Here is a 72,089-nt window from a genome sequence, read left to right as displayed (position 1 = left end):
CTTCAGGGCAGGAGCATTATTAGAGTTCTATAATAAACTCATCGCTCATATTTTTATCACCACATAAGAAATATTAATGATAGCAATAACATTTTCTAAATATAGATATTTACAACCTGATAAACCTCTCACTCAGGAAAACATTTAGAGAGATGTACATGAGTTGAGAGAGCCAGTTCCTTCTTTTATACATTCTTACCACCACTGATTCAAACGAGCAGCTGGGGATACCCCAAACCAGGAAAAAAAAAAAAAGCCAACCTGGCATAAACCCAAATTAGCCTAGAGTTTAACATGTTTAAGAGTCCAGGCCACAATGTTTTTTTGTATTTGAACATTTGTCTCTACTGTGCAAGAAGAACTAAGTACCCTTAATAGAAAATAATTTTATTGTTTAGATGTCCTAAACATCACCACAGTTTCCTTACTAAATCTAAATAAACTTCTTTTCTCTTTTCTCAGCATCATTCTCTAAACCTTCTTTGTATGAAAAAGTGACTTGTATTTTCTCAATAGCGAAAGGCAAAAATGTGAAGTGACAAAGAAGCAACAAATATTAGTTTGCTTCTGATAATTTCAGCAAAACTCACTGAAACAACTTTCATAGCACAATACCACTTTGTGTGATTAAGAGTAATGGAAACTGGACTTTAGCACAAATATTTCTTGCTATCTGATTAGTTTTCCCGGTTTAACTCAAAAATTAAATTTAAATAGTACTATTATAGGATCATATGGAACCAGCAAGTTAGACCTAGAATAGTATTCTGGTTCTAGAAAGAATATTCAGACCACCAGACCCATTCAGTCCTTTCAGTCATGAAAAGCTCCTTTGTCTGCTGGTTACAGGCTAGCAGCCTGCCATCTAGGAACCCAGTGCAAATGCTTCCACAGATACAACACTTCAGAAGTGTACTATTGTTTATAGTTATGTAGGACACACTGCACATGGTGAAGACCATCTCTTTATGTACAGTCAAAAGTATTCGGAAGGTGTTGGATGCCCAATACATCAATATGCACCCGACAAGAATCCAAAGCATTCCTCTGAACTCTCCAGCAGTGCTCAAGTTAAGCACTTGTTCTGGCAATTTACTATAGCACATTTCCCAGTATCCTTTTGAGCACTTGCGAAAATACTAAAATCTTGGTAATCACTACTATTTTTAATTTTGATAGTGAAATTGCTAGCACAGACATTCATTGCTAGTGGGCAAAGCCAGCAGTGACATTTTGCAATGAAAACAGATGTAAAGAATTTTAAAAATTAATAATTTGGATATTTTAATATTATTTTTATACTAAATTTTCAAGAGTACTTTGCAAAGGTATTAGTTAGAAGCTGACAATGCACAGATTATACAGGCAATCAAAACACCTTTAATCTCAGTTGCAGTTCAAACATTGGCCAAAGACCAGATGCTATAGATGAGAAAAGAATCTTTTACAGAATACTGAACTCCCTCCCCAGTGATGCTTAGGAGCCATTAAATACCAGCAAGGATTTTATAATCTGCTCTTTTGAGCAAAGGGAGCTTTATCAATTGCTGTAGAATTCGCTTCACTGAGAAGCTGATATATTCTACTTGCATTTTATGTTACAGGCCAAAAAATTTAGCACAGCTTCATTATAAACAGTTTAGCAAACTTTTCTGCAGTTCCTGTTAATGTTCAGTACTCTTCCTCATAAAACTACAAGAAAACAAAATAAAACTACAAACTAAAACCTTTTAATTACTTAGTATCATAAAACAGATACATTAAAATAATTTCAATCATAGCTTAATAATTTTCTTATTATGAATTATTACAGAAGAATATGGCATCATATTTACCGTGTCATTTTTAATTATGTATTTATTTTAAGAGTGAAATAATGCATATTGGTTCTAGTAAAAAGAATCATTCATATTTGTCCATGAAGGTGGTGATACACAGGTTTTTATGAACATTTTAATCTTTTATTTAATGTGTTTAATTGGTGAACTTCCAAAGACTGGACGTTCCCAAGCAAAAGGTGAGTAGATGGAGTTAATATGACCTTCAATCACCAAATGAAGATCTGCAAATGTAAACCCCAATCATCCCCTCATTCTTCTACTAAATAGGAGTCTTCACTGGTAATTTGTAGAGCAAGCAAAGATGGTTCATGTCATAGAAGGGTCACCACACTGAAAAGTCACACATGATTTACATTAAAATTTCAGGTTGGCAGCGTTGAAAATTATCAACACAAGATCAATTGACTAGAAGTTTGGGCTTCTTGTCCTGCACATTCCTAAACTTGAAGAGAAAATTACAGTAATTTAAAAGCTTTAGATACAAAGATCTAAATTAAACTATAGGCTAACCTAAACCTTCTACATTTGCTTCCAAGTAGTATCACTTTACATAGCATTAATGAAGAACTACTTCAAAACAGATATTAAGTAGGATCTGCTAATAAATGAAGACTTGACTGAATTCAGCGTGAGCACAAAAGCTTTTTTCACTTGTGAGAGCTCAAAAATCCCTCATAAATCTTGTAGTTCTTTCACTGCCATTGTAATCAAACCATTCTTAGGGTTGGGAGAGAAAGAGACGTGGATTCTGAAAGACAGAATGGGTAATCTGCATTAAATAAAGACCTGTAATCTACACTACTAGCTAGCTCTGAATACGTGTAGATTTTGGTGCTTCTCTGACTTTTGCATGGCATAGGTTACTCCTATTTGGAAGTTGTACATGGCTACAACATTCAAAACTCTCTGCAGCAGCTGATGCTGCCTGGAGACCAATTGCAGAATCTCCAATGAGAATATAAAATGAAGTCTGAGCTATCAGTGTGGTCAAGCCACTAGACAATAATGTATTATAGGAGAGCATATCAACACACAAAGCACTTTCTTCACTGTGAATATGATTTTCAAACCTAAGTGAAAATGCATTCAGACTATTATAGAAAAAGATACAAATTCTGTCAACTTTTGCTGTATACAAGTGCCCTCTATTTCTTTCAAATTTTTCATCCTTTCCCTTTTCTTACTGTGAGAAAGAAGACATGCACAGCTTTTTTATTCAAATAACTGCATTCAATGAAATTTTAAACACAGGATCTTAAAATATCATTCATACAACTACAGACAGATCTCATGGGTCTATTTTGGTAAACTTCCAATACATTAATAAATACACCTAGTTTTCATCTCTTGTCTTTAATTTATCTTACAGTTTGGTTTTCCTATAAAAATGCAGTCTCTCTGACAGGGTGAGATTGTTTTAGTTGCTTTAAAATCAGTGACCACAAGTGTTATGTTAGAAAGGTGGGTCATATTTCTAAGAATGACATAACCTTTGCTTTTGTGGCATGTTCAGGGATATCTTTTACATGTGGTGAACCTATGGAAATGTATATTAAACCTCCTTTCTCCTTCTCCACTTTTTCTTTACATACATGGATGTAGTCTATGTTTACCTGAAAGGAATTCTCTGACAAATTTAAATGTATGTTACTCAGGAATCAGTGGGTGCACATATGGTTTTTTCTCCTCCAGACTCTATATCCATAGATTGGAACTTTGGTTAAAATGTTACGCTCTTATTTGGGAGACTGATGCAAAATAAAGCCATATTTTTGTCTTATTTTTTTCGTCCTGATATGACTTTCTCCCTTGAAACCATTAACACTATGCTGTTTATTTATCTAGACTCCTCAGGTTATTTATTGGTAGCAAGCATTAAATATTTCTCAGAAGATCTTTATTTGGTATAAATCTACAGCTGTATTAGTTTCATTGGTGTTCTGTCAGTGTACCCCAGCAGAAGTTATAACACACAATATTTAATTATAAGAGCATGCTCAAGAAGTAATAAGCACCTCATCAAAAGCCCTCAAGGTCTTTCAGGAACATTAACTGAACAAGATTTATTTCACCAATGTGTGGTAGACAACAATTGTCAGATTCCCTGGTGTTCTCTTTATCAAAAATTTGAAGTTGTTGTGTTTATAAACTGTTTCAAAGGAAGGGAACTATATTTTAGAGAAAGTGGATAATAAAATGTGTCTAAATAGCATTTTTAAAGTAATTACTGAAGTTAACAGGAAAGTTCACTCTACTTTAACTTGTCCCAACCAGCACAAACTTCTACCTGACCATCTATCAAACTGCAAAGGCAACATAAAAATATTTTGATGAAGAAAGTTCAGCTAAATATAAAAGAAATTACAACCAATTCCTTTTTAGATCCTTGATCAGATTCATTGCATTGACCCAGAGATATATGGGGGCTGTAAAGATATAAACCACTGATTGAATGAGTAGTTATGTGATATTTGTGTGTGCCTGTGAAAGGCTTGCATGGTTTTTATACACATATTTTTAAAGAATGATGTTGAAGATCTCTACTTGAATTTAAGTTGGATAACTAAGAGAAGTCTCTGATCTTTATGGCCCTTTCATAAACCAGGAGAGATGAAAAAGTCTTGTATCATGTCTAAAAATATGCCACCTACTTAGAAGTACTTCCACTGTTACAACAAGTCATCTTGATAGTATGTTAAGACTGCAAGGTTGCAAGGCCAGTTTTTTATCGCCAAATGCGTTTCTTTATCTACCTTTTCAGGTTGCCTTGAAGATCAATTTTGTATCTATCTCACTATCTGTGTTTTCATATCAAGCTATAAGTTCCCTATATTCAGTATTTCTTCCTAAATAATTCCATTATGTTATCTCTACGTGTACGCACACATGTATATATATATTTAATTTTCCCACTCTAGTACTTTATTGTGCCTAATTCACAAACCACACATAAAGTAATCCAGTTCTCTCTAAGAAAATATTGTTAATTTACTAACCAACCTCCTCTTTGGCCAGTTGTCCCATTTAATACAGTATTTTCAAATGTGCAGTCTTATTTCATATCTGTCTTGTTTTCAAATAAAGAATAAAGATGGCACTTTTAATTTCTCTGTCTTGCCTATCTTGCTTTTATGGCATACTGATTGTTTGTATCATACACTCTAGTTTCCTCTATCACTATTTTTCTCAAATATATCTCTGTTCCTGTTCACTCCTGCTCTTCTCCTGGGGAAAAAAAAAAAAAAAAAAGCAAAAAAACAAAACCTCAAAAAAAGATACTGTTTTACAATGTGGAACAGAAAAGGCTGTAAAACAACCTGTCTGGTTTTCTCCCTTAGTGGCATAATATGACTCTGCCCACTGAGATGCTTATCCCTTCTCCCTCATCAGACCATGGCTTTCTAATAGCTTAACTTTGCAGATTCCACTCAGGACATATGACTATCATTCTTGGTATAGAAAATCCAAAATTCGGGGCAACACAGTATTACATTTGGTCAGTGAAACAGAGTGAATATATTTTTAGGCATGGCTTGTTTATAACCTAATTTTCTCTCATTACTTTACAAAGGTGACCTTGTTTTAAAGGTTTTACCACCTGACATTATAAAAGTGAAATTCTCTTCAAATCTCCTCTGTTAGTGTGTTCCTGCTCTGAAACAAATGCAAGATAACATTAATATTCTTCCCACAAAATACCTGCTAATTTGCTTGCAGCGAAGATAGAAAGCATTTCATTGCATATCACAAACTTCACTTATGTGGAATGAGTCACCAGGCTTTCTGAAAAGCCAAATGAGTACCTAATCTCTAATGCTGCCTTCAGCTATAACATCAACCCTCCCTGGTTCCACTCATCTTTTATCAGCTATTCAGTTTCTAAAATTTTCCATTCTGTTACAAAATTGTGTTGTTCACTTGTCAAAACAGCTTTATGGATTTTCAATATTAAAGCACCAGAAAAAAAAAGACCACAGAAGTATACTATTTTATTATTAGAGAAAATTGAATCAGTGTAACATAAAATGATTAACTCTTGTTTTACACAATTTTTGATATAATTAACTTTGTAAGAGTCATACTGCTGATAATAAACTCTGGGATACTAATCATATGTATTATTTTCTGAATTGTTCTGCAGAAAACATACTGTAAGATATATATGATGCATACAAATAAATATATAGTAAATGATATACACAATATAAGTGATCTATAAGCTCTGATTTTTCTTATAAATTAATAGGAGCTCCCATCTATAAGTTGTCTAATTGAAAACAGGTGTGTGAGACCATGCAAATGGAAAGCCTAAAATATATGAGAAATTAGTTTGGAACCAGTCAAATCGATCATTAACAATATTTTGGCAAATATGTTACTAAATGACTAAAGCAATTTATGACTTAAAATTAATTGTATATTTTGATTCAAGCTCCCTGAATAACTTCAGCTGAAAAATAGCCACTTGAAAGAGAGGAGAACAAATTCCACCCAGACATCAAGAATCATTCCATCATTCATGCAACAAGCTCAAGGCCGGGGTGGCTCATCTAAGGTGGGCAAAACTCAGATTCTGTTTTTCTGCTTCCTAAAAGGACTTTAACTCCTATTGCCAAATTTTCAAGTGTGTGACCTATTGGCTAATAGTCTGTAAAAGAAATGAAAGAAAAAGGAAAGGAATTGGAACTCACATGTACAGAACTACAATTCTCCTGTACAGAAGGATATAAAATCACAGAATCAAAAAAATGGTTGAGATTGGAAGGGACCGCTGAAAATTATCTGGTCATGCTTTTTGGATTACTAACTAGGTTAAGTTTTTGCATGGATTGGCTGAATATCTTACAATGTATTAGAAAATGCACACAGGAGACCAAATTTGGTCTCCCCCAGGCAGAAAGGGGTCTTCCAAACCTCATTCCCAGTCCACTGACCTACCCAGAGAAAGAACCGTCATCTTCCACCTGATCCAAAAGGGCTTTGTCTTCTAATTTTAGCTAGGTTAAAAAAAATACAAGTACCTTCCATGAAAATTAAATATTGCTATTTGATAATACATAACATATTTATTTCAGTAAAGATAAACAACATAAACATATCAATAAAATGCTTGTTTCTGTTAGATGTAAACTAGTACAGCAATTTTTCAGCAGGATTTCATATTAAAAAAAATATAGAAGAGCCCTAGGGTATGCTGGTCTAGATGAGTTAAAAAAAAAGAATCAGCTTGTTACTGCAGAATCGAGAGAAAATATATTGAGAAATTGAGAGAAATAATGATCGTGTATAACCACAAATAAACCATTGAGGGGAAAAAACACAGAGAAATAACAGCTTGCAAATTTGGAAATCCTTTCTTTACGTTTTCTCCCATAATGTCATACATACATACAATATGTATCATAGTTAATTTTATCATTGGCAATGAGCACCCAACGAGTTATTAGGATGTAGAGTCATATGACGCTCCTGTAGCTTCTTATAAGGAGGGACAGACACATACCTGCTAAAAAACAAGGTGTTAGAATGGGCAAGTTGCCTTCTATTAATTAAGTCTTCTCTAGCAAAGGGTACTGCTAGTGTAAACTTAGATTTTAGACCACCCATTTAGGTAGCCTAGCTGCCTTCATAACATGCACAAGGTAAGGAGATAAGTGTAAGGAAGGGGCAGGCTGAGGAGCTGTCTCCCCTCTGTGCTCAGTTTATGAGTAGACCATGGGACACCACCGACCTCTTAGTTACAGCTCAAGTACAGACAGCCTTGGGGTGTTCATTTATGCCAGACCCAGGGCACAGGTCTATCAAGATAATGAGAGTATATCTGGCATTCCTGCCAATCACGTTGTCCAAGACAAAGATACCTGCCTAGAGCAACAAACAAGCAGCAGTAAGACATCCATGCTGCTTATTTTGCCAAAGTTTGAGTTCGTTGACAGCAGAGTTGGGACTTTGCAGAGGCCACCAGCCACAGTCTATTCTCTGCTCCAGAGCACCTCTTCTGCTGTATTCCAGCTACACTTTTGTTCTCTCCCTCTTGGGACAGGACTCCAGACATTTACTGTTTTTAAGGGTCCTTGTCCTATTCAGTTGCCTAGTGTGCATAGAAACAAGCATTTTTCTCCAAGTACATTTCTGCTGACATTTCAGAGAGGGCCATCATCCTTACATAGTATTTTCCCCAGCTATATGTAATGAAATACAAAGAATTACTGCTTGATTACTGACTTATGGCTTTACTAGAGAGTGGGGAAATACCATGGAACCAGAGTGGCAAATCATGTCTTTCCTACTCAACTATTTTTAGGTGAGGTTCTCATCCTCTTGAGGAGAATATGACTGTATTACCAAAGTCTACAGAGTAATTTTACAATATTTTTTGAACGTTCTAACATCATGTTTTGCTTACTGACTGGGAGTGTTTGCTGATGAACTTGCAGCAATTCCATGAAGTCAAGACAAACTCGCCAATTTGTATCTGTAGTAGCAGAAGGATGAGGAATGCATGCTATGTGTGCTTCACAGACTACTGACATGTTAAATGAGCACTTGTTAAAAGTGACAGAAGAGTGAAAGGGTGTATTGGCAAAGTTTAACTTTCTTAGCTTTTAAAGGAAATGCAGACACTTCCTCTTATTTCTGGTTGGTAATAGCCTGTAAGAGCACCTTGAGTGAGAAAATGCTTTTCTAAGAGCATTAGCATTTAAAGAGTCTTTATTGATGATTTGAAGAAGTGCAAGTGGTATATTACCCTCTAAAAGTCTTGCTACTTGTTGCTATTTTTAAACTAATGTATTGATAATCAAGAAGAAAAAGTGTGTTTTGATTTAAAGACTATAGTCTTTCTTTTGTGTCAGTCAACTGCATTAAGATCATTTTGTTTTCAATTATAGTCTTTCATTGAGCACCATTATCACTCATCAGCCCCTGAACAAATATCAAACTGTCCATCTTTCCAGGCAAGTACTATAATTACTCACTCAATAACTGCAATACTGATTCTGGAAAACCTGAGTCTTACTGGCTGGCATACCAAGTTGCTTACTTACTCAGAATTACAACTGGGCAGAGATTTTGCTAGTGTAGTTCTAAGCAAGAGGTCACTCTAATTAATTTTAAAGCTTTCTCTCTTTATTTGATGCCTAGAATTGTGTTCTTTACTCAGATTTAAAATCACATGTGAACTGAAAGCCTACAGCTTTGTAAAGCTTTGCTGGAGGCCTGCAAAGCTTGACAGAAGCAAAAGCATATCAGATGTTACACAGTCTTTTCAGAACACATCTGCAATATATTACCAAGACATCATATTGTGAAACATCAAATCCATGAAGAGGCAGCCCAGAGCAGAGCATCACACAGTCATGCCCAGTACATAAGCAATGCTCTCAGCTTCTCATTTACAAACCTGTTTTCTCACTCTTGCTTCACGGAACTTTATCCTCTTTGCAATGCTTCCAATGGCAAGCTAACAGTACAAACCACATCTCTAAAATGGAAAACAATTTATTCAGCAATTGAATGTGGTAGGACATGGAATCCATTTTTGAAAAGTCTCATTGAGACACTCATATGCTTTTGCTAAATATTCTCAAATAAATTAAAATATTACACCAAAGGATGTCTGTGAATCTGACTTTGTTGATTTACTGCAACTGGGGGACTGTAATGCATGCCAGACAGACTTGGAGGCTGCAATGTCTTCAGCAAATTCATGACAAAGGGTGTTTAATACCCATCCCATGCTTTTTAGAAGCTGCCTTTTCTGGATGAATTCCTTTCTGATTTTTGTTTCTCTGAATGGGCCTTTGAGCTGTTGGTTGCTAACAGTAACACAATAAAATATTTGTATGCAGAAACAATGTGTGGGACAAGAGGCATGCAGTGGGACCTACCTGAAATGGTTTCTCTTTAAAACCTGTGGGCTGCTATCATGTAATTTCTGTATATGAGGAGATAGAATATTTCCATTCTGTTTTGTAGAAAAGCTTCAGCAGTCATTGAACTGGTTATCACTGATTTAAATGGCAGGCTGATTCTGTTTCAGAGTCTTCACTGTTCCTCTTTTTCCTTGTGCCTAGCTCCCTACACACTGCTCCCCCTCACAAAGTGGCATTTGCAATCAATATGCATTAAGAACAGCTGACTCCCAGAACCTTTTGTCTATCCTTGCTGCCATTATTTTTTAAGGTAATGACAATATATTTAGTATGACTACAGAAGCTCTGAGAATGCACGGTGTAAATGGACTGGCAAATGCATATAGGAGTTAACAAATCAGTAATCTCAGTTCATTACTCTTATATAGCAAATTCTATAACACTGTGCCAGTACAAAACTGATTCACCACTGACAAAGTCAATCTTAAGGCCCTCACTTCCTGTGGAGGATTTTGCATTTGGGAACCATCACAAAAGCCCATAACTATGAAACCTACTACAAGTTGTAGTGTCTCTGGGACATGTTGAGAGATAAACACCATTTTGGCCACAGCTTTATATATATGTAACCATGCCTGAGACCTCTTCTGAGTGGTTATAGCTTATTTAAATGTAGTAGTGATAGTCTTATTTTACTTTTTTTTTTCTCCTCAATGTGCATTACATAATAGTTACCACCAAGGAACTAGAATTCTAGTTGTACTCTCCCCCTGATTTACTTTGTTTGGTTCCTACTGATGACTTTCAAAGGTTTCTAGGGACCTGTATAACAGTGTGCTCTGCAGATTTTTCTGCTTCTCTAAGTTATAAACAAGCGCATACAGTCACGTCCCCAGCGCTTTCAATTGCATCTTGGAAATTACCCAATATTTTCTAATGTTGCTGTTATCATGTCACACTCATGTTAGAAATTTAGAAGTTAGAAAGAAGCTAATATCTGTGGTTATTAAAAAGTTGCATCCATAAAAATCGGATTCAAATTCAGCTGTTTAGAGCACTGAAATACTAGAACATTTTAAGTAATAGTATCAATACAAAAAATAATTTATAATAGCTGAATACAGAGGACAAAAACCAAATTTTCTGTTAATTTCAGAAGGTTCCTATATGGGAAGGTTGTCTTCATAGGACAGCTACGACTAAGGAATCTTATATCACTGAAGGAAACTTATGCAAGCAGACTGACACTAGAAATTTACTTTGCATTTAGATAATCAGGCATAGGACAAACAGAACAGGAGCAGACCAAGTTGTGCATCAGCTCTTTATATACTTTGGGGCCAGCAAGTTCCACACTGGAGGAGAGAAGGGGTAACAGAATTACCCCATGACTGGACTACAGATTTGGACCACCTTGGGTCCAGGCTTTTTCACTAGCTTATTTGCTGTACCATGGCAATATGAAACTTCTACATTTCAGAAGACTCCAGCTCACCATCTTGACAAGCTCTCTTCTAGGACAGTGAGACCTTACTCTGCTATCAGTAGGAACTCAATAGTCACTCACAGCCAAGAACCAGGATAAAAGGTGATTCCCTGCTTCCTCTTATCATTAATCACTACCTCCCAGCTGAGCCTGAGCTGCTCTGATCTTCCTTTACTATCCTGGAAAGTAGCAGCTATTAGCTCCATCTCCCACCTGAGCCAGATATCTCTCCATGTGGCCACCTGGAGAAAGGAGAGGAAGACTAATATCAGGTTTTGTCTTTACTGTTAGCTGAGAAGATGCAATTAAGGGTACTTATCCCAAAGGAGAGTGGTGGTTCACCACTCTTCAGTGCTTAGCTTGCAGTACCTAACAGCCTAGAGCTTTTCTCCTCCATAAAACCAAAGTGAAGAGCCAAGTTTGGTGGGGTTTTGGGATCTGGGTTTTCTTTTTGATTTTAAACCAGGGATAGGTGCTGTTAATTTCTGCTTTCTAGTGAGAGAAACAGCATGATTTCTGTTCTCTGCTGTGCTTCACCAGTGGCGTAACAGTAGTAAGCTGCTCAGAAGTAAAGTGGCCTCTTATGTATTAGTGACCATGTATGTATTAATTCCTTCCACATTCTGACAAAAACAATAGCCAAAAAGAAACTATCTCAGTTCAGGACTTAATCTGAGTCTTAATTATCCCTAGTCCTGCAAAAGGCAAAGCTAATTCTTGCTTTTGTACTGATGACATGCATACCTAAGAATACTCTATTTTGGATGAAGTAGCAGTACACTTGCTTGGCCCAATCCCGAGGCTCTATTGTATAATATGGATGTAGGCAGAGAAATAAACTCAGCATTATTCATTATCAATTCCATTAAAATATTTTCTATTTCTTCACTTAATTATTTTCACATCTGGATTGCTTTTCTGTACATTCAGTGCATAGTAAGGCAGTGTGTGATGGATGGTGTGCAACTGCTTAAAAGGTTAACATACCAACACTTCTGCAGCAAATTACTGAACATGCATATTAGCAGCAAATCAGTAAGATGTATTCTCCCACTGAATTTCTTCTGGACCTCTGAAGGCAGTCTAGTTTCTAGCAGCAGCTAAGCTTTTCTTCACAGCAGAAGGAACATAAGATTGTCATTGATGAAAAGTAATGGTCATAACTTTTGCAGGAGCCAGTGTGGTCTGACTGTGAAGAGCTGGAACTCAATAAATCCTGAAACATATTGGCATCCACCAGTTAGGTGCAAATCTGCAAGCTCTAGCTCACAGGTTCCACTGCATGCAAAATTCATCAAGATGAAGATGTCCTAATTTCTCACAAGTGAAATATCTCTAGAGTTCAGGAGAAGCTTCAAAACTAGCAAGAGCTGGAATACCTTTCCTACCACAGATGATGGCTCCTAATTCCCACTGTATTCTAGTTCAGCAGGAGCTGGGAGGAAAGCAAAATACTTCCAATCATCCTGAGAATGAATGACTCTCATCTTCTGCTGAGCTCTTGCTGAGTTGAGAACCTTAATAAACATGATTTTTCCCCCTACAATTCAGGTAGTATTAGAATTCTGTACTGTGCTTATAGGTGACCCAAACTCCTGCTGAAATCAAGAGAAATCTTCTAAGCTGCTTTAAAAGTCAGTGTGTCAGGTCATACATCTGTGCTAAACCAGACTGTGCTTTAAAACCCCTCTAGTAGATAATGATTTTAATTTTTTTTCTTTCTCTTTTATCTCAGGGTATTACTCTATAGGAGAAAGTGACAACATTGGAACTTAGGAACCTCAAAAGCACCTTCTACTTCTGGGTAAAAAATTCATACAAAAAAGGAATTGTCTTTCTAATGTTCCAACTTATGTTCACAAACAAACTCAGAGTTGAAGGATTGTTTTCCACTCATAATTTACATGAAGAGTAAGGGCATCAGTTAGGCTAGTGAGAGATGAGAAAATGACAATAAACCATTCAAATGATAATAGGACAGACAACTAACCCAGTGCCATACAAAATTCTTTTGTTTCTGTTTTTTCGATCAATCTATATTGTAACTCTACCTTGTACTCTTTATGATGCAATTTAATTGCTTTTCTGGGTTTCCAGGGTATTTTTTGTTTATTTGTTTGCTTTAATTTCTGCATTCATTAACTGTGAATGTTGTTTTTGGCTTACTGCCTCCTTCCTGCCTTAGGGAGTATTTCTTAGTGGCTAACAGTAGGTGCTGAGTCCTGAAGTGTCGATTCAGAGCAACGGAGACAGGTGGGCCGTCAGCAGGAGTAGTAAAGTGATATGCCACCATAAATAAGAAACTGTGACAGCCTGCAGAAACAATCTATTTTTCCTTTCAAACGTCAGACGTAACAGCTTCTAAACTCTAAAAGCCAGATTCATGTAGGAAAAAAACCACCACAGTTTAGAAATCAATTTCTTATTTTAAGAAATTTTCCTCTGTTGTTATATGTAGGTACATATGTAGGAACGGTTTAAAAGCAAGAGAACGTGGTACATTGCAACACATGGATATTCAAACGGCTGCATTTGGCAAACATCTTTTCCCCCCAGCCTTCCCCCACTTGGAGACAATTGCAAATGAGATAATGTATCTCCTTGGGTAAACAGACAGTGATTTAACATACATTAGATGATACCCTAGATAGGAAGAACAAACTAACACAATATTATTTTCAGTATTACTAATATTATGCTATTATTTGGGTTTCGGCAGTTTTGAAGTCTGCAATTGCTCTACATGAACTCTTCTTCTTCCTCCCCCTTTCTCCTAATTCTCACATAAACTTGCATACATTACTTAACTGTCACCAGTGCTGAAGGAGAAAAAAGGAAACACCTCCACCCTGGTGGAAAAAAATAGTTTTGTTTCTTTTTCTTTTTTTGATGGAATGTTTAAAGACATATGTAATATTTCCAGCATCTTTAAGAATACTGACTGTGCATTTTAAATCTTAAAACATATTCATAATTAGGACTGTATGATTTTAACAAATGAATGGAATTTCTTGGCTTTCGAAATGCTAATAAACCTTTGAATGCTTAGTAAACATTGGAATGCTGGTGAGATGAAGATGGAGGGGTCCCTACAGGCTTTGTTACTAAAAGCAGAAAAAGATTGTTGTGTCACTCTCAAAGATTCACTCCCTTACTAGTTCACTTGTTAAAGCAATAGAATGACAGCTTTTGCTGCTCACTGAGACCCCCTCTTCTATGTTCAAAGTGCACAATGGCAAATAAAATAACATTTTCATAGCACTTCCAAAGTTCTCCTCTTGGCTGGGGCATCTTAGCACTTACAAGCTACCCATAAATAAAGCAGCAGCAAACAGGTAGCACTGCAGCACTGCCTAAACAGGCAGTGCCATTCACAGATGAAAAAGAATCAGGTCACACATGAAAGACCACGAGGGAGATACTTGCATTTTACCAGTTTTGCTACCTTGAACCTGTATGGTCATTTCCATTTCTTAGAAACACTGGAAAGAACTTTTTTTTCTTACAGAAAGAATTGTGAAACGCCCTCTGAAAAAGGCTATTCTGTCAAGTGAAATTAAGAGCAAGGGATGTGTCAGCAATTTTCTTTCACAAACACAAAATAAAAAAAACTTCATCAGAAAGAGTAGTAAAATGTGACACTAAAAATCCATCACCTTTGAATATTTATGGAAACTTGTATATGAAGATCTCTGACAGTTTTTATGCTGTTCCGAAATAGTAATTAAGGAAGTTCTTCCATATCTTATCTACTTGAACCCATTTATCACATGAAGTCAGAATTCACTGTTGAAATGCAACAATAATTCTAAAAATGGACCATTATGTATAAAGAGCAGGACCCAAAGCAAGATCAAGATAATTTATAAAAGTCATGCCTCCCTTGTAAATTTAAAATAATACATATAAAAATAAGTAGATATTCAGCTACAGCACATTAGAATCTTTTCAATTCAGTGCAAATAGAACACTCAAGACAGACTGGACTTTAATAATTGAAACCTGTCGTCTGCAGATTCCTAATTTTTTTACTCTTACTTTTTGTTGTTCTTAATTAATACTCATTCCCCAATTTAGTTATAATAAGAAAGGTTAAAACCAAACCATTATGCCTGGTGCTTGAAGTGTTAGAACCTTGGGATACTTACATGCAAGAGCTTAACTATTTCCTGCTCTGGTTGATGCTGAACTCAGCATAATTGCAAAAGAGCTCTTAATTCCAAAACATAATATTTCATCTGTTCCTTGAAAATAACTGCAAATGCAGAAAGAGCTGTCACAAAAGGTTGCTGTGTTCTGTTAAATCACTACTCCAAGCCATTCCAGACCTGGCATTTCACTGATGTGTTTAGTGATTTTGAAATCGTGATTGAATAGATAGAGTTCTGAAAGTGTTTCTCAAACATCTTTAGAGTACTTTTTGAAGCATTACACATAAATATAACTCATCTACTGCTATTAGTTTCAGAGAAAATGCTGTTATGTATAACTTCTGCAGTAGAATATACAGACTTTAAGTTTTTAAGTTTCTTAATTTTGCTGCATGATAGTGAAAATTTGCAATAGTTATCAATGAATATCTAAAGTGTAGCAAAATATCTCACATATTGACTCCTGATCAGAAAGCATAATATAACAAATCTTTCATTGAAGTTAGTCAGACATCCTAGTACAAACAGTAAACCCAATCTGATTGTGGCAATATCACACCATAAAGATGTCAAGGAGAATTTAGTAATGAAGATTTATGCAAGTGTTAAATTGACCCATGTACTACAAATTTCAGTCTGCCTCTCATTTGTACATTCTTTTATTTGAGTGTATTGATTATTGCAGCAAGTTTTCAAATCATAAGCTATGATTAAGCTGATTACAATAGATTATTTGCATTTAAAGTTTTTCTTTCAATAAAAAATATGTGATCTGATAAATAAATGCAAAATAGATATAACCATTTGGCTTCTAAAAAATAATAGCTGCCTTTTAAAATTTTACATTATTGAAAAACATTTTTAAGCTCACATCAGAGCTACTTTAAATAAACCTTATTGGGCCACATGCAAAGCTTATGCAAATTTGTCCATGCTGCCTTCCTCTGAAATAAATATGTTATAAACAGTAATAAACACATTTTTCCTTTGCATATATTCAAACTACTTCCAAGGTAATTTCTTCCCTGCATTGTAAAGCTGCTTAAAAATTTCATGGGAAGGAGGATGCTACAAAAGGATTCAGTTTATATGATGGGTAAAAGAATTAAGACCAGTGGTTAGTGATGCTGGTTAGCAGTACCAACTTTTGCAATGTTTTGAAAGGCAAGGATGTAGATATATTCTGTAATAATTTAAAGACCACAAGATATTGGGCATGCAGACATAGAGAGAGCACTTCTGTTAAAACTCAGCCTTGTTTTAGGTTCTAGAAAGAGCTGGATGAATTTATTAGCTCTCTGTAAACAATTTAAAAACATCAAAACTAGAAATAAGAAAAAACCATTTGTTTTATATTGTTACTATTGCAAATAAAACTTTCTTGCAACAGACCATTTTATATTAATAGAAATATAACAATTAGGTCACTAAAATCAGCAACTATATTTTGATGTATAAAAATTAAATAACATCACATTGAATAGCACTCTCCATTGCATACAAAACCACAAGTTTTTAATTGATTACTGTTCCTATCTCTGATTTTCCTGTTACTGATATATCTTTTCAGGGAGGCTTCAGCACATGACAATGTTTCTGACATTTATTTTACTATGCATAAAAAATTATAATATGGCCTCTTTACACTTGGAAATCTAACAGAGGCTCAAGACCACCAGATAGCAAATGAATAGTGAGAAGGGCTTAAGTAGCACAAACACACTTAAGTTATTTGAAAATTAAATACATGTATTAATGTATCTGTTCCCCTTAAAGTACAATACTGACACCCTTAATTAATTGTGAGTAATTGTTAAAACATAAAACTGGAGTGTGGGGTGGATATACATGAGAAGACAGACTTGAAATCTAATAGAGAATTAAAATGTGAGTGATTGAAGGCATATTCCATACTAAGCATACTGTAAACTCAATTTATCAATGTCAGAAGCATATTTGTAGATCTGAGATAAGCCCTCGTTACAAGAGTTATATACCTATATAACAAATATATGCATTTAAATGTGTTTATACAAATACATGTATTTGTATGTATTTGCTTTACATAAATGTATTCCAACAAATACATACCTATAGTACAGACTTGAAAGCAGAGTTGCAAAATATACACTCATATACAGAAGTTCAGGCTTTCCCTATTTCTCCAACAGCAAACAGAACATGTGGAGAAGAATATGTAGGATTTTTCCCCCCTAAAAAATAGTATTCTGAAAAACTCTATCTAATGAATACTTACCCTGATGATTTTGGCCTGTCAGTAGCCTGCCAGGAAGGCTCTTTGTGGCTGCAGCCATAAGAGTTGCACACACCAATGACCTCTGACATCCTGATAAGGTGGGTTGGAAGCTGCTGCCTACATAGTAATAATGAAAAGAATCAAGAAAGCTGCTGTTGTTCCCTTCTACAAGAAAAATATATTTGTTTACTTTGATTTAAAACATTTCTGCATTAAAATTTGGTTGTGTAAGATAGGCCATTTACTGTCCGAAAGATAGAAAATATCTGTCCACTTTGGTTGCATAAATCTTTGGTAAGTAGTTATATTTTCGACTGTTTCAGATAATTAATCAGTATTAATGGAAAGGTAGCAAAATTAGGCCTAAAATTCATATAAAATATTCAGGGAATGCTTTCAGGAATTTTGGTCCTCAAATTACCAAATGCTGGTAATTCTATACCCAACTACTTCAGTGGTCAAAGGGACGTATGTAAGAGGAAAACTCTATTTTTTTTCTTAAAATATTATTGTTATGAATCCATGCAAAAAGTAGCCTGGGAATGTGATTCTTTATCTTACATGGAAAAGAATGTGCAACATTTTACATGTTTTCTAGTGGGAAATTTTTCCTTCTAAAAGGCAATTTCTACACTGTAAATACTCTCTTGACTTAGAGTAATTTTTTTCTAGGTGTCTTTTATTCTTTGTATTTATTTTTTGTGTTCTTTTTGCTTGTTTGTTTGTTTGGGTTTTTGGGGTTTTTTTAGCGATAGAACTGAGCAGTCACAAATAAAATATCTAGTGCTATGTTAGCAGTCTAATGTCTCATCTGAAATGATCTCAGTAACTTGTGTGACCACACCATTCTGTGGCTGCAGGTGGCTGGCTAGAAAACAAACTGTGCATCGTGTGTACTGTGTGTAGCTTCAAAATACATCTTGGGAGGTCTTTGTATCTTGCCATGAAATCCAGCCTGTAAAAAAGACTAAAGCATGTGATTCTAACCTAGGGCTCCCTGGAGGTCACATAATTGCATTTCCTAATGTTCATAGTTTGGCTGAAAATTAATAGTTTTCATCAAAAACCATTTTGGGCTTTCATTTCCTGCCAGAAACTTAAGTATTATGCAGGACAGCAGGAAAAAAAAATGGACAAGATTTATTTCAGAATTTTTTTTAAAATTAGGTGTTTTAATTTTATGTTGCTCAAGTAGTACCATCCCATGAGGAAATCCTTTCTACCTGCTTAATAAATCTTTCTGTTCACTTTATATCAAAAATATGGCAAAGCATTATATTTCAAACTTTAAAAAAAAACAGAACTGAGCTTACAGGGCTTAATAATGAAACAGAGGAAGGATGTAAAAGTTGTTTTACAGAGGTAAAACAGAGCAATTTCTACCACTGCATTGCTGGAACTGTAAGATCAAAGTTTGGAAGACAGTTTTTGTGGTAGAGGTAGAGACTCAACAAATAGTGTATCCCTTTCCAAAGAGCTTACAATCAAACTAGAAAACAATTTGCCAAGGTTAAAATGAGTAGTATGTGCTCCCATACAGAGCAGTCATTTCAGAAATTTTGACAAGATGTTGGTCCCTGAAAGGAAAAGAAATGGAAAAGAAATAGGCTCCTTTTAAAAACAAGGACTATTAACTCGTACAACATTAAACATAGACACAAGCTCTGTGCCAAAGGCAAATCCCTGTTTCAGGTAATAAAGATACATTAACTGCTGGAGAGGGTGTTATGCAACTAACATCCATAAAAAAATGTGGTGAGCTGTAAATTTAATAAAAACTTTTAGATCATTTTTACTGAATGCAGTGTCCTTAAATAGGTGTTGTAACACAATTCTTAACTTGTCAGAGAGATATCTGAAACAAATTGTGACTTGTCCTTATTTAACAGGAAAAATCATTGCCATCTTTGTTCAGGATGCCCTGAATTCTGACATTTTGTTATTTTGCACTTTATTGTTATTTTGCACTCTGAATTCTTAATTCACTAAGGAAAACATTTGGATTAAAAATATTACATGGTATTTCCAAGTTTTCTCAGTATTTTTTATTTTTATCATATCTTATTATTTACTAAAAAGGAAAAGTATTCCCATTATTTTACTGTCCTTTTTAAGCCTTGATTTGCCTTTCTTCTTAGATTCATTCAATCTTTCTTTCTTTCTATTTGATAACTGTGGCTGGAGATAAGCTTTCATCAAGACCAACTTTCTCATCTGGGTACAAAAATTTCCCCTCCCTAAAAAGTTAGTTGAATAACTGCTGTAGAAGCAAGTCCTACAAGATCCTGGGTACTGCATGTCTCATTGGGAGAATCTATATTGTATTTTTAACATGGACCTATATTAAAACTTGATTTCTATAGACATTCTTAGGAAAAAGTCTAGGCCTAGACTTTTCTCAGAATCACAGAGTAGTTGAGTTTGAAAGGGACTTCTGAAGACCATCTGCTTCAACTCCACTGTTCAAGAATGGCCACCTAGACCCAGTTGCCCAGGCCTGTGTCCTGACAGCTTTTGTGTAACTCCTTCCCGGGTTCAGGACTTTTCACTTCTTTTTGAACTCCATGAGATTCCTGTCCACACTTTCTACAGGCAGCACCTGAATGCTGCTGTTGGAGTGAGAGCTCCTCTGGGCTCAGGCCCAGAGGGAAGCCAAAGCACAGGGGTTGAATTAAAACCTTTGGACAAGCTGAGATACATGAAGTCACACCAAAGTGAAATAGAAATTTAGAATTTTTAACTTTTAGTAGAAATATATGCTAACTGCCTTAAACATTAAAAAGCTGTAGCAGAGACTTTAGTTCTTACTGCAGCAGTGTTACCTTTTCACAGAATTCTTTAATTTAGACAAAATATAGATAGAACTATACTGTTCACATTTTTTAGATAGAGTGTTCACATAAACAATAAGAGCTGATAGAAACTATATACCCAAATCTGTGTAATACCTATGTAACACTTGTGTAAGACTTATGACTGTTAGAATTAGACCAGGATAGGTTAAGAAAAGGAAAACTAGAATTGTGTGTTATTCTTATTGGCAAATCAACAAATATAATCCACACTTCTGTTAGAAAAAATATAGAGCATATAGAAGAAGAAGAAGAAGCTATTTTTTGCCTGCTGTTGCTGCTGCTGCTTGGCTTTATCATGTAATCCCCTTCAAACTCTGCCTTCAAAAAGCTATGAGACTATGAAACAAATAACTTAGCAGAACAGCAGCCTCCTCTGCTCTCTTGCCCTGGTCCGAGAAGGAAGGGTACCCAGTTAAAAGCTCAACAGCTGCTTTTTGCTCAAGAAAGTTTTAGTCATAGCAGCTCCACAGACTGCTGACTTCTGACTTCTGACTATTCACAGAACATGTAAAGAACATGGACAAATTTACCCTATCCTGAAACACAACCACAAGGCTCCAGAAGCTGTTGAACAGAAGGCAGAGAACTCTATGGACTACCTACTGTGGATCTATTGTGATTTTGAGTACAAAGGAATGAAAAGCCCATCAAATCAATTATTCTTCAGGTCTGTCAAGTTTTATCTCCCTGTATAATCAATGTAGAGAAAAAACTTTAATACTACAATAGATATAATTCCTTCACAACTATGACTATCTCACATACAGGAGATAGCATAGGTATTTGGTTTGAAAACGTTTTAGTGTTTCCACTGAAAGCCAATATATAGAATCTGACTATTTTTAATTATTGATCTTTACCCAATCTTGTGCTGTTTTCTGAACAACAAATTCCTGCTGAATTATAATCCAATGAGAAGTATATTGTATGGAGTACTTTTTCATGTTGTTCTTGAGAGTTCGTTGTTGGTTTGGGTTTTTTTAATACATAGGAATTTCATAGAAGCCCATTCTAACCTGCTTCACATACAAATTCCCTAATGGCCCCTGGATGCTTGACGTACAAGATCCTGGAGGAATGTTCCTGAAAATATTCTGAAGGTATTTTTTTCCTTGTAAATGAATATTCACTTCAGACTTCTTCATGTATTTGATATTTTATTAAGCTGTTTTTTAATGTCTGCTAAAAAATTGTATCTGAAACTTAGAATAATATTGAAGAAAAACTACTGTGGCCTTTTTTAGTTTTGGAAATAGAATTTAATGAGAATTATAAAAAATGAATTTATATAGAGACTGTTAAATTTGGTCCAAGGGCCTTAAAATTCCTTTGCTGGGCTAAAAATTTCCTGCAATGAGGGTGCAATCTATTAAGTAAAATATTCTTCCACACAAAAATGGACAGCACTTAGAATTTCCAGAGAAATACACTAAATATGATTCCTAGTAATTTTTATTACATTTATGCACAGATCCCCCCCAAAACATACAATTACTGAGAACTTTGTTGAACATAGTTAAAATGTCAAAAATACAACACAGAAAATAAAAAAACCAACATAAATTGTTGTGAGAGATTGAAATGTTATGGTTAATGGCTTAAACAGGGTTCTGAAGGATTTTCTGTCCATTATGGCAAAACTGTATAAAGGATCCATGTAGTGGTGATATTTTCTACTTAATCTGTCTCTGTCACTCTCTTTCTCTCCCCCTCTCTTTTTTTTCTTTAAATAGATATTTTTTTTGTCTGAGTCTCCAACCAGCTGTATTGCTGTTGTTGGAGAAAACCCTCAAGAATTCAACCTGAGACAGAATCAGCTTTTGTGCCAAACAGCAAACTTCTGGTAAAGTTACAAATCATTGAAACTATGTGAAGTATTGAACATATGTTGGTAATAACAGAGGACTGGACTTTTATATCTGGTCCTTACTTGTCGAACTCACCTTAGACTGTTGTCCTTCCTGTTAAAGTCAGTCAGGGAGCAGAGGTAAGAGGGCATCCAATTGTTCTGGCCCAGTCACTGTGTTAAGAAAGACACAGTGCAGAGTGGTGGTGTAACTTGCTGTGGATAGAGGTGAAAAGAGGAGAGAGCTCCCTTGCTTATAGGAGGGAGCTCTACTCCATGACTGCTGTGGCTTAAGTGCTACTTCTTTTTCTGAGCTGTGACTAAGAGTACAAATTGTTACACTGAGTATAACATAACTGAAGAAAACTGAAGTGATGGACAGTTTTATCGCATATATCAGAGCGGTCTGGAGTCTCCAGATACAAAAATCTGAATTCAATTCTTGGGGGGACAAACTGGTATATTGTGAAATTTAATTTGCACAGCCTAGAAATTTGTAGGGTCTATGTAATACTATGTCTGATCCTAGAAAATCTGTTTCTTTTGTGGCAGAAGCATACTGGTGCACTCAATCATACTTGAACCTGAAGATCTGGGACAGCCTTAGCAGAAAAAAGCAAAAGAGAAACATAACACGAGGTCAATTCTGACAGCTTAAAACTGTGGTATCTGAAAAACCAATGAGATCATATGATTTCTCAGAACATGCAATGGATTATAGGAGGATACAGCCTGCAGGCACACTGTTTGGATATATGCCCAAGACAGACAACAGCATATGTTCAAGCACAGGGACATCAGAGTAGTGGAATAGAAAATAGCTGTGTGCTTATCATGCGATGTGGGAAAGCAGACAGGGGCCTGCTTTCCCTGGAGGTATTTCCAGGGGCTGGTGTTTGTTACTTGGTGATACTGGTGTTTGGTACCAGGCTTTCTGTGCCATCTACATATGGAATGGAATATACAAGAAGAGCATTGGATTTCCTTCAAGCAGCAAGTACTCCCATCCAGTAAACACTGAGAAATGTTAAGGGCTAATAAATTGTCTTGATGGATCAGCACAAAATGGTAGGATTGGTGGTCATGTAGTTGTGATTTCTTTGAGGAAATGCTTGGTGACTAATGACTCTCAAACACCTACATCCATCTGTGCATTCCAGTTGTTGATGTTACTTATCTAATTGTGTAGGATGAAAAACCCAATTTTTTAAAGACATGTTGAGGGATCTCCCTTTTGCTCTGTATTTGAATTTCTTGCTTAGGTGTAAATCTTTACTCAGCAGAAACATGAGAATGTCCATAAGAGAAATACTGGTGGATTTTCTTTCCAGTTTTAGGCTCTTAAAGAACAGTATTTTAGCCACACAGCATATCTGGTCTCTTCCCCTTGCACTCAAACACATAAAGGTTAGGGCTGATAAAGCAATGCATTTATATTCTCAAAAGGACAGACTTGCAAAAGCAGTCAGGCAACACCTATAGCAAAATACAGGGTCAAAATTCTGCTTCTGGTACAAAAGTAGAGCTACCTGTGTGAGAGAGGGTTTCTCAATGATCAGTAACCCCAAAAGCAAATCATCTTCAGGACTCAGCTACAAATTCTCATGCAAGGACTGTTTCTTAGCTCTGTCTAAAATTAAATATCTGCACTATGGGAAAATGCCTCCTCCTGCTTGGAAGGAACAATTAGTTGTCTGTCTATGCCTCGCTGCACTACTCCTTGAACATTCTGCAGGTTTTGTAGGCCAGAGGAGGAAGCAGTCAAGCATGGATTTGAAGATTTCAGTCATTCAAATGGGATGTAGACTTGGGATTTTCTAATCTAGGATTGTGAACCAAGTTTATAACATACTGTCGATGTACCTGCTGTCCATAAGCCACCAATTGTGCACAGTTCCTAAAATCTCCCTAGTAGGAAATAAAACCTTCTTTTGGGGATGACAGCCCACACATATGCTTTGAGCAATCCAAATTCAATTACTCAGTGGTGTGATACAAATTCACATTTCCCACCTCACCTAAAAAAGATCTTTAGCTAGAGGAACTGCTAAGAAGCTCTGCAGGATGTACTCTTAACCCAATCTCTTAAAGTGCTCTACTTGTGTGGCATAATTAAAAAGACTTGTGAGCCTGTCTCTCAAACTAAGCAAAATCTTGGAGTGCTTATCTGGAAGTCTCTGTAAAAAAGAGTACAGAAGTACTGGTCTCTGCACTAGGAGGGTTAAAATATACATAAAGTATTGTTCAGGCTTTTTTATATTTTCCTTCAATATTTCCTATAAAAGATTGTGCTATACTTAGCTGAAAATAGCTGGTCTTTTTTATTACCACTGTCAGTGAATATATTGTTTGCTAGGTGCACTCAATGAGTTCATCAATACAGCAAGCTGAACAGAATTCAGACTAATTTTGAGGTGGCTGTTGTGAAATTCAATATGATGGAAGAAAAGAGTAATATAAAAGTTATCAATTGCCAGGGTGGAAAGAATACACTAACAAAAAGAGAAGTTTTGCTTCCCCTGCCACACTGGACCCCTTTTCTACTGCTTAGCAACGGATAAGATGCCACTTATTTTGAGACAGGAAACAGAAACAGCAAGAAAGCTGCACACAAAGCTGGTATCACTGCAAGTGTCCTGCACAGCTCATTGGTGCACGGAGATTTGGCCTATAATGAAGTTATTTGCATTCACATGCAGGCCCGGCTGTGTGGACATCAGTCCAGACTCTGGGAGCTGTTGTTTCACTGAGTCAAAAGAAATTTGCACATGAAAGCCACATCCGCATTACTTAAGCAGCAGCTCACTCAGGATTGCCTTTCTTTTAGACCAAAGCAAATCTAAACGTATGATTAAATCTTCAGAGGATTTATTTTATTTCTTGTGGATAGCTGCTAGACCCGAGAAATGGTGAACAAACTGTGCAAAAAAATTTGAGGTGTTACCCAGTCTGAATCTCATTTCCCTTACAGTAGAGCCACACAACTGTAGAATTTTTTCAAATCTCCCCAGCCAGTTTTTCTGCCAGTTGGCAGGGTGAAGGCATTCATCTTTTCAATATCTCCATGCCTTTCCAATTTAAAAAACTTTATTCTCATGTGCAACTAAGATTGAAAGGAACAGGCTTGCCTGGTGTTAAATACTGATTGCATTAAATTGAAAAATCTACAAGTTGTGTCACTATCAGATTAATAATCCAAATTAAAAGTTATACTAAAGTTAACTCTGGACCATAACATACATAAGGCTAATTAGCCACGTGGTCAATTCTTTTTCCAGCAGCACAGATGTATAAAGAACCATTTACGGTTTCTCAGTTGTAAAAATACATTAGTGATTCTCCACAGATCCTGACACTGATACAATAATTTGCACTTGATGTGGAGGTCAATCTGCCACCATTGTATTTCTGATGTAAATCTATTTTCTCTCCCAAATCAGTAAATAAAACATAGAAAAAAACCCCTCAGTGTTAGTAATGTCTGGGGAATTTAGTCACAAACTCTTTGGCTTTTTCACCAAACAGTTACAGGCCCAGCACTGACAGTGCAAATTCCCTTATAGTATCCTGTTAATGCACTTCAATCCTGACCTGAAAAAACCTTTATGGCTGACAGGATAGTTTAATTTTCATGCCCATTCGATCTTTGGCCTCTGCATTAAGACTGCCAACAGGGGTGCAAATTAACACCAATTATTGTGATGTTTTATGTACTGGGCTGAGAGCACCAACTCATTTTATACAGGCCATCACCCAGCTGTCAGATGTTAATGACTTTTGGTTACTTCTGTCCTGCTTCAGATTCATCTGAGTAGCTCAGAGCTGAAAGGATCTCTGTTTCATTAATAAGCAACTGACCTGTACAACCCTCTTATCATTCCCTTTCTCGAATTCAAGTGTAAATGTTTATTTTCCCATTAAATAATAAAAAACTAGCCTGTTGCACACTCAGTGGATTTATGCCAGTAAAGAATTTAACCTAGTCATGTCATCTGCTTTGGGTACGGACAGAATTTTTGTCACTCAAGGTTGGTCAAATAAAGGAATATGTATGTATATATGTTTGTAATTTTGTTTCATTGTATGTTCAAATGTTTTATTTTGAGCATTTGTAATTTAAAAAACACTAGTATAACAGCTGGATATTATGCCATTATTTCTTAGGATCAAGAAATAATAAAAGCATTTGTTAGAAAACAATTTATTTATTTAGCATTCACTACAGAAATTATTGGCTTATGATAACATTTGCTAACACTACTCAATCAGCACCATGTTGTGTGGATATACCTTTCCTGTACCTTAGAGCTTGCACAGCTTCAAGATGTCCCTTCCTTATAACTACAATAAATAAGGATGACCTGTTTCCAGAGTAGTCTCTGAAGAAGCTGATAGAACTGTGATTTTGTGGGCCATCATTTCTGAGATCTTCTTATTTCAGTTATGTGACAGAGGCTGAGTTTTGCAGTCTAAAAACTTATTGTCCAATAGAGTTACAATACCTGTTGAGCACAGTGCCAAGGTATGGCAATGATGAGTAACAGCACAGAATGTACAGCACTGCATGGCGTTCAGCCATATAAAAGTGAAGGCAAAAAGAGAGGATAAAGAGGTTCCTAAAGGCACTGTACATTCACTTGGGACTCACTTATCTTCAAAATGTTCTATTATTTTAGGATTTTAGGAAGGTAAGCAATGTGTGCAGTGACAGTTAGGACCTAGTTGAGACAAAATGGCTGAGCTCAGTAACTGTATGTACTGAGCTTCTTTACTCCAGAGAAGTCTAGAGAGAGACACTGCAACAGTCTAAGTAATAAAAGGAGCTTAATCTGCTAGCTATACCTGTGGTTGAGAAGATGAGAAATAGGAGTTCAAGTTGAAGAAAAGGTTAGTTTATACTTCAGGAGACCCTCTCAGGAGGTATTTTTAAGAATACTTTTAGAAAGGCTGTATCAGGAAGGTAAGGAAACACCTTAGATGAACTGAAAGGATTGTTACCTGTCTTAGAAAGTGAGATTTAACAAGATAACCTACTGAGTTGCCTAAATTCCATTATTTTGTCAGCTGACTATAATAAATGAGGTAAGATAACATTGCTTACAATACTATCTGTCTGCAGACAATGTTTTACGTTTACAGTCCCTAGAGAAGATAACCTCGTAGAACAAACAGGATTTGTCTCTGAATTTGAGGTGCTTATTTCCAGAACTTATTGAGTTGAATGTGGGGGTGTGTCACAGGAGCCATAACTACTGCCTCTTTCAAAACCTCCCAGAAAATCACTGTGGTTGGTATCTTAGAGTCATGTGTTACTCCATGTATTTGGGCTGAAAGGATACCCACTGGGATGAAAAGTTTTAAAACACTTTGATATTCTTCTTACATTCTTATCTGGGGAGAAAGCCTTAAAATGATGCTGTTGGTCACTAACCTTGATATGCCATATTAAACCTTAAGAACTGTCAGAGGTCTCTTCATATCCCACTTCTTTTAGGGAAGATAGTCCCTAAAACTAAAGATTTGCACTAAAAATGGGCTTCAGATTCCACATGGTAAATTTGCTTGGCAAAAATGCAGTACCTGCAGTAACTGCAGGACATGTTTGAAAACAAGTAATTGCTGGAACATTTTAACTGCCTCTCTGACAAATTTAGATTTTATTAAATGAGGTATGGTAGGCAAAATAATTACCACTGGATTATTCAAATCTTATTTATTGAAGATTAACTGTCCTATAGATGATAATTAAAGTTTTGTGAAACAAGTAATAATAGTGTTATAACAGTTTTTATATATGCTCACACACACCCCACCCCTTGCACTGCATCAAAGCACTTACAGCTGCAGAAGAATGCAGCATACAAATTTGCAGCATACAGAAACCAAGAAGGAAAATATGAAATAAAAATCAACCATTATGTTTCAGGCATTAAACTCTGCTCTGCTATCTTTGCTCCTTCCTTTTTTTCTTCTGCAGCTTTTTAAGATTTTGAAGAAAGTATTGTAAGAAAAACTTAATATCTTTAGTGGTGCTGCCCAGTGAGGTACCAGAATATATATTTGTAGAAATTCTACAAACATATATTCCTGACTTTATCTAGAATAAGAAGAGGTAATATAAGCCTTTCTCACTGTTTTCAGCTCTTTGGACTTCAAAGTATAAGGTTTATTTATGGGGCCACTTTAAGCTGATACAATGCAAAGGTATGTTACATTAACAATGTGGCACAATGTAGTTATTTGCAAAAATATAATTTGTATTCAGCCTTATGCTCTCCACTGTCTTCCTCATAACCACAAGTACCTTTCCAAATGTGGGTATAGTCATTTTTCATGCTGCTGTTCCTCACAAGTATAATTATGTACATCACAGCAAAAAGTAACTCAGCACTCCTTGAAATGCTTCTAAAGAAAATAGGGACACAAACAATCATTACTTTTGACCATCCAAAATCTCAAGCATGTCAGTGCTGCTTATTTAGAAACAAAACACCGTGGGTGTTGAATTTTCACATGCAGCAGGAGGGGGCAATATGGATATTGCAAACTTTTTAACCTAAGAGGTCAAGTTTATAATTAGTAATTGTTTGTTTGTATTGCAATGGGATCTGAGAATTTCCAAATCAAAGAGTTTCTTTTAGCTACTCTGTGGGGTAACAGTACAAGAAAGTTCTTGCCCAAAGAGGATAGGAAAATAGACAAAAGAGTAAACATTAAACAGTAGAAGACATTTAAATAGTAAGAGGAGAAAGTACGAGTTAAAATTTAATTCCAGGTTTCTTATTTCTTTGCTGCAGCCACAACTAGGATTTGTCCCTAATAAACTCACTCATCTCTATCCTGAATTCATGCCAACCCAGAAATCTGTTTTTATGATTTTTTTTAGTAGTTTTAATGATGTATGCTTTTGCATGCTTTTTAGAGCCAGATATAATTGTCATCTGGATTTTTCCATTTAAAAACTTTGCTCTGAATGTTTAAGCATACTGACTATTTTGTCAGCTTAGAGAGTCTTATCTGGATCTCTAAATGTTCTTTCATTTGTTTTTGAGTTTTCAGCAATAAATCCAATAAATAGGTTTGGTCTTTCCTTCCAATGCTTCTTTAGTAAAAGAAATAATATTTTACATCAAGGTTAACCAGCAAATTTCATGTAGCTGTACAGTTATGAAGCTTTTGTGAAAGTTTTACAACATGAATCATTGTTTAAACTCTTTGTTCGGAGACTGGGAAATACTTTTTCAAGATGGATAAAGTACAACAGACAGCAGAGAGCTGTAATTAAAGCATATGTATTGGAGGGTAATGTTGCTTTACCAGAATGAGGCCTCTTCAGGGTTTTTTGGTAACATAAGCAAAGCAATTAATTACACAGTTAACCATCATTTCTTCACAGAGTTAAAAGGCATTGGAAGCAACAGAGTTAAGGATAGTCAAGAAAACAGTGAGAGTTATTACTATCTATCAGAAAATTCTGAGGCTTTTTTCCTTCTTTAGGCTTGCTACAATAAATACATATGATATACAGAAGCACACTATATAGCAACAATAAGACAATATTTACTTATCATAGCAACAACTGGAAAACTCTTGTAATGGATTACATGAATAATTCAGAAGGAATTTGCAAGAGTTACTAACAAGAAGTAAATCTAATAGCCCATCCAGAACTGGTCCATAGACATTTCAGAACTTTAACTGAGGTTTAACTCCAGCCAGTGACCATGAATAATTTTTCCCCTTTGCAGTTATGCAAGATGTTGATATGGAGATAATGATACTGATTCAGTATCCTGTTTGTTACTGTATTGGTGTGGCTGAGATGGAATTAATTTTCCCCACAGCCCTCACAGTGCTGTGCTCTGCATTGGTAGCTAGAGAGGTGTTGGTGACACACCAGCGTTTTGGCTACTGGTAAACAGCTCACATAGCATCAAGGCTATCCTTAAACAACAGGCTGGGTGTGAGCAAGATCTTGAGAGAAGGCACAGCCAGGACAGCTGACCCAAATGGACCAAAGGGATGTTCCAAAGCACATGACTTCAGTTCATATATAAAAACAAAGGGAAAGGAAGAGAAGGGGTGTTATTTATTGTGGCCAGCATTTGTCTTCTAGAGCAACTGCTATGCATATTGAAACCCTTCTTCCCAGGAAGGGGCTGGACATGGCCTGATGATAAGTAGAGAATAAATACTTTGTTTTCCTATGCTTCCATGCACAAGCATCTGCTTTTGTTTTATTAAATTGCCTTTATCTTGACCCAAAAGTTCTAGTTTCTTCCTTTTTCCATCTTATTTTCTCTAGCCCACCCTTCTGAGGGGGGACTCATACAACAGTGTGGTGTGCATCTGGCATGCAGCCAAGATCAACCCACATTCATTAAGCTAAAAAAGAATACAGTATTTATATTACTTTGCATATTGAAGAAAACTAATTGAGGTATGTTCAGATTCCTAGGACGTTAACTATGCTGAAGATTATCAGGAAAATTATATTTCCAAAATAAAAATTATCAGGATTTTTTTCTGGTTTTGATTTCTTTTTAAGCAACAAAATTATATGGTCCTGTATATCAGCTGAACTCTAGGTAGATTATTCAAGTTCTATTTAATTTCAGAAACCTTGGGTCCAAGATGTCAACACGGAAACTTGCTGCAAAGTGCACTTTGACAATGAAGAGACAGAAATCTCTTTTATTGTTTTATTTCCTTTCAGTACAAGTAAAGCTTCTTTCACTAACTTTCATTATTTGCTTACTTTGTTTTAATCTAATACTTCCTTACACTATAGGAACATCTCAAAAAAAAATTGGGGGAAATTAAAACTGATAAAAAAGTGTCTGGCTCAAAAAGTAGGAGTTTTAATGTCTGTAATTTAAAAATTCAAAAGGAAAAATGTGAAAAGATGTTTCCCTTTTACACAACTGTGAAGTGTTTGAATGAGTGTATGAATATGCTGTAGCACAGTGTCCAAAAACTGAGTAATGGCACCACCTGGACACTCAAGGCTGACTCATGTGTATGGCATTTCTTGCTTCCATTGGAAGGAACGCATCTCTCTTAAGTACAGAAAGTACTGTTTCTAACTCAGGAAGGGAATGACATTGCCTTGACCTATTATCCAGCTGCCCAGAGAGTAGTTCACACACAGGTCTGAGACTGTTCTCCCAACCAAAAGGAAGCTTTAGATGAATTGCTCATTCATCATTCCAACATCATTAAATCAAGCTCTTCCTCTGTGTTGTTGCTTTGTTACTCTTCAGTACTAGCAAAGAAGCCAAGCTTAGCTAAGGCTAAGACAAACAAGATAACTTTGTACTCCAACCTGTTGTTCAGTTAGCTTTCAATACTTATCTGTCTTATGGTAAGATCCTGACTTGAGAAAGATGAATAGAGTGTGTGTTAAATTTTAAGGCTCCTGTGTGTGTCTCAGACTGAAAGGGATCTGTGCTATCTTTTCCCTTCTGCTCTGTTTTATCTAGTACCTTTTTTCTCATGCACAAGAACTCAGGATATAATCAATCCACATACTAAAAAAAAGTACATAGAAAGAAGAGATTCTCAAAAACCCCCACTCCAAAACAGTAACACAGAACCCCCAACTATTCTATATTCTATGCAAAAAAGCAAGACCTCTATATGTACAACTGCAGGTCTCAACATTCACACCGAAGAAATGATGCTGTCCTGTAATTTTTTTCCTCCAAAACTGAGCAAGAATCAATTGATGAAGAAGAGGTTTTAGGAGCTGAGCTGAAGCTCTCATGAATATTGTAATAAAAATGCAGTAAGCTATTTGTGTGCCTTAGATTTTAACATTTGGACATTTACATGGGATACGTATTAACTTAAAAATGAAATGGAATATTTGGGTTTATTCTTTTCTGGTCTCTCTGGCTCATAAACATCTCAAAGAGTCCAATGGCTTATATAAATTTTGTTTTCTGCTTCTGGCTAATGTCAAGTTTCACAATGTCAAACAAGAACAAAAAAGCCCTACGACTTTCAAGATGTAAAAAGTTTCTTCAAGTAATGAACAAAAGATTGTATCATTTTTTTTTTGGAAATCATGACTTTCTTCTTTTCTTCTCTTCATTAAGAATTGATTGCCCCAGCTACTGTGTCAGTATGCAATACAACATATATTTCCTTTTTGCAAACTGATTTAATGCAATTTTCAGTTTTAACAAAATAAAAAGTACTAATGTCCATTAACACAGTTCAATCATCACTTTTAGATTAGTGCTGGGAGATGGTGACTTCATCCGTAGCAATACTGCATGTCTGAGCTTTTTTTTCACTGAAATAAGAATGAAATATAATTTTCATTATATAGAAAGAAATTTTTCCACAGCTATTGTAGAAGAAGGTTATTCCCTTTATATACATTGACTCTCTGTGATTCATGTGAATAGATTTTTAATGGTTCATCATGAGATTGAGAAGAAATTTTTCTGAATGTCTAATTAAGTGGAATAGATATTTGCACACTGGATCATAAGTGACCTATCAGCATCATCTTGTGTTTTCACCACAGAAGAACAGTGTCCCACTATGACAGTGAAACCTCTTTAGACATTCATGGCGTTTCCACCTTTGTGGTTCTGCCATTCTGGGACACAATGGTTAAACTGAATATCTGAATACTGTTTCCAAGCAAAGAAAGCTGAATGAAATAACTCTAATAATCCATCCTAAATCAGAAGCACTGGTGGTTCCTTATTACCTTGCAATCTATGAAACTAACAAAGTTCGGAGTTTGATGATCTATTTTTACTTATTCCTTTTCTTCTTTAAAAATCATGATTTTATTTTTCTGAGTTCTCCTGTTCACTTTTCATTACCTAGATTTTATTTACATCACTCCAGCCTTCCTCCATACATTTCCACTTCACTTTTTGTCAAAATGTTCCCTACGCTTCTGTTCTCTTTATGTATGAATATATGACCTTAGCATGTCCGTCCATTTCTTTTTATCTCTAATAATTCCATTCAATCCTTTTGCAGATGATTCACTTACTTTTCATTCTCCAAAATAGTCTATTATTAATGGTACCCTTATATTAATTTTCTCACATTTACAATCCTAAAGAAGGAATTCCCTCCTTACGTTATGTTCAAAATCTCAGGACTTACAAAACATCTGCTTGAAATTGTTATTCTCCTCTTTGTTTTCATTTTCCTTTCTCTCTTCCAGATAATCATCTAGTTAAAAATGTCTTTGGACATTTGTGCATAAACCATTACTTTATCTATTTTCTGCCAGTTAATCCTCTAATTACACCTTCCTTCACATCCATTCCATTCAGTTTATTACATGTCATCTCCACAATACGCTGTCTCTAGAAGTTTTCCTCAAGAATTTTTCTAACAGCTTTCATGTACTGCTCTCTTTCAGTTGTATGCAGGGAGAAATAAGTTCATGAGTTATATTGTATGGCAGGAACACAAGTCAGACTTAGAAAAGGAAAGTATTCTCCTTCTAATTCTTACTCCCCTTCCTGGTTATTATCAGACTGGGATTGTTACAATAGACAATGTTGAGCAGGATGGGAGGGAAGACGTAGCCCAAAATAGTATCTTCAGAGGCTCATTTGAGGGAAGCGAGATCTCTCCTTCAGCAAACTCAGAGTTTAGCCAACCCTCAGGATTATGGAGCTTCAATATCTCACAAAGGAATAAGAAATCTAGTTTATGGAAGACTGCATGCTGTGGTTGTGAGAGGCAGAAGATCTAAAGTTGACTGCTGTATTAAGTGTTTTTTCAGGTACCCATAATTAAGCCTCCTTCTCCCAGTAGAAAGATATATCGAACTTGGGGGAAAAAAAAAAAGATAGAGTCCCCAGAGCCCAAGCATTGCAGCTGAGTACAAGGATTTCTCTCTGCATGTATATTTTTTTTCCCTTTGTCTTTATGTCTGAATATAATTTAGCTGACATTACTAACCCAGACTGACCTAATCTCAAAACTAAAAATTTTGGATGCTGCTGCAAGATCCACATAATACCTAATAGATATTTAAACAAGGAGTACAGACTATGCTATTTTGACTATGTTGCCTCTGGTTACAGTAATTGCATTCAACTGAATAAGTTGACCATAAGTCATCTTACGTTATGCCCAACATACATTCTCAGTGACAAGGCTGCATTTTGTAAAATGGGAAAGCCTCTCAGTATAAGGAAAGGGCTCTCAAAGCTTTCAGCTGGCAATAGTGCACCACAGCAACTCAGTGTGTGTCAGTTGATCACCTCACTGACAGCCAGGCTACGTGTCAAAAATACCACGCTCCTTCTCATCAGCTAGTAAAAGCTATTTCCTTCCACCTCTATACTCTGACACTTGTAGTCTAAACCCTGTTAAAATGGAGGCTAATTCTTTGCAATCAGAAGCTGTAGAAACATGCTCTTTTTTTTAATATGCCACAAATAGCCCATGTTTTAACTACTATAGATGAAAAAATATTATGTGCCTGGATGAGTGCAACACATTCATTGGTTAGGAGAGCCACAAGCCTTCAGAGAGAATTGGATATCTGCCTGATGCCCCAGCTGCTGGAGTTCACATAAGAATCTGTGTTAGCTGACAGACACGTAAAAAATCATGTAGATAGACATACAACTCCCTGCTAAAACTGCTCCTCAGCAGAGGTTTGTGTGACTTATTAATTCCAGTAATCAGACTCTGTCCCCTTATGAGTGATTAGTTTCAGACAGGGGTATAGACAGGCAAGCATGCTGGACCCAAGTCTCTCACGGTCTGGGTTAGCTTGGCACACTCTGTAAAATGCTTCCCTCCCCACCTAGCTCATAGTTGCTGTCAGAAGTGCCCAGGCTGTGAGTGAACACCTGCATTCAGCTTTTTCTTCTAGAAAAGTAATGAAACAAACTCTCAGCTTAGGTTACTTGTCATAATGCTGAGGGGCTCAAAGCAATTCAGGAACATCAGTTTAGGCGCTAACGGCTGTCACTGCCAGTTCTGTTAAACATGCCCTGTTGCAAGCAGCTGGCACTAAACATCACTATACCCTGACTGACGTAGAAAATGTGGCCTAGAGCTACATTATAAAGACAAATGCTTTCATATAAAGGAAACCTTAATCATGAGAGTAGAATCTGGCCTGTGATTGTACTGGTTTTTTTCATCTTAGTACTATAAGGAAATTGTCAGATTTTTACATTCAGTAATGTAAAGTATGATTTTTATTTCAAAATGAAACATGACAGCAATAGAGGTAAGAGGTAACATATTTTAAACACAAGATCCAGAGACTTAGATTTATGCAGGGTTCCACTACTAACAGAACCTGTGACTTTATACAAGGCATTTCACTCAAGTATCTAAATGTAAATTATATTTAATGGTATTTCCCAATGGTATAATATCAAAGTTCTCTTTTTAACATCTACAGTAATAACCACATAAGCTCTACTCAGCTTTGATACCTCAATGAAATAGTAAAGGAAAATTTTCAGAAATTAAGGTTTAGGAGGAAATGTAATTAGAAGAAGAACAAGCAGGTTTATATATAGGTCTAAATTAATCCTAATATATAAGCTTATAATTTTGATATACACTGTCTAGTAAGGGGAAGCTAAATAAAGCTAACATACATATTCATTAAATAAATTTTTTTCATATTTTGAATAACATAGCCTTTAATCCTGTCATGGTTTAGGGATGATATTTCCCTACTTAGTACTCCCACTGAAAAGAAAACCACAAACTGCTCCCCTCCCCATCCTGTGAGAGACAAAATGCAGAGATCATGGGTTGAGATAAGAGCAATTTACTGGAAACAGCAATGAGATAAGAAAAACGAGCAGGAAAGGCAACAATATTCATAACAAAAGTATACAAAAGGAGAGGGTGATTGACAAGCAAAACACTCAGCAGCGCCTTCTGCCAACAACATACAATGACAGATGTGTTTCCCCCTCCCACCAAGCTTTTCTCAACCCCAAGCTATGCCCCTCTCCTTGGAAGCAACAGTCCTGTACTTTCTGTGGCCAGGGTAGGATTTACCTGGTATAGAATAACAACCTGGACATGCCCACATGACTCCAGGGTCCGCCCCCTCACAGCCGCAGCAAAAATTTAACTCTGTCCTGACCGAAACCAGGGCAAGTCCAATGAGCAAAGAATAGACAATTATTTTCACTCTCATGCTTCGTTAGTTCACAAATATAGACGTGTTGACACACATTCACACGCATAAATCTAGGCTTTCAAGTCATTTCTTGTTGCCTTAAGAAAATATTTTCTGTTCAGTCTAGTTTTTTTTGAAAGAACAATGATTACTATAGCCAGTGGGGAATCAAACAGACTTAGCTGCTTGCAAAGGAATTGCTATAACCAATATCTTTGTGAAGTTCTCTCTGCTGCTGCTTCAGCTGTCAAAGTCAGTGGTGCACTGCAGCATTGAAGGTAATTTCCATTTCGTTGTAAAAGCTGTTTTTCTCAATTTTTTGGCTTCTTTGTCTTTTGCCTTTTTTGACTTTCTGCTTGCCCCCTATCCATCTAACACCACTCAGATGTCATTGGCACACTCACGTTTACCACACCCCGGTGATTCCTATCCACCTATATGACATGCCTATAGCACAAATGCTGATGATGCATTATGTGTCCAGCACTTTTTGTCGCAGTGACATTCCTCAACAAAGTACTGCCCAGGGCAGCTGCTGGTTCAGAGTTACTCTCTTATGCAGCAATTACTCGGTTTGATTATACGTTGATGATAAGCTATTAAAAACCACTCATCCAGAACTTTTTATTTACCAACAATCATGGCATTCTTTTTTTCCTTCTGCCATCTAAAAATCTAATCGGGGACCAAAAAAAAAAAAAAAAAAAAAAACCCAAACAAAACAACAAAACAAAAAGACAAAACAAAAGAAAACAAAAAGGAAAATTAATCTGACAGTTTCTCAAAGTACTTGGCTTAGTAAATGGATGTAAATATATCTGTATTAGCCGTAGTGGTTTGAAAACAAATGCTCAGACAAAATAAAAGAGGGAAAGAGAGCAAATAGCTGTATTCAGAAAGTCACATTCTCTAAATAGCTTGTCTCTTGTGTTTTCAAATTAATTTGCAAAAGGAAGGACGATAGAATGCATGTAAACCTTGAATTAGCAAAATATAAACCATGAATTAGCAAAATATCAAAGAATCTAAATAGAATTCTGGTGGGCAAGGTAAAACTTAAAAATACACCAAAAAACACCTCAGTTATTTAACTAGTACCACTCTGTATTTGTTAGAGTGAGGGAGAACCTCAAATAATCACTCTTTTTCACAGCATTCAGAACCAGCTCTCTTGATTTATTGATGTATGAACTAGAATAAATGACAAATTTCAATTCATTAGAGACTACTATGTTTTTAAAATGGAAGGAAAAAAAACGAGAGAGAAAGGAAAATGGTGCAGATCTATAAAGTGATCTGATATTTAAATCTCTCTATAATAGAGATGTAACAGAAAGGAAGAACGGTAACACAGTTAAATAAATTTTAGCTATATGGCACATATAAAGTGGTAAAGTGTGTTCAAAAGAGAAAAAAGCTCCCACACAAAACTAGTAGAGCCTGCTCAGCATGGACAGAAGAAAAACATCCTTAAAATTGCTAGACATAGACAAAAAGAGGTAAGACTCATAAGCCTATTATATATTTCCAGGTTTTTTCTTTAACAAGCAAATGACCTAACAGTTTTATTTTTAAATAAATAAAACTCAGGGCTCATTAACCATTCAATATGTGATCAAACATGAAATTAATATAAATAAATATTTGTCCTTGAGTCAAGTAAGTTAATAAGACCTTAAAAGCCATTGGTTTATTATGAGCCACTTCAAGCTAAAATTGTCAATAAATAACCAGCCTATCAAATCAATGATCATATATTATTAGGGCTTCAGATATGTAAAGTTCTTCCAGTCATAGTAAAATGCTCCACTTGTATAATCTGTAATCCATTGTCTTGGCCTAATCATGTGTATTATATAAAAATAAGTTCTCACTTCAGGCTAAAATCTCCCAGTATTATGTGTTGAAAAATACATGGGGTAAAATACAAGAGGTTTGTGCAGGACTAATTATTTTATGTTGGAATTTCATGGCTCCTAAAAGAGAAACAAGGCAGAGACTGACCACACAATTAATAACCTCTTGGAATGGCAACGTAAAGTAATAACAGTAACAATAACAATGACACTGATAATAATAATAAATTATTATTATTATTAAAAATAACAATAACTATTACAATAATAGAAGGGATACCATTTGAATTAGGTAACACTTTCATAAATATGTCTATTCAGTTAAAGCTAATTAGCTCAGTAAAGGTGCAAGTCACTTCCTTAATATTGCAGTTTTATGTACAATGTGTATGTGTGAAGTACAGCAAATTTGAGGAAGAAGATTATGCAAACAAAAGAAATATCTGAAAGGTGGACATTGCAAGGTTAATTCCAAGGGTCCTTCATAAATTTATTCTTGAGTCCCAAACCTATGAAACAAAGAGATCCTGAATTGAAACCCATAGTTACCAGCTCTATTATGGGTATTTACAGAAGCCATTCACAAAATACTTAAGCTTTCAGGTAAGCCATTTTGCCATCTAAACATCAGTAGCTGCTTTGATTCCCCCTGTCCTTTTCGTAGCCTGATTACAAGACAGACTAGCTGGTCTGCCAAGTGGAAGAAAGGAAAACCATTACAGAAATGTCACTCTGACCCCTTTCAAAGAATCAAAGACTTTTCAAAGAATCAGGCCTTCAAGTAAACCCTAAGATGCTCCGCTCTTGATTAAAGCAGTTTTTTTCTCCTCCTGAAAGAGAGGAGACATAGCAGAAATAATGAACTGCTCCTGCTACTGTGCATCAGCAACATACAGCAGTTTTGAGCTGGATACTGTCAGTAGAAATGAACTGATTATAAAAGCTTTGTCAGCCAATTCAATGTTCTTATCTTTTTTTATATATATGGGTGAGATATTAACAGACCACAGGGAGAAGGAAGCTGGGCCACATAAAGTCATACAGTGTCAGAGTTGGATTATATGGAAAGGAAATACTTGATATATTTATGGAATTCATCATAGAACCATAAGGACAGAGCACTTTTCCAAAGGATTAGAAATCAAGGGGTTTTACAGATTTGGCTGAAGGTATATTTTTTTCTCACTGGAAAAATATGGAAAAAACACAAATCTAAAATTAATAACAAATTTTAAACAAGACAGAATTTTTTTCTGATGCTCTAGAATCGAGAAGAATTAAAATCGGAATACTCTAAATTTAGAATTATAGTCCTAAATGTGTTCTTTATGCAGGAGAAAATTAGCAAAGGTTTTCTTAGCTATTGTTCATTAATTTACTATTTAATAGTGCATGCAGTCAGATTAATTACAGCTTATAATCATTTTCGAAATTAATTCCATAATTTTATTTTTTTAGGTGAAGATTTCTTACAAATCTGATTTATTGTCTATTTTAATAAATGTGTACCGTAGTTGCTTAATACTTTTCTAAAGTTTATGTGGGAAAAAAACCTAATACAGAATATGAAAGGAAATTAATTGATTGTAAGTCCATAAAACCTATTAATAGTTTTAAAAAAAATAAATTTAAATGTGGTTTTGGTACTGTAATCATAAAAAAAGGTAAAATTGATCTAAATCATAACAAAATGCTAATTTCTAATGCACTATTTTTAGTTCAAGTTAATCTAAATCATGAAAAACAAGACTTTGGAGTATCTTTTGGATTGTTTTGGCATATAAGTAGATAATGCAATAATAAAATGATTAGGAGACTTCAGAGATTTTTTGTCTTCTGTATGATTTCTTGGTCTATAGAGAGCTATCCAGGATCTCCAGTATCACCTGCTTCAGCAGCTTCATGCGCAGTGACCTCTCACTGTCGTTCCTTGGTGTTTACATGCTGTAGGCAGACGTACACTGCTGAGCCAACAGGCTTTGGAGAACCTCATGGTTCCTCTGATGGAGGCAGAAGCAGAACAGGGAACAACTACAGGGAACAACTACAGTTCAGATGGATAAAGAGTGAAAAAGGAGAGGCTTTGAACAAGCAGTTATACACAATTCACTAAACTGCAACCCCTCATCTCAGGCAATACTGCCTTGTTTGGGGAAACAGAGGAATTTGACCTATGCAATAAATACTTTCATAGTATAAAGATCTGACAGTCTGAAATATTAATTTCTGCTGCCAGAAGGAGGATATATAATCTTCCAAGATTTTTCATCAATATAGCTTAGCATTATATTTAATATTTCAAGCTGTTCTTTGCAAGAAAATGCTTGGAATTGTGACAAAATACTTGTATAAGAAAAAGGTCATCATGCTACACTATAGTGAAGAAATCATCTACTTGATAAAATTCAACCTCAAAGGGTTTTGAAACAGAACTAGCTAAATATAATTTTTAAAATAATAATAATAAAGAGTAGCTTACTCAAACTGTAATTTGTATGAACAGCAGTTCTATGGCTAATAGAATGTAAACTGAAATGTATAGAAAAGCGAGGCAGAAATTTCTCTGTATAGCTCCTCCGGGTAAAATCTTTCCTCAAAACTTAAATACCTATCTTTAGCTTTATCTCATGCTAGATTGACAGTGAATATCAATCTTTAGGGTATTGAAACTCAAACTCAGCCCATCCTCAGGACCCTAGTCAGCTGTCTTGCTGCCAGTACCTACAACTTAGGGCAATAAACACTTTTCTTAGAAGTTTTGTGTGTTCAGGGACAAACATTTTTTACAGTTATTGCTTCTAGTATATTAGAAAACTACTTAGAAGCATAAAATTTGCATGCAATGCAGTACAGCTACTGCTTGTTCCTTGTACTCTGCAGTTCAACTTTCCTAAAAATGTATTTTTTTATGTGTGTTTGCCTAAACCTCAACATTTTGGAAAGGAGCAAGACTGTGAGGTATAAAAATTCCAGTTATACCATGCTAACTAAAATGACAAATACAGCCTAGGGTTTTTTAGCACATATAGTTTGTTGGCTTGGACTTAAAATACAAGCTTAAATGTCCGGCCACATGTAGAAGCAGGAAAATTAAAATTTAAGGAATGTGTTTTTACTAGAATGATGGGAATAATCGAGAGAGAGTAATTTTCTCCTGTTTAGGATAGTTTAGGGGAACAGCTCATCTGCCAAAAAAGCTGTAAGCCTTTCTGAGTAAAAAAGCAGGAAAATTAGTTGCATTCCCCCAGGATAACTCTAAATCTACAGAAGATGCTTAAGGCAGCTGAAGTACAGCTTTGTGTAAGGTTACAAATAATCTGAATAGTCTGTTAAAGACAGTCGAGAAGGAAATTGGGGAGGAAATTTACAGCTCATTGCAAGGAATTTGAGTATCTGAAATCTGATAAAACCTGAAGTTTAAGGAGCAGAACCAGCAGTACAAGGCTGAGCGCTATGCCCTTGCAGATGCTTTGCATTCACTGCCTGTGGTACAAGTTCAGGCAGGAAGACCTAACTGATGTATAAAAGCAAGTAGCATTTGAGCAGGGGAGTTAGATTGGGCAATGAAAAGTAGCTCAGATAAGGTTAATGACAGGAAAAAAAATGCAAATACAACCTATTGAGTAAGATCATTTGATCATTCATTTCAGATGGTAGCAAGATATGTAGATAGAGGTATTGACCTTGGGATTGGGATAGATTCCCAGAGTACCCTGCAGTCCACTCCTAGCTCATCTGTACTCTTCCCTGCATGCTCCCATTGGAAAAGAGTTAGCACAGGTGAATACAACCCATCCTGTCAGCTTTGGTGGACCTGAATGTAAAAGAGTATAATAAGTGATCAAGTCATTACCATGGCAGTTGACCCAGGCTGAGATCCAGTCAAGGCTGTGTCATAGTCCTTCAGAACTTTGACCAGTGGAATCAAGGTATAGTGAGTAGTGCAGACAGGAGGCTGCCATCCTAGAAATCCAGGAAGACATATTTCTTACTAGGTCATTTTGAGAACATCTGTTACTTTCTTAGATTGGACAGTAGTGTAGGCAGCATTAAAAGTCTTATTGCAGGAAATAATAGGTCTGCCTCCCAGCAGGACCAAAAGGTACTGATAACTTCATTGAAATCCCAAACTAAGTTGTTTTGCTCATACTAGGAACATAAAGAGTGACTTGGTGGTGTTTAAGAATATAGAAGAAACAGTAATTTCTAAGTTTATACAATTGTCTGATTCAGACGTTTTAGAATTTATGATTGAAACACTTGCTCCCCTCATGCTGGTCGGATTACCTCAGGGAGATATTCATGCTCTTTGAATGGATACGGGGAAAAACATTTACACCACGAGTTGATCCACTCAGCTGTTGATAGCTTTTTAAAATTTGGCCATTTTCTGGTCTCCTCTGTGGTGAGATAAAGTTAGCTTCGGTACAGCTGTGGTCAGTCACACCCTTTATTATTCTCTGAGTTTCATGGGCACATCATCCTTACCCATGTCCTCCAAGCTTTCTTCTGTTTTAGGGGTTTATTTGCCAGTATCACACTGTAGCAAATTATAAGACACAGTACTAGTTCTAGAAGTGACAGTGAATAAAACAGTATTGTTGCCATATCTCAGTCATCAATTAGACACCAGCTTTTGATTCTAGTCATTAGCAGGGAGCAGGTATTTCCAGATATGCAAACTTTGATGGTCAGTTTCTGTGCCATTTGTTGTCACCACAAACTGGTGATGCTTTTATAGATTCTGACAGTGATACCTACCAAATATGTTTCACACAGATGGATAAGTGAATCTGTAATGACAGAAGCCAAATATGTATATATTAGGGCATCACTTATAAGTGCACATGTTGCTGTTAATGAATAGCAGAGATTCAACATTTAAGAACCCTAATTTTATGCACTTAAATTTAGGAATACAGTAGCGTGGCAATAAAGCAATGCTTTCTAACTAAATTTATGTGCAATAAATTTGCATAGCCTCGTAGTTAACTTCTGCCTTCCTTTATGTAGTACTTTAGTGCTCACACTTAAACTGAGAGTTGCAAAAAAATTACTGAATGTTATAAAACCTACCCAAATAAAGATAGTGAGGTGAAATGCAAATCACAGCTATGGAGAAACTACTTTTGCAATATCTAACATGATTTCCCTACAGTACTTGGCATTTTTTTAGTTTTAAAAAGTTACAAGTCTCCTACTAGCTAGCATCCATAATAAGGTTTAATCACTAGAACAACAAAGTATATTCAAGTCCAGAACAGCTAATGACCAGCAGATTTACCTCCTTAAAGGACAGGTGTGGAAGTTAACTGTTCACCATAAAAGACTAAGCCTTTCACAGTAGTTTAGTCTTTTACACTCTTGGCATGGGAAATGCAAAGGTAGCCAACCCTTAAATTGTAAAGGCAATAGCTTAACAAGGAAAGCTTGGTGATGTTACTGAAAAAATTCTGCAGCCACAATTTCTGAGACATGGAATTTTTAAGATGTTCCAACTAAGGATTATAGTAAAGTATGAACCAGCAAAATAACTGAAGTGGAAGGTCTTGCATGGGTTCTGTCGCTTAGAAAAACACAAGAAGTTGGAAAGGAAGCTTTGAGGTTTCCTTTAGTCTTTGGAATTCTCAGGAACCTGAAACTATAGATATGTGATTCTGACAATTCTGATCCTGTTCTAGATAGCCTTCACAGAGGAGCAGAAAGACATAGGAACTAGAACTGAGGCCATACTCCCTGTGAAGTCTTACTAGTTCATCAAAAGACAGACATAGGAACTAGAACTGAGGCCATACTCCCTGTGAAGTCTTACTAGTTCATCACAAGACACCCTACCAGAACAGAAAGTTTATCAAGCAGATGGAGCCATCATGCCAAGTGGGAAGTCTTGAGTTGTTGCAAAGAACAGAACTAAGTTATTGAAAGAAAAAAGTATTTGTTCTAATACTTGTGCCTATGCTAATAAGGCAGAATGTAAAGCACACAGGGGTACCTTCAGAATATGCCTCTTCTGTCAAGAATTATTGAGATCATGAGGGCTTGACAGCTAAGGAATTTAGAAGATCACCCTTCTTTACCAGACAGTTGTAACCTTGAGAGACCTATCACCACATTTATAGGCTGAGCAATCAAGCACGAATACATTTAGGTACTTATGTCCATTTTTTAAACTGGGGTTTTTAAACACACAGGTTGCCAGTCTCTCAAAGCAGATTCCTATGATGGAATAGGTATACAAGTTCCATAGCTTTCTGAAAATCTATAGTATTCTGCCAAATAGAATGAGTTACATTATGGGAACCAATTATGTGCATGATTTTTTCATATTTTGGTGACTGCCACATAGATATATTAAGGCTTAGGGAGTTGGAGTTGTTCATTCTGGAGATGACAAATCTCTGGGAAGACCTTATAGTAGCCTTTGGGTACCTAAAAAGGGCTTGTAAAGAAGAGGTAAAGAGATGTTTACATGGATAAATAGAAATAGGTCAAGCAGATTGGTTCTAAACTATGAGAGATGGAGATTAGATGTTAGAAATAAATTCTTTACTGTGAGAGTGGTGAGACAATGGAGGAGGTTACCCAGTGAAGTGGTAGATACCCCATCCCTGGAAGTGTTCAAGGTCAGGTTGGCTGGGATCCTGAGCAAACTGATCCTGTGGGTGTACTCGAGGAGTCCCTTCCAACCCAAGCTATTTTAAGATTCTATGATTCTTGGTATTCTATCCTAATGTAAGAACATTACATATACCATAAATAGGATGGGGAAAAATAATTGAAGTGATGTTGCTATGCTGGTATAACTTTGGTGCATAAACAAAGACTGTATAACTGTTTTTAAAATAGTGAGTGGGTTCCTAAGTTAGAAGAGGTGATTTAAACTTTTTTTCTAATATATCCTCTTGCTCCATATTTTGCATCAGTTTTCTCAAATCTATGCTAATCTGCTCCATCTCAGTTTCATAGTCTTTCATTCCAAATATGATTCCCTCTCAAAAAGCTGCTTGGGATTCAGTGCCCTACAGTTCTGATGCCTTGTAAAATATGGCAAGTGCCTTAGTGTCTGGCACCTGGTATGTTTCTGAGTGATTCAGTCCAACCTACTTTAAAAGAACATTCACTTTCATGATTGCTTCAGATTCTACAGCTGTGGCCTGATTTCAGTTACACTGAAATTCTTTCTCACTAAACCAATTTTTGGCCTTTTTATTAGATCTACATGTTTATTCAGCTTGTTATTCCAAGATATTTTAGGAAAACAGTGCACCACACTCCTAACATTGTCTATCAATATACACTGTGGAATTCTGTATGTTAGAAATATATATAATATTCTGTATATTGCTAACCTACAAGACAAAAATCAGGTTGCTTTCTGTAGTTTAATTACTCTCTGCATAGGAAGAGCAGATGTTTTACATGTTTTCTTAAGTTTTGTATCCTTTCTTCATGCCCAGATAGAAACTCAGCTGTTAGATTAAAAATTGCCTTAATTTTTACCTTACTTAGATGTTGGTCACAAAAATATTTGGGTGAGTTTGACTGAAGCTTACGTCATGTATTCTCTTGCATGAAAATTAAATTAATATTTCTTTAGAAAATAATAATAGCAACATCCTTATGTTTAGTTCAACCTGCTTATTATTTTGTGTACCAAATGTAATAACAGGATTAATACAAAATTATGATTTTGGGGACTAACTTTATAACTAATCATAAATGTGAATAGCTCCAAGCCTATCAAACCTAGTACTCAGAACCTCCATACTGTATTTTTGGTATTTAGAGCTATCCTGGTATTTACATTATGGTTCCAATTAACCCTACTTTTAAATAGCCAGTTTAACCTAGCTCAAGATCAAAGTATTCATTTGCTTTTCCAAAGGCCAATTATTGAGTAGTTTAAAATAGCAATGTAACTTTACAAGAGTGAACTCCATATGACCTTACCGTAGACATATGGTCACAATAATAAAAAATTAAATATTAAAAAGAAAGTATTTTTAACATGCAGCTGTTTCATTTCAATCTTTTCCATACTGCAAATTCCTTCCCTCCCTGAATTTGCAGTGTGTTAAACCTCATTAATAAACCATAAGTATAATGCTAACTTGGCATCCTTATCTCCTATAGAAAACTTGAAAATTAGTAATAAAATGCTACAGATGAAAGCAAAACAATTTCAGCTGGCCCAGTATAAAAATATGCCAAGTTCTGTGGCAAGATCCTCATAGACAGACCTTCTGGGATTATTTATGTTATGTTAGTTTACTTTAAAAATGTTGGAATTAAAAATCGTTGGAATCCATCTTGAATTATTTTCTTGAATAGGGTATTTTATACACTGATATGATTTTTACACATATTTTTCTTTCTGCTGATATTTCCTTTCTTATTGTTGAAGCTGACTATCGGGACTGTGTATTTCAGGGAGAAGTATGCTAAAAAGTAAGTATTATTGAGTGTAAACAAGTTTACTGGAAGGGGGGTTAAGATGCTAATAATACCTTATCTGTTCAATAAAGTATACATATGTGAGTTACCAATGCTCTGACAAGGGTACCAAACTCTTTGTGATTGTTTCTATAACTCTAAAGTTGCAATAAAAGTCTTTTGTGTAAGAGAATTCATAGAGCTGTAGCTTCAGTTGTAAGGACAAAGACATTGATTGGGCTTCGAAACATTGCCCTCAAAATACTTTGCCCTTGTACAGACTCTTCTTTTCATGACTTACCAAGTTATTTATTGGTGTTACAGTCCCACCATTTCTCAAGACATTAAAGAAAATAAAGCACAATGATATTGCCCGCATTTCAGAACATACAATGATGAAGACAGCAGACAGAAAAAATGGGTTATTCTTTTACTACAGAAGTTATATGTTAATTCAGCACCTAGATATGTACTCAAAAAGACCTAGGGTAAAATTTAAAATCAGGGACTAGATTTCCTTTAAAATATATGAAGAGGAATATGAATTTATGGAATGTAGTTCATCCTACCCTAAAGTATGAAATTAAATTACTTCCAAAAATGTTTATCTCTCTCTGATGACTCTAAATTGGAACTTTTAGACTAATTTGCATGCAGAAAACTAATAGAAATCTAATGTTAGGTGAAATTAGTTCTAGACCTCCTTTCTAGTTCCATTATAAAACATGGAAAATATAATTATGAAAGCCTGTGTTTAACAATTTAGCATATAGAAGATGCACTCTGTGCCTCAAAAACTGAGAGATTCTTTGCTAGGTGTCTATAAGAAGTAGAATGGTTAGCCAATAATTAATTTCTCCATAATGAAAACAACAAGGCCAATATGGCTCAGCATGGCCTGGAAATGTGCCCTCACAGCCCAAAAAGCCAAGTATATCTTGGGCTGCACCAAAAGGAGTGTGGCCAGCAGGGTGTGGGAGGTGATTCTCCCCTCCATCTCCTGCTCTTATGAGATCCCGTCTGGAGTGCTGCATCCACCCTGGTGCCCCTAAGGCAAGAAGATCATGGACCTGTTGGAGCAGGTCCAGAGGAGGGCCACAAAGTTGGTAATGGGATTAGTGCACCCTACTTATAAAAACAGGATGAGAGGGTCTGGAGAATAAAAGGTTGGGTGGAGACCTTATAGCAGCCTACAAGAAAGCCGAAGTGAGACTCTCCTTAGGAACTGTAGTGATAGGGAAGGGACTGATGGCTTCAAACTGAAAGAGGGGTAATTTAAGTTAGCTATCCAGAAGAAATTCTTTACTGTGAGGATGGTGAGGCACTGGGGCAGACTGTCCAGAGAAGTTGTGGATTCCTCATTCCTGGAAGTGTTTAAGGCGAGGTTAGATGGGGCTCTGAGGAAGTGTTTCTGCCCATGGCAAGGCAGTTGGAACTAGGCCATCTTTAAGGTCCCTTTGAACCTAAATCATTCCATGATTCTATGATTCCATGAAATACATGTATATGTGGAGAAAAATCATGTAAATATCAGGAGTATCCAGATACCCAGAGGACCTCAGTGAGACTGAGATAGGTTTAGTATCCAGAGTAGGAAATGTCATAACTGGAGTTTATATTTCAGCACTAGAATGATGATCAGACTTCAGACCTGAGCCAATGAGGAGGCAGATAATTATTTTTTTCTTTTATTGACTGTGAGTATACTCCAAAATCATCAAATCCCCGGTATAATCCATTGCTCTACAGGTGTTTCCGGAAGTGAAGAAAACAAACTCAATGAAAGCCTTTTTGAATAATCCAACCTGTCTTAGTGTGCTGTTAACCAGCATTTGTACCTTTTAAATTCTGATTGTTAATCTTTTGACAAATCAGATTGAAACCTAAGAGATAGTGTCAGGATATACAAGAACTTTCTTAGTGGAGGAGATTGTCCTTCAAATATTTTTGTATCATTTTTTCATAGATACATGGTTTTAAGTGTGTGTCGTATCCATCCTAGAAATAAATTTCTGATTTATTGTGATATACTAGAGGAAAATATATACTAGGGTATAACAATCAAAACCTGAAATGAGAAAAAAATTATTTTCTATGCATGTGGGGTTGCTCAAACAGAAAGTGTGAGACTGATACAAGTTTAACTGGGGGATGGTTCCATGACCTACATTTTATTGTGAGATAAGATGAAACAATTGGCTCACTCTGCTCTGATGTCACTTACATCAAACTCTTATCAGTAAACCTTTTAAGGATAGTCAAAAAGTATTGCGCTATATTTTTAATTTTTACTACTTCAGATAAAGTGCATTAGTATTTACAGCATCTTTTTATTTTTAGATGCAATCGATTTCCTTTGTGGACATGGACAAATGTGGACATGTCCACAAAAATGTGGACATTTTTTCAAAATGAGTCATACAAACAGATGACTCGCGATGGTTTATACATTAAATTTACACACACTAGTGTTGTGGTTATATTATCATGACTGCATCTATTGTACAATGATGTCTTCATTCACAGAGACAAAGGTCTGTCATTCTATCACAAATGTATGCAAAGAAGTAAGTACTAGAAAGCGTTACCTTAGATAACTTCTAGCTAAATTGAGGTTAATATGCTTATTTTCAAAGTGCTATGGAACTTGTATTCCATCTAGTTTTGTTCAGAGCATAAGAATAAATGGCATGCAGAATTTAGCTCCAGATCTAGGAGCACTGGTCTATAGCAAACAAATTGCAGCTCCAGTACTGTGTGAGCTGTTTGCTAATGCTGAAGTGCAGAACCTCCATGACATGCTATATATGTGTAACAATATGCAGTCTATGTTTCTCAGTTTGAAGTGGTGGCCTACACAATAAGTCAATAAAATAAATCTAATTTTTCTCATTTTTCTAGTTGTCATCTGTCTGGATTGAATACACTAAATATAACATAAGTAGAACATTAAAATTCTTTCAGTTTCCTCATTCAGTAATCAATGAAGCAATGAAAGAGTAGGAGAAATCTTTGGATTTCTTATCTTTACCTTATGATTTTTTCTTCAGATTATTATCTTCAGTATACAAGTTGCTTTGTTCATTTATCTGTTACTTTAATGTTCATCATTCTAAAGAATTTACCTGTTAAAGTTTAAAAGGAGAATACTTTTCAAAAGAAATGCCAACATCACAGTATGTGATTCAGAGATTCTGTGTTTATTCTCAATATTGATAACTTTGATAACTTTTATGTGGTTACCAAGGTGAGCCATTGGAAAATGTTTTCCAGTTTTTGGAAAAGAAAAGATCTAGGTGTGTTCCTAAAACACAGAATATCTGTCTCACTTGACAACTGCAAAGAAAAATGCACTGACTGTAAAAGCACTTCAGTATGAAATTGAAATTTTTACTACTTTTGTAAGAATGAGGGTTTCATGTGTTTCACCTCCTTATCATATATTACCTGATTTGCACTTCTATTCCAAACAATAGTAAAACTTTGTATTTAATACTGAAACCTGATCCTGCACAACTGCAGGATATTTACTATATCAAAGAAAACCCAATTGGATATACAAGTTATATACAATATAATTGTAGCCTGAATCTAGTTGTTTTCCAAATTTAAAGCAAGTATAATATTATTTTTACTATTATATAAAAAAGCTTTTTGAATGCGTGAGTGATAAAAAAGGAGTTCTGTCTCACTGACATGTAGGGATGTTTATTTCTAATGAAAATTATTTCAAGAGGGAAAGAAAATCCCTTTACAAGGGAAGATAAAGCTATGTTAGCAGCAAAAGTATGTGATAACTATTTGGTCCATTAAATCACAACATTACTCTAGATATTTCAAGAAATCTTTCTCAGTTTAATTAATTGGTATTCACTGCTGGTAGCTGAAAAATTGCATATATTATGTATATCCAATATTAAAAAAAAACCCAAAACACTCAAAATATATGTATATTAACTTGTATTATAGAATCATAGAATTTGCTTAGTTGGAAGGGGTGCACAAGGACTGTCAAAGTCCAGCTCCTGGCCCTGCACAGGGCACCCCAAGAGTCACACCATGTGCCAAACACCTCTTCGACGCTGGCAGGCTGGTGCTGTGACCACTTCTCTTCTTCTTCTGTACATCAATGTGGATTTTGTTGGAATGTTTAAATAAAATTATGATTTCTTCACATGGGATCCCAAAGTTTGATTTTCTTGTTTTATTTTTATTTTCTCTCTCAGAATTAGCTTTCAACCTTCATGTCAACAAATCAGTGCTAGTATCTGATTCCTCTCTTCATTAGACAAAAATCATTAAAATACTAACATTGATCTTTGAAAGGTCTCAAAACTTTGAATTATGGTTTGTATTTTCAGTCAGATGAAGTGACTGGCTTTGAAAGTAATATCAATATGCTTTGAAAGTAATATCAATATGAAGAATGTATATGACAACAAGTACATTAGCAAAGTTGAAATATTTGCTTCTTGGGATTTTTAAACAGATTCGACAGCCAACCCCTATCCTTTCCAGTGGATCTTCAGATGCTTCTGCTGTTGCAAAATCTGCTCTATAGGTAACAATATCTCTGACTGTCTAAATTCAAGTACAACTCAAACTTATATAATTTAGAAAATATATTTCTAAGGAAACTTTATGTGGACTCCACAGTTCTCAGATCCATTTCTTTTGCAGTAGACAGGAAAAGTCTAATATATTCCACTGACATATACTCAAACTGCGTTTTCAAGACTTTTACTGTAGTTTCAAAACTCAAGGCCAAGTAAGGCTCTTGTTTATTAAGATTAAGATCGATTGTGGAAGTGAAAAGAAATAAAAAAAGTTTCCAATGAAAGCTCACAGTCCAGGTAAAGATTCTTTGATTTAAATATGAATTTAAATGCACAGTTTCATAAACACTGATTTTTGCAGAGTATTTACAGATTATGAAAAGTGTAGCAATCATGAAATGCCTAGGGACAGTTTGCAAGTGTAATAAAATTGGGATGATAGCCATGGATACATTATTTAAGAGGGAGAAACATTAAGGAGAAAATTACTATAAATTATTGTAACATACTAAAAAACACACATTGTAACTTTGGAATTTCTGTCACTGGATGCTCAATATTAAGCAGAGACATTAGAAATGTCATAAGCACAGTTGACTTTTAGGCAGGAGAATGAGATAAGCGACCTCCTAATGTCATTTTTGTGTCATAATTCTGCCTTAGTCTGACTAAAAATAAAATTCTCACATGGTTTGAGATGACAATTTTTTAAAGTGACTTATGCTTTTCAGCACCACTGACTACAGAATGATATTTCAGCTCCTGTTTCATTTTGCCTGCTAAGAAAATTTGACCTTGATGCTAATCACATTGTCACTATTCAATAGTACCTGATGGCTTGCTCTTACCTGTTAAATAGATACGAGCAGCAGACACACTATATACAGATTACATTCAGTTCAAATAGATTAATATTTAACCTATTGTCACCAAGGGATGTTAGATACACCTGAGCCAAAAACGGTGTATATTTAGTGCTGCATGAAATATTAGTTGTTCTGAATACCAGCTTGCTGTATTTTCAGGAAATACACCTATTTATAGGTAAGCAATAGTTTGGGTGTTGCTATACTGAATCTCCTCTACTGGGCATGAACAGCAGACACCTGTCAGAAATGTGCAGCTTTTTCTGTCTTGGTGTTCAGACTGTTTTCTTTGTAATGCTTAGCTCAGTATCAATTTTGCTTGGTCCATATCTTCTTCAACAGCCTGGCATGAAGAGCAGCAGGCTAAAAATACTACAAAAATTAGTAGAATCATGGAATTTATGAGAATTTATTCATGAATATTAGTTATCATGTTTTAAGGTTTCCTTGAGCTTTTTTTTAGGATGAAAGAGAACATTTTCACAATAAATATATAATGATAAAGAAATTTCTAAGCTAAAGAGACCCTTATATAAAAACACTGGGATGAGTACGGAATTAAATGATGAATTTTAGTGATTAGTATTTTTAGCAATTAGACAGTGATATTTTGCTAAAAATTGGCACTCCCTATACTGTTCATCAAAAAGAAAAACTTTTACATTCCTTATGGAATTCCATCTTGTAGCTCCTGAATCATAAATTTCCTCATAAATGTATGACCAAATAAAGCTATAAACTAGTTAATATAATGTACTGTAGTTGGACAGCAGAGGACAAGTAAAGATATTAAAAGGATGTCTGAACTGGCACTTCATTTCTAACCAGCTTAAATAAGTAGTGTAAAAAGATTAAATAACTTATTCAGTGCATTTATTCTGTGTCCTGACTCTGAAAAATTGTTTTAGAGATTCATGAAAAGTTAAGAGTCTAGTCCATAAAAAGTTTTATTATAAATACTGGCTCCTGTCAGTTAATAATAATAATAACTATACTAAAAAGTAAAACCCAAGTGATGCACAAAATTGCTCACCACATGCTGACCGATTCCTGAGCCACCCTTCCCAAACCCAGATTGGCTTCCCTGCCAGGTAACTCCCCCCAGTTTGGTGTTCTGTGGTGTGGAAAATCCTTTTGGTCAGTTCAAGTCACCTGTCCCAGCTATGCTCCCTCCCAGTTCCTTTTGCAAACCTCCTCACTGGCAGACCACGAGACAAGGAAAAAAAGTCTTTAACTTAGGATAAACACATTTCAGCAAAAACACAGAATGTCAATGTGTTAACACCATTCTCATTCTGAATCCAAAACACAGCACTCTAACAGGTACTGAGAAGAAACTAACTCTCCCCTAGCTGAAACCAGGACAGTTTTACTGCTAGTTATTTAAATAATTATAATATATAGCTTTGGACTCTTCAATGTCTTTATTCCCTTTTTCTTGTGTCAACTATCTTAAATCATTCCAGAAGTCAAGACTTACCTGCACTTATGATAATAGAATTTTTTTTAGGATTTCACAATCTAGAAAGTAAATTTTATACACACATGGGAAGTTCTTTATACTATATGTGACATAGAAATTTAATTATTAAAAAGGAAAGAGACAGTATTCCGTAAGTCCTTCATTGGAACTTTGGCACAGAGGCAATTAAATGACTCAGAGAAGGCTCTGGCTGTACTCTTTACATGATTCAATGCAGAATACTGCATTCTCTCTTTTAATCTTTGCTCATTCCTGCATACATACTTTTTATCTATGACTGTAGGAAAACCTTTAAAAATGTTCACTATATTAGTAGTCTTTTTTCTTTTTTCATCAGTCTGCTGTACAAGGACTGTAGTCTGAAAAAGATTCAAATATTTCTAAAATTCTCAATGCATATTTTGTCATAAGTAACTTTCACTTCCTGAGAAATTTGGATCTCAGTAGGATCACCAGTTCCATCTAACTGTAGCAGTTACTTTTGTCAAGCTGTCCTAGAAAAGAGCCATATGATTAATAGAAATAATAATAACTAATAAGCACAAATGTTGCAAACAAGTCCTAAACATAATTCCTAACTTGACATATTGAGTGTATGAGTATACAACCTTTTGTGAGTGAACTAAATAAAAGGATGGACCTGTTGTGGTTATATGAGTTATATGAGAAACAGATACATATTTGCATCTACAGACAGAGTTTTAGAATTAAGTGATTTAAGAACCATCCAGAAATTTCTTTGACCTTCTTTATATTTAAAATTTAGTATTTATTTGTATCCTTTCCACAAAGCTGATCAAATAGGATGCATTAAAATAAGTATGCTAAATTTGTTCAGTTTCACAAAATATTTAACAGTGTCTCACTGAAATATTGTTGCTCAAATATTTTCTTTAAAACAAATTTTCCTAGCTGATTTTATTTTTTTTAAATTTTGCATTTTTTACAGTTCAGGAAGGATTTCTTTCTCTGTAAACAGAAGACAAAAAGGTGCTTCTCTGTAAACATGTTAGGACATGCCTACATCCATGAAAGGCTAAAAAAAATATAAAATGTCTGACAAGGATAGTAACAGGACAGAAAAAAAATATTAAACACAGAGTTCCCATTAAAATCATTATTTTGCTCTATTATTCATACACAGTATTTTGTATTGTTTATCATTTAAGTAGTAGCCTGAAAAAAACCTTGAAAATATGCAAGATATATAGTCTTTCGATTCTCACTTTTTAGTGACAGCAGCACTATTATTGTTCCCAGAAGAAAATATAATCTTTTCTTTCATATGACTATAATTATTTCATTAATTTCCCTTTAGGGCTGCAATGGCTGGAACTGTCATGAAATGTAAGATGGAATTTGTTGTAGAGTTTGGAATTTGAATTTCATTTCAGCAGTATTTTGAGGAAACATAGGAATTTTCACACAAAATTGGCACAGGTACATGAGGAAGTAACTTTTGAAAAAAAGGCTCATGCCTTTTATACACACATGGGAAGTGTAGATCTAGATGCCTTTGGTCATCTACTGCGATTATTAAACCATTGATTGCATGCAGCATTGATATTATGTCTCTTAAAGGCAATGTTGAGATGTTTTGCACTTAAGAGAGTCTATGACCTTTGGAGAGGTTGGTTTTTTTCCTAAAGTGGTATCCTCTCCTTGTTGTTAGCTTTGGCTTGTGAAGGATTGATCTTCTTCAGCTGAAATGGGGATCACACGCAGTCAAGTCAACAACACTGCAGCTGACTGACTTTTAGTAATAGCAAGATCTTTCGTACCAATCCAGCTGGTAAGGCAACAAGGTGCTGACATTCAGGAAATGCAGCAATGAGTGGCAAAATAAAATTGTTTGGATGATATACACCCTGGAGGTATTGTGGTTTGTTGTATTATAAATAATGCAGTTCAAATTATCCCTCCTGTGTTTCTGCAGCGTAGTGGAGCTAATAATGTGTAACTGATGGAATTTATAATAAAGCTTATTAAAAATGTTTGTTCAGCAATCCTATCATCCCTTAGTTCTGACTTCTTGTGGCTGATGGTGTTGCACTTACAATTCCTGACCAGCTTATGTGTTCTATTTTGATTTGTAACACCCTCTTAGCCGGTTATTTACTCCTGTTTGTTAGCAACTTGTCTTGATGAATTCAATCAAAAGGGTGTGATAATATGTGCTGAATGTTTTATACCCTAATTTAACAAGTCTTAAAACTGAAGAAGCACAAAATGAGCATCCCGTGACAAAGGGTACAAAACTCCACTTCTCTCCCTAATGCTTAATGTATTTGAACTACAGGCTGTCACAGCTTGAAGTGGTTTACTGTGTCTCCATGGGCACGATGGGCAATGACTTCAACTTTTCCTCAGATTCAGAAACAGCTTTCAAGATATTTGCAAAGTTTTATTTTAACTCTTGCCACAGTGGAACTTGCTTTGCAGGCATTCCTGGGGGCACCGCTCTTTAACAGAAATAGTGTAATAAGAAGGCAGAGCCAGTGAAGACAAAGCCTCTGCACTAAGTACACCCTCATGAGGGAAGTACATAGCAGTCTCAAACTATATCCATTAGAATTCAGCAGGAGATTTCTTTCCCAAAATCTCACTGACATTCATCTTAAGTTGAAAGCAGTGACAGTTGTGAGAAAACTATTACCTTATTATGAAAGAAATGCCAGTGGACTTTCAAATGCCTTCTTCTGAAACTAAGTTGTGTGCAAGTAGTATAAAAATTTATTTTCTTTTGAGTAAGCTCATGAACAGTGTTGTTGAAATTTGCTTGAATATATTTTAAATATGTAACTTTGTTACCACAATATACAACAATATTAAAAAGCAATTGCTCTGCTCTTGTGATTGCTTTGTATAGCTGCTTTCCTAAACTTGGATGAATACAAACGCACATAAATATGAATGAAGGCTATACCTGTAAAAATTTTGCTAGTTATACATGAGGGATGAAATTACCATTCTAGCAGTATTCAATCACAGGAACTGAATCATTCCCTACACTATACTAATGCTTTGGAAACAAACAAAACGAAACGAAACGAAACGAAACGAAACCAAACCAAACCAAACCAAACCAAACCAAACCAAACCCACTGAAAAAACCAAACCAAAAACCCCCCCAAATAAAACAACAACAAAAAGTCCAAAAGAGTAAATTCCTCAGACTATTGATGCTATCAGGTAGGTAAGGGCATTGAAAAATTATATGTAGGAATCCACAATACATTTCAGGTGTCTTCATTTTGTCTGCATATGCTTCAGTGACTACAAGATCTTCAAGACCATTGCATTCCCAGCGCCATTCAGCTAGACCCTCATCAGTTTAGTTAAACCATGTAATGTATATACACCAAACTCAAAAACAGATTTGTGAAGGATCACAGTTGGGACATAATGTTCCCTTACATAGAAATATAACCAGAAGGAAGAAAAACATCCATATTTCTCCCTATTACTTGTTTGAAAGAAACCAAAACCTGATTTACCTTCTGTAAATGACTGTTTAGGATGCTAAAATGAAGAAATGAGGAGAACATTGGGGAAGGATTGGAAGGAAATCATCATCAAAACAATGAGAAACTCACTGATTTTTGTTTAGTGAACAGCCTGGTTCTTTCCAACTTATGTTACCTAACAAACACAAACCCACCAGATGGTGAATAAGAAAATCAAATAGATTATATTCAAAAAAATGTAAAAACACATTGAACAGTCATATCAAGAACAGCCACAATCTGAACTTTGCCAAAATGAAAATAAATCCAAGAAGGAAAACTCAAGATGAACTGAGGATCTATGAGAGACAGAGACAAAGAATAGAAAGGAAGAAAAATGAGATGAACAATGGAATTCAAGCTTCAGTGCTTCAAGCCAAAGACCAGGACGCTAGCCAAAGAAGAGCACTAGAATAAAACACTAAGAAAAATAAAAAATGGGGAAAAGCAAAGAATAAGAAAGCAGATAAGTCACTGCAAAGCAAATATGACTTGTAGTGTGAAAGCACTTTGTGAAAAGAGATATATGGCAATTGTTGGAAATGTGGAAAAATCCTGAAATTTTTCATTATTGCAAAAGTTCAAAAGAAATCATGCTTCACAATGTATATAAAACTTGAAGAACAAAACTGGATTTAGGGCCATTAAATTCTACATAGAACAATTATTTTTACGTTCTTGTTGCAAAAGTACTACAAATTTTTTCTCAAGAATTAGTAGGAGTAAATTTTAAAGGCAATTAATAGACCACAGATATTTGTTAGACCTTTGATTTTATAGGCCAATGTGTCTGAAAGTAGACTCACATTTTGGAATACCTTTCTGTCATATGAAATCTTGAGAGTTAATGTTCTTCGGAAAAGAACATAGCTGAACATGAAGACTAGAGTCAAATGTATCTTTTCTCTCTTTCTATCATCACTTCTAGCATCTAGAGCATAAAGAAATAGAATAAAAATACTGTTGATATTATAGACAGAAAACTGGGGAAAAAGATCATTTTCAAAATTGAGGGCTCAGAATTATGACAATGCCTTGAAATATTAAAAGAGAAAAAAATGTTTAATGTAGTAGAACAGCTCACCAATCTCAACAGAATTTTAATGATGCATGGAAACCTCATAAATGCAGTAATAACAAGGTGAAAAAAGTATGTATGGACACAAAAGTTCAAAGTAAAAATTCTTGCCAACACTGAGGTATTTCAACTCAAAAATGTTATACAGGAATGAGAGTTTAAAAGTGTTCTGTAGAAAAAGCGACCCATTTGAAACAACATCTGAGATACAACTTGCCTGCTGGGCAGCCTTTCTGCATCATTCACATATTTCACCAATATTCCTCATTCTGAAACCAATGGTATGAAACATCTCTGTGAAATTTTCTCACTAACTTTAAAGAAACAAATAAATCATAAAATCATAGGAGTTGTATGGGACCCACAAGGATCATTCAGTCCAACTCCTGAGCCTGCACAGGCCCACCCCAAGAATCACACCATGCGTCTGGGTGTGTTGTCCAAGCTCTTCTTGAACTCTGGCAGGGGGTTGAAACACAGACAGCAGCTAAAGAAATTTATGTGCATTAAAGCTGAGACAGAAAATCTACATTTTGTCCTTTGAGATTGCATCAATTGCTTCTCAGATGTGGTTGAAATTATATTTCAGGTCTACTTTTTCTTTGACTTTTCAGTACATACAATGCAAATAAGTCGTTTGAAAGATGACTAAATAAATTACATCTGGGAAGTCAGTTATCATACTTTAACTCTTAATGCACACTTAAACTTTAGACTTGGAAACTTTCCTGCTGTTTCTTGTTTTAAACTTCTATTCTTTATTTCTAGTTCTAAAAATTTGCCTTATAAAGAATACTGATGCTGGCTATTGAGTTCAGTTATTTCTGAGAAGTCCCTCAGATTTTCATGGCTGTCCCAGTCCCATAAGGAACTGCCTTCTCTTTGACTGAAGTTCCCTGCAGTTCCATTTGGCTGTGTGCTACAGAAGGGTTACTGGGTTTCACTATAACAAAGACTGCATTTCAGTAGTTTAAAAAATTGATCCTTGTTGTTACAATTTAAAAAGCACTCAGATGGGGCCGTATTAACAGCTATTGTCAATTTTTTTTTTAATAGTTCCACTTGCATAGAGGAGCCATCATTTCACATTATGAGCACACAAGAGTGGAGCTTGGGCAGTGGGATATGCTGTATGTTTAACACTTCAACTCTTGTGCCTCCTATCTAATCAGACAGATTTTAAAGGGCTCACACACAGTTGATACAAAGAAAGAATTTTATCTTCCAGCTGGTTTATCCTCCCAGTACTTAGCCTCTAGTTAGCTCTTGCTCTTTTTCAGTCTCTATCCCTTTGAAAGGTTTAGAGAAAACACTTCAAAGTGCTGTTTTCAAAGATGAGGTGCTCAAGATAAACTCCTCTCTAGTCTGACCCTCTCCTCATATTTCTGCCTTACAAACATTCACATTCGGCTTTCTCTTCTTCAGTTTGCTGCTGTTACATGCAGTGGGCAGGAGTTGTGCTCATTTCCCAAATGTAATCAAAGTACATTAGAAAAAAAAAAAAGAAAAAGAAAAAAGGGTGCAAAAATATTTCATTCTTCAGACTACTTTAAAAATTTTCCTAGTAGTTCAGTATTACCAGTCTGTCTGTGAATGAGCAGATTAAGCAAGAGAATTCAACATTAAGGATGCACTGCTAGTGTATTAATATATAAAATAATGTACAAATTTTTCAAAATAGCCTTAAAATAGAAAAATGTAACATTCTGAGTTTCAAAAGTAGATAAGGGAAGGTAAATATCAATAAATTTTCTGGTTATAGGAAATTTCACATATAATTACAGTTGTCCCTTATCGTCATCTGTCTGATTTGCAGTTTTCTGTTCTGTATATGTGAAAAACAGATTGTCTTGCTCTTTCCCTAAGTTAATTTTTTTTTTGTTATAAATATGTGAAGTGGTCCAGTGCAAACCCCATTAGTTCCAGTCATGTGCCTTACAGTTCTGCATCCAACCCTATCTTTGGAGTTCATGCCTTTGTTTTATTTAAAAAAAAACAACCCTCACCAACGACAGAGACAACCTTCCTCAAAAACACAGTTACTTAGCATTTTGGCTAACAAATAATGCAATAACAATATTTGTTCTTCACCCTTGCTCTGCTTCATTTCCCCTTGGATTTCTAACCAGTTCAAGTGCATTGCCACTTTGATGATACTCGATGCAGGATTTGTGTCAGCCAGGACAGATCACTGAGATTGATAAACTGTTCTGAAAAGTGCCTGATTAGATGTGTTAACTTTGCTAATAAATTGGTGTTATGCAGAACATGTAGGTCATGTTGCTCCTAGCCTGCTCCTCAGCATGCACTCAAAGTTGGCATTGTGTCTTCCCTGCCACCTGCTTATTCGTTGGCAGGACACACCAAGATGATGTGTTCTGGCAAACGGATGTCCAGCAGCTGAATCACTGATGCAGTAATGAAGGCAAAAAACCCCGAATATTCATGAGAATGCATCCTAGAGGGAAGGTCCATTGTGACTGCCAGTACTGCCAGTCAGTCATTCCATCCTATTTCCCTTCTTTATGCCATCTATGGAGTCATGTTACTCAGTATCTCTGACTGGCTTAGTGTAGTTTTATAGATTATATATTTGAAAACTTGACTAGATTCAGAATGGTGCTAATTTAAACTGCTCACTGGCTAACTTCCAGGTCACACTTCCAAATACTCTGATATCTTGACTTAGTAGTGGCATAGGACATGTAAAGAAGGATATGCAGCAATGACAGCAAAAACACTGCCATTTTCATAGAATTTATAACACATTTGTGTTGAGTACTCATATGTACTTACTCATGCCAGAATACAGAAAAGAGCAGAAATAAACCCTATCATAGAAACAAGATTACAAGAAAGAAATCCTGCCTTTGTAAATGTCATTTATTCTGGGATTTTTTTTTTTATATTTAAGGAATCACTTTATGATCTAAATAAATTGCTGCAATTATGGCTCTGATTCAGAAAAACACTTCAGCACATATTTAACTCAAGCATGAACTTGGCATGCCCACTCCTAAGTGCTGGCTTGTGATGATATTGCTGTAACTGAATACAGAAACCCTACACCTTTCATTCAGTACACAGCAAAAGTAAACCTATCAGATGACATCTCAACAAAATAAGTCACTTTTGGCAAGTATATGCTCAGTACCATAAAATCTATTGTGCAAGTGAGTTAACAACATTGTTTTCCCCAGCTTCTCTTTGGTGTATCTTGAAATATCCCTGTCACATTTGGTGAGTAGAAACTAGACTTCTTAAATGAACACTAGCTAGTACAGGTGTCTTTGAAGGAAAAAAACGAAGTCCAATTATTTAATTAAATAAGCAATTCAAACTTAAACCATCACCTCTACCCAAGCCTGGAAATAATTTTTTAGAAGCAAATTGACCTAGAGCAATAAAGTGTGGCCAGGATAGGCAGTTGTGTGAAAGATTGAAATTTTAATCAAACATGATTCTAAAACTCTTCTGTCCTTCTAAGCAGCTAGCAAGTAAATATTTATTCAAATTACAACAGACCTATCAATAGTTTTAGAATAAAAATGAGAAAAAGCCCACAGCAATATATCAAGACCTTTTAAATGTATGAGAGCCTTGATGGGAAACAGATATCCAGCTATGCTATTACTCACACTAGATCATTATTTGAAAGAACTGCTTATGTTTGCCTTGTTCCTTCTGCCTGTGTTCAGTGCTGAAAGAGGTGCCATATAGAGAAGGAACTGGAGAAAGTTCAAGGGGTTTTTTGCTTATTCCTTCTCTAAGAATTAAGTAACTTTAACAATTTAATTCTTACACCTAAGCAGCTGTTTTTAGAGCAGAAAGTGTCAGTGAACTTTTTTCCTAATGGAACCTCAGTTGTGCTTCACTTTCTTTTAGGAAGCTTGAAGGAATTAAGGAGTTTTTACTGCAGAATAAACTGACTACTCTTTATAGGTCTAACTATTTTTCAAGTGTATTTTTCATGTTATGTAAATTTGAACAGGCAACAGTGAAAAAGACAATATTCCTTAGTGAAACATGATCCTGTAAAAATGCAAAAGAGAAATGAAGTAGCAAGGAGAAATGTAATTTAGTTGAGATTTTGAAGGCACAATAAAAGTTCATAAAGGAAATAATGCAAAAAAATTTCTAGATGGAAGTATCTGAAATCTGTGACTACTTCAGGCTGAATCCCTTAAACTGCTTCTCAGCAATAGCTTTCTTGTTATTGCAGAATGTTGTTTCCCTAACGTGACTTTTAAACTTTTGGATTTTGACAGCACTATGAGGTAAAGGTCTTATCTGACTCATTAGCTTCCCATGTTCCACTCCCTGCTCTTAAGTCGAAAGTTTAAGGATTAATGTGGCAGCAAAGTCCTAATAACAGCACAATGATTTATGGCCAAAAACCATTGAATAACTTCACATTTGAGTACACATTGGGATTTGAAAGAATCCTTATAAATAATATTGAAGAACTGTGAGAGTCCATAAATAAAATGCATTGAGGGCAAGAACATAAATAATATGAAATGCCTTGTATGTGACATTGTAGAAGAAAACAAAATTCTTTAAGAAGAATTCAAGATCAGAGTCTGATTTCAGCTGTGATGATATAATCTCATTTAACCACAGTATTCTTTTTTTCAACTACAACCAATTTCTGGATTTATTTGTGTGAATGTGTGTGTGTGTGAGACAGAGAGAGAGGGAGAAAAAGAAATTTGATGCAAATGACATGTGGTTTTCTATCACTTCCTGTTCCAGAAATAGAAATTCTTGTAAGTAATGTAGCATGAGTACTGTAACTGCTTGCTGTAAAGGTCTAACTGGGTCTGTCATCTGCCACTTCTTTATCCTTTTTATGCGACAATCAATAAAACTTGTCATGTTGTTCCTTTTTATGGCTCATTGAGCCCTTACCAAATACTCAGTGAACTATTGATTAATGGACAAACTGGGAACTATCAGCTTTTACTCACCTTGAAACACTGTTTGTGTGAACAGCAAGACTTTAAAATGCAACTTTTCAGAGGTTTAGTTCTAGATTGTGAATCATACATGGAATTTCAGCTGTTTCAGTTCAGCATCATCAAGTTATTAATCTCAGAGTGTTCTGGTCTGTAAAATCTGCAATTAAAATCGAATGCTAAACAGAATACTAGTGCTTTTATATGGTAAGTCAGGATTTTTTATTCAACTTAGATCACTGCAGAAATACAACTGGGATCCATCAAAGCATAAGTTCTATTTGTCTGAAAGGATTGCATGTCAATTAAGCGATTTTTTTTTTTTTTTTTTTTTTTTTGCATCTGGATGCAAATGAAATTAAGTTAGTTTGGCCTGCCCTGAGTCAAGAAAAACTGGAATTCTTATTTCCAATCACAATATTTTATTACTACATGTACTTTTTTCCTCTCCATTCCTCCAGACCCCTGCAGTCTTCATTAACCTCCCCATTTATGTTCCCAACAAAGGTTGAAACACTTTCATTGTGAGACTTCAAAAATTTCACAGTAGCTGCTGGTGAAGATAAATTCCAGCAGCTGTTAGGTTATATATTTATATATATGAAAATTGGAGAGATCACTGTTCTTCACAGAACTTAAAAAAACCTCAGAGTTTTAGTTTTTGCTTTTTTGGTGCACCATTTTCAACATCTTTTTATTGTAATCAGTAGTTACTAAACCTATTTTGGTTCTGCATACATGTGTGTATGGTTGTACCTAAAAGCTGATAAGAAGACTCTTTACAGTAGGTCTTTTTTTTCCTTTGGTGCTGTGTCATGTCATAGTAAGGTTTAATCTGCCTATTTTTTCTTTAATTTTTAAAAATATTTTTATGCAATTAGCCTTCTTCCTCCTTCTTTTTCAGTAAAGCTGCAGTACAGAGACACCTACTGGGAAATGAGTGAACAGAAACAAATGCAAGTATCAATAATAAAAATAATAATAATAATAACATTGTTTATAGTTTTCAAGATAGAAAGTATTGGCTAACCTTATTTATATTGGTATTTTTGATTTCCACAGACATCATATTAATTTGATCCAGAAACATTCTAGACAAGGATGTTTAATTTGAATATTCAATCTGACTGATTATAACAGTGTTTAAACTATCCGTGGAATTTCAAATCTTTCCACATATTTTTCCCTTTCAGTAGCAATCAGAGAGAATCATTGTGATTGGAACCAGGAGTAAGAGATGCTTTGTGCCAAATTCTGTGCATTGATTTCATAAACTTAATCATTGAGGAAAATCTAGAACTAGATCTAATGATTCTATAAAGAAAAAAAAAAGGCAGTATGGCAAAATAGAAGCTAGGAAACATATTACTGAAACCTATACTGTGTCCAATATATTCACACAAATGGATAGTTAAAGGCAAATCTTCATTTCAATCTTATGTTGAAATTTTAATCTCTCATTAGATTAAAAGCCCCTTATCAGCCGTATACTTCAGTAAATTCTTCATTAGTCAGAAAGTCAGAATAATATATTTGGCTGATGACTGGTTAATTATTGTGCGATGATTTTGTTCTTAAATCATATATTATATATTGAATATGTAATTTAATTAGCCATCTAAATCATGGTAGAGAGTAGGGGTTTTGTTGTTTACTCCTTTCTGTAGTTTCTGTCATAATTCACAAGAAAATAGCTTCCTCCTCTGCTTCAGAAGTCTCCTGAGAATAGCTGCTGTAGAACATTCTTCAAAACATTTACAATAGTGTCTCTATGTAGGTATAAGTTAATATATCCCTGGAAAAAGTCATTCTAGCAGTTAATATTTTATGAACAGTTTCTTAAGAAAGTAAATCATATAAAAAAGTTAATATGAAAACTATTAAACTTTTTTTTTTTTTTAATTTGCTACCAGTGGGAACAAATAACATTTTCCAAATGATTGCACTCAGGAATAAATTCACAAAGGTACTCTTATGCTGCAATGTTTTGTATTAAGGGTTCTTGGCTTGAGGCATCTTCCTAGTGGTGGAAATGACAGCACTGAATTAGCTTTTTCTTAGAAATGACAACTGAGGGAGATTCACCAGTTTGCTTGAAGGAATTTTATCATGTATTACCCCCCCTCTTAGGTAACAATGCTGATTTCCAGTCTGATACACTGCCCTCATGCATCCTCTGCTTTCTAAGGAGCCTCTGCTTTCTAAGGGCTGGGAAGGACAATGTTCTTTAATGGAAGTGCAGATGTTATAATGGCGTCCAGATATTTTGTTAACAATTTAATCATGACCTTTGCAACTACCTTCTAAATTTATAAATATACCTTATTATGCCCTGGCAGGATTTTGTTGCTTAATTTCATTTTTTCTATTGGTGGATCTTCTGAGTCCATTACTCCTTGATACTTAATAAATACCTATAGAAAGGATGATACTGATTGCATCCCCCTAACAATCTCGGTGGCACACATGAGTCAGGACTAGAGCAAAGAAATAATTTCTTACCCAACCCAGTGTTTCTTGAAAAAAATACTTCCTCACATAAAGTGAGGTGCTATAATGTTACATATGGGGGTAATTTTCCTCCAGTAATGTTTGGTCTCTCTGTATATACACTTATGGTCTCTCTCTATATATACTTATATGGGTTAGATGTTCTAGGTTACCAATTTTTTATTTAAGTTGCTCATATTTGGTATATTTTATCATGGTTTGTTTTTCTTGGGGGGGACACAGGGGAGGAATTTTTTGCCTGCTACTTATTGCCTTTGTATGACATTCCAGTATTTTTCTAGGCTGTAGCTCTTTGATATCACTCTACCTACTACCAATTCATGTACAATTTTTGTCCCAGGTTGTGTTGACAGCTACAATATTACATGTGTCTTAGAGACATTTTAAGTAGAAGCCTGAATTCAAAAATATATTTTTGTCAACTTTACTTCAGTGTCTAGTTTGACTCCCCAGATAATGTCACTTACTTACATCAGTAACCTAAGATAGACATCAAGAAATGAAGAGCACCAAGAAGCTTACCTAAAATCTTTGAATTTATATTTTTTTCTAATAGATTGAAATTAGAAGATTCGTGAGAAGCTAGTCTTCCCTGTTATAAATTGTGTTCATTCTGAGAGGGTATACAGATTTTATGTATATTATATAATGACTTAGTGTACACTTATCTAAATATGTACAAGCACAGAAATATACGTGTGTACACAGACAAATACACCTACTAATCACAAACTAGATACTCTATCATATAAATCACAGTAACTAAGCTCTTTGAAGTAACCTATTCTATAATATCAGATTTTATGTGTACATACTTCTATTTCAAGTTGTTTCTGCACGTTTTTCATGACCAGCATCTTCAGTGTATAGCATTCAAAATTAACATATTTTGCTACTAACCATCTTACTATAATAACAAATTTTTTTTGGTATTTTACATCAAGTCTAGCCTCCATTGTGGAGGATTTATTAGCATTACTTTATTCATTTAGGTTGCTTATTTCTTCCTTTTTTTCAGAAATTTAACATATGTTCACGGATCACTCATACATTCAATGTTTTCTAATAATGCTTTATAAAAACGAAGTTTCATGTACATCAGACTGTCATAACTCTGGTAGTATAAACTGAAGAAATAGTTCTAAAAGTAGCTCATTTCTCTACCATAAAAGTTATAAAAAACTCAGCTTAATGCAATCTGACATTTTTAAGTTAACCAGCTAACTTTAGTCTGGAGTAATATCAGACCACAGCCACTTAGCTAAAAGAAGTTTATCACTGTTCCATGTTGTATATAAAACATGACTCATCAACATTTGACTTTGTGGAAGACTTTGACATACATTTTAAAAATGGTGCAACTTAAGGCAAAAGGCAATAGCTGACTTGATAGTGGATGAGAATTTGAGACACAACCTGTATTATTACCTTTCTCAAAGCATATTTCATTACAAAAATTAATATTTACAATATCTAGTGTCACCTAAGGGACCAATGTAATCAACATCTTGAATTGGCTATGAGGTCATTATCATTACAGAAACATACAAGCTAGTTCATGGGTTATCTACTTTCTAAAAAGAGTTGTCGTGGTGAAACCTAAATATTAACTTGCATAATATATAGTTCTATTTCATAGAACCAACTCTGTAGAAACACATGTTCAACTCTGAAGTATATGCATCATGCTGCATAAAAAAGCAGCTTGAATTCACCTTTGGTTTATGGATCCAGAATACTTTCATTCTCTTCCGTACCGGATGCTGCTTCAGAAAGTCTGGATAGCTACTGCTTTAGAACAAATATTAGTGCTGAATTCCTTTTCTCTCTCCTGTAACTGAGAAGAGGTTCTGCTGTTTTTGTTCTCTTTCAATAAACTTTACCATATCTGTAAAACAAAACATGAAACTAAGACAGTTCTGTGAGATTTATTCCTTCTGTTTGTGTGATTAAGAAGACCACAGAAAACATTGAACAATAGTAGCTAACTCTTTTAAAAATAATTTTGGATGTATCCTTACTGCTCTTAACTAAATTCAAGCTGCCTATTTTACCTTCTCTGACAGTATTTGGTAGTTCAGCAGACACTGAGTTTGCCACAGTGGGGCTAAAATTAGCCAGGTAACTATGTCTTAAGGCTGAGAGGGCAACAGTTAACCCTGATACTGGTGTCATTTCTACCAGCACTGTTACTTTAATTTCACCACCACATTTCAAATCCAGATTTAAGACTCCGACCTGAAATGAGTTTAACAATAATTATTTCAGGCACCCCAAAATAATAGGACACTACTCCTCTTTCAGTTTCAATAATGGTAGGTGTTAATGAGTAACCCAAATAAATTAGTGGAATAGACCCTAGAGCAACGAGAAGAATAATACCTCTGTATAAGTGTGGATAATTCTTAAGTCTGTGTTGCTGTGTTCTTAGGTTTATCTTAGGTATGTATCAAAAGTTCTAAGACACAAAAAAACCTCTTTATTATATTCCTGATCTCAGCTGAGGTCAAAGTCTCTGAATTATTTGGAAATACATTGTTTTCTCCACTCCAAAATCAAGAAAGGAAAGTCATTTCCTGGGAGTAACCACATACTGGTTTATAGCTCTTGAAGGAAGTAAAAAATGTATTTGTCTTTAGAGGCAACTAACAAATTATATAAAACCTAGTTTTAAACATAATGGGTAGTTGGTTTTGAATCTAAACACTTAACAGACCTCACAAAGTCAATGTGCTTTTTCCAAACAAATATTAGACACACATTTTTCTACTATTAACATGGTCTTTATTAAATAAAAATTCTTTCCATAGAATGGGGGGGGGGAGGCAGGGGGAGGTAGGTATATGTATGTCTGTACATACAACAATTTTTAATGATTGAAGTATATACAATGGGGGTACCTGGACTATAAAAAAAAGCACACAACATTTTCAAGAGAAATGGTAAAACTACATGTTTATTTGGACTCCCCAAACAAACATGTGTCATTTTATTTAAGGCAACAGAAGGTGACACACCTATATACGTTTCTAAGGCTTTTCTGCACATAACTGCAGAAGATGAACCAATTTCATACTGGCTTTAGATTATCTGTTTCATTTAATAGCAGAATGGATTTGATACTTACATATTCTTCTAAACTATAATAAAATCAGAATATCTTTTGTACCTATATCACTGGATTTCCATTTGCAATGGCATTACTGATTGTGAATACTTCTTACTTTGAAGCAAGAAGAACCAGCAGGAAACAAAGGACAGGAGTGATTAAATGAAGTAAACAATTATTTCATGTTATCAATTCTTGCAGCAAATAATGCTGCACTACATAATTTTAACCATGACTTTACACTTGTCCTGGATCATGCTGGTGGAGGAGACTAGCTTAACTGTATGTGTAAATATACGTACTGTATTATTAAACTCTTCCTTTAAAATAGTTTCTCAGAGTCATCCTCAATTTATCTCTGCAGTGTTTTCAGTCCCTACTAAGTTCAGCAGAAAGGAACAAAATTATAGGCACAAACCCCCCTTGTTTTCTAAGCCTAACATATTGAAAATAACAACCTGTTTTCTGGTTAGATTGGCCTTGGGTTACTGTGCTAATTATGACACATTAGCACATGCACACATACAGAAAATATGTAAAATATGCATCATGAATGCCCTGCATATAGATGTCTCAGATCTCTAGGAAATAACTCATCAGAAAAGGAGAAAAAGCAACATTTTTCATTATTAATAGTTACTTTGTGTGTTTTAATATCACAATTAGGAGCTCCCAAGACTCAAAGTGGGATACAAGATAATACTGTGACTCTGATCACTTTTCTTAAAAGATAATTGCAAGCTAAGGATTAATGTTGTGATTGGGGTTTTGCTTTGGTTTTTTTTTTTTTTTTCTTTACCTGAAGGAAGAAAACTTCTGTATGTGGAGTCTCTGCTGCACAAAGGGCATTTTAAGAAAAACATATCCTTTGAAAATCAGAACTCAGCGCTTTATTTTGTTATTTTCTTTTAACGACAACTATTGTCCAAACCACATTTTTAACACCAGTTTTTAAGCATATAAGCAGATACATCATATTCTATCTTAAAATGTTAATGAATACATATTTGTCTATACATTCTATGATTGGTTTGCTAAGAGCATCCACCATAGTTCAGTAAGGAACTATGAACAAAATATTTGTTCTCATATAAGAATGTCAAATGTCAGATTCAGGATGTCTTACTTAAGTAAGCCCTCCAGGCTTTCCATTTCATGGAGAAAAATCCAAACAAATCAATAGAAGTTTAACTTTTTGACACATTTCACAAAATCAAGTAAGAGGGGACTGGAAGAGATCTTGAGAAGTTTTCATGTGCATTTAATGTTATTTTCTACTCCAACAAAACTACTGAAAACATCTTAAATGAAATACTTCAATGTTTGAAAATAAAAATTGAGCTGGAAATGAATTATGGAAAAAATTCCATTTTCTGACAGTTTTATAAAACATGTTTGTCTGTGCCAACACAAGCTATGTTTACATTGCAATTTCAGTTGGGACTCTAGGACATGTTCACAATGCTAGTTTCAAATCGTGATTTTCCTAACTGCAGATTTGCTTAGATGGATATTCAAATCTTTTTTACAATTAAGATATATATCTTGGGGCACATCTACTTATTGCAGCCTAGACAAGCTGCTGTCTGGCAAGATGTGTGTTTTTCATAGATACTATATAGTTAGATATTTCTGATTCATGCACTAATTTTTAAAATGTACAGCAAACTCTGTTTATTATATTGGAACAAAAAAAATTAGAAATAGCCATTAAATTTCCATATGCACTTTAAAGAATAGCTACATGTTCTCAAAGTAAATATTATAACATTAAAGAACCATTCACCATCTATCACATTATAATGTCACCACACTAGTTAGATCACATTAGAATTAGCTCCCTTCACTAATGGAAGATTTTTATCATTATTTTTGTTTATTAATCCTCCACGCATTAGAGTTTTTGAGGCTTCTACGTGTCTGTATAAAGAAATATGTTTATGATAGTCACGGACTGATGATTTTAAGTTATATTTGACGTATGTAACTTGACTAGTGGAAGTCAAGTATAATAGCGATTGATTTTGGCATCATTTAGACTGCAGGGACTAGCTAAGAAATACAATAATGATGCAAGGGTCTTGTTTTTTCTCTCTATCTGCATCTGTACCATTCCTGTATAACTGGCGATGTCATTCTTTATCTCCAAAAAAATCTCACATAAATGAATCATGGAAAAAGAATTAATATGGTATTTATGTCTTCTAGGTAACCAGGAAAACCTTGAGCTTTGAAAGAGAAATGTAAGAAAACAGTTGAAATTGCCAACAGTACACAGGATGGATAAGAAATGAATTTATGGCCGGTAATACAGCTGACTTTCTGAGTCAACTCCTGAAATTAAAGGCATAACAAGTCAAACTAATTTTAGAAGCACAAACTGCCAAAGCACCTGCAGTACATAACAGTTGACTATATAGATAAATAACTGATATTCTTAAGTGATTTTCTCTCTGATCAGTACTTGCCAGGCACTCAGTCTAAAGAGATTTACTTAGAGCCACAGCGAGCTCCAATGCACAGGTATTCCAGTTAGCATTCACTGCTAAATTAGCTACTAAATAAAGGATAGTCTTATTAGCACACTCCTTTATCTCACGGCAGCTCTTCACAACAGAACAAATTAATTCCTCAGGGGCACATGGCTAACATACCTTTACTGGTTTAATAATTGAAATAGCTCATTTGGGGTCAGTTAACTCTGTGTAACTGTTCATTGTACTACATTAGAATATACTGTGACTGATGGAGCAATAAGTGAAAAACTGCCAAGATTAGACATTGTAGAGAAAAGAGTAATGAAATGTCCTGTCTGTAGTGGGGCTGTGTTTAAGCTGAACAGGACTTCAGGATTTCAGATTGTCAGAAGTAGATGGAAAAATGTACAGAAATTATGCCAAAATTCTGTGCTACTTCTGAGTGAAACCAGGTTCTTTTCAACATTGTGTTCTACCCTATCTGTGACTCTAATACTTTAAGGTACCACAATGCAAGTTAGCCATAGTCAAACAAGCCTAATGAAAAAGAAGCCCAATTAAAAAAAACACCCAAAGTCTATAAGGTGTGCTGTCAGCCAGCCTTTAAGGGCCTGCTCTTTGTAATTCTTCTGCTGAGTTGACTGTGCTAGGAATTTCATGGTCAATTACAGAAGTTCACCAGTTGTAGAACACTTTTGACTGCAGAAAGAATAGAAATGTTTGAAGAAATCAAGTTCTGTACAAACTGTGCAATCAAACAGTGATTCATGCTTTCTGATCCAAAAAAGCCCTTACTT

This window comes from Coloeus monedula (assembly GCF_965178545.1).
Source record: "Coloeus monedula genome assembly, chromosome: 6".
Lineage (NCBI taxonomy): Eukaryota > Metazoa > Chordata > Aves > Passeriformes > Corvidae > Coloeus > Coloeus monedula.
This window is presented reverse-complemented; position numbering follows the sequence as displayed.